Source organism: Cucurbita maxima, unplaced genomic scaffold, assembly GCF_002738345.1.
Source record: "Cucurbita maxima cultivar Rimu unplaced genomic scaffold, Cmax_1.0 Cma_Scf00001, whole genome shotgun sequence".
Lineage (NCBI taxonomy): Eukaryota > Viridiplantae > Streptophyta > Magnoliopsida > Cucurbitales > Cucurbitaceae > Cucurbita > Cucurbita maxima.
The window spans coordinates 4,006,727-4,067,674 of NW_019272017.1; the positions used below are offsets into that span (position 1 = coordinate 4,006,727).

At 35.7% G+C, this 60,948-nt stretch overlaps 12 protein-coding genes and 1 non-coding gene across 20 annotated transcripts in view; 5 read left to right on the top strand and 8 right to left on the bottom strand.

The window, feature by feature from the left end:
* Positions 1-952, bottom strand: part of LOC111481786 (protein AE7-like 1) — a 2,311-nt gene extending 1,359 nt beyond the window's left edge. Inside the window, exons 1-3 of one of the 2 annotated variants that reach the window (XM_023127383.1) lie at positions 774-947; positions 431-536; positions 169-268 (exon numbers count right to left, since the gene is read on the bottom strand). In XM_023127383.1, coding sequence (XP_022983151.1) covers positions 169-268; positions 431-536; positions 774-885 — 318 coding nt within the window. In that variant the 5' untranslated portion in view covers positions 886-947. Of the gene's footprint in view, positions 1-168; positions 269-430; positions 537-773 lie in introns of both variants that reach the window. The other variant, XM_023127392.1, reaches the window with a different exon arrangement.
* A 443-nt stretch (positions 953-1,395) lies between these two features.
* On the bottom strand, positions 1,396-5,713 carry LOC111479205 (protein RTF1 homolog). Of its 2 annotated transcripts, none has more exons than XM_023123762.1 (2): positions 5,536-5,713; positions 1,396-3,830 (listed from the first exon to the last, which is right to left on the bottom strand). In XM_023123762.1, the coding sequence occupies exon 2, from the start codon at positions 3,776-3,778 to the stop codon at positions 1,802-1,804; it is 1,977 nt and encodes a 658-aa protein (XP_022979530.1). In that variant the 5' UTR covers positions 3,779-3,830; positions 5,536-5,713; the 3' UTR covers positions 1,396-1,801. The 2 variants fall into 2 exon arrangements, with proteins under 2 accessions (XP_022979530.1, XP_022979538.1); XM_023123770.1 differs by lacking the exon at positions 5,536-5,713 and adding an exon at positions 3,938-4,709.
* Positions 5,714-5,876: 163 nt separating this feature from the next.
* LOC111478688 (vam6/Vps39-like protein) lies at positions 5,877-16,210 on the top strand. Of its 2 annotated transcripts, XM_023123104.1 has the most exons (13): positions 5,877-6,416; positions 6,712-6,923; positions 8,169-8,300; positions 8,382-8,525; positions 8,811-8,923; positions 10,790-11,198; positions 11,552-11,881; positions 12,354-12,575; positions 12,789-13,031; positions 13,206-13,658; positions 14,332-14,430; positions 15,669-15,879; positions 15,949-16,210. In XM_023123104.1, the coding sequence occupies exons 1-12, from the start codon at positions 5,975-5,977 to the stop codon at positions 15,873-15,875; spliced, it is 3,006 nt and encodes a 1,001-aa protein (XP_022978872.1). In that variant the 5' UTR covers positions 5,877-5,974; the 3' UTR covers positions 15,876-15,879; positions 15,949-16,210. The 2 variants fall into 2 exon arrangements, with proteins under 2 accessions (XP_022978872.1, XP_022978863.1); XM_023123095.1 differs by having other exon boundaries at positions 15,669-16,210.
* Positions 16,211-16,902: 692 nt separating this feature from the next.
* Positions 16,903-19,140, bottom strand: LOC111479797 (anthocyanidin 3-O-glucosyltransferase 5-like). The gene is made up of 3 exons (XM_023124662.1): positions 18,177-19,140; positions 17,245-17,743; positions 16,903-17,082 (listed from the first exon to the last, which is right to left on the bottom strand). The coding sequence occupies exons 1-3, from the start codon at positions 19,089-19,091 to the stop codon at positions 17,009-17,011; spliced, it is 1,488 nt and encodes a 495-aa protein (XP_022980430.1). The 5' UTR covers positions 19,092-19,140; the 3' UTR covers positions 16,903-17,008.
* A 534-nt stretch (positions 19,141-19,674) lies between these two features.
* Positions 19,675-24,114, top strand: LOC111480844 (protein HEAT INTOLERANT 4-like). Its single transcript, XM_023126044.1, has 14 exons — positions 19,675-20,057; positions 20,527-20,565; positions 20,652-20,705; positions 20,801-20,864; positions 21,027-21,085; positions 21,453-21,577; positions 21,661-21,720; positions 21,853-21,911; positions 22,163-22,242; positions 22,440-22,478; positions 22,616-22,678; positions 22,759-22,806; positions 22,891-23,019; positions 23,589-24,114. Exons 1-14 carry the CDS (start codon positions 19,908-19,910, stop codon positions 23,634-23,636), a joined length of 1,017 nt encoding a protein of 338 aa, XP_022981812.1. The 5' UTR covers positions 19,675-19,907; the 3' UTR covers positions 23,637-24,114.
* Positions 24,115-24,631: 517 nt separating this feature from the next.
* On the bottom strand, positions 24,632-25,500 carry LOC111481354 (nuclear transcription factor Y subunit B-1-like). The gene has a single exon (XM_023126763.1). It carries the CDS (start codon positions 25,385-25,387, stop codon positions 24,689-24,691), a length of 699 nt encoding a protein of 232 aa, XP_022982531.1. The 5' UTR covers positions 25,388-25,500; the 3' UTR covers positions 24,632-24,688.
* A 3,909-nt stretch (positions 25,501-29,409) lies between these two features.
* Positions 29,410-32,567, top strand: LOC111479323 (somatic embryogenesis receptor kinase 2-like). Its single transcript, XM_023123904.1, has 11 exons — positions 29,410-29,681; positions 29,760-29,892; positions 29,979-30,050; positions 30,136-30,279; positions 30,424-30,495; positions 30,600-30,671; positions 30,750-30,862; positions 30,963-31,094; positions 31,172-31,513; positions 31,633-32,027; positions 32,101-32,567. Exons 1-11 carry the CDS (start codon positions 29,594-29,596, stop codon positions 32,413-32,415), a joined length of 1,878 nt encoding a protein of 625 aa, XP_022979672.1. The 5' UTR covers positions 29,410-29,593; the 3' UTR covers positions 32,416-32,567.
* A 544-nt stretch (positions 32,568-33,111) lies between these two features.
* On the top strand, positions 33,112-33,183 carry TRNAW-CCA. The gene has a single exon. It is a non-coding gene; the product is annotated as a tRNA-Trp (tRNA).
* A 609-nt stretch (positions 33,184-33,792) lies between these two features.
* LOC111479964 (alanine--glyoxylate aminotransferase 2 homolog 1, mitochondrial-like) lies at positions 33,793-37,160 on the top strand. Its single transcript, XM_023124899.1, has 9 exons — positions 33,793-34,128; positions 34,298-34,528; positions 35,360-35,530; positions 35,620-35,763; positions 35,845-36,024; positions 36,110-36,335; positions 36,487-36,600; positions 36,692-36,778; positions 36,940-37,160. The coding sequence occupies exons 1-9, from the start codon at positions 33,880-33,882 to the stop codon at positions 36,981-36,983; spliced, it is 1,446 nt and encodes a 481-aa protein (XP_022980667.1). The 5' UTR covers positions 33,793-33,879; the 3' UTR covers positions 36,984-37,160.
* A 371-nt stretch (positions 37,161-37,531) lies between these two features.
* LOC111480754 (transcription factor TGA1-like) lies at positions 37,532-42,597 on the bottom strand. 2 transcript variants are annotated; one of them, XM_023125918.1, is made up of 9 exons: positions 42,509-42,597; positions 41,740-41,867; positions 41,333-41,407; positions 40,717-40,776; positions 40,564-40,641; positions 40,419-40,482; positions 38,952-39,223; positions 38,413-38,640; positions 37,532-37,929 (listed from the first exon to the last, which is right to left on the bottom strand). In XM_023125918.1, exons 2-9 carry the CDS (start codon positions 41,860-41,862, stop codon positions 37,777-37,779), a joined length of 1,053 nt encoding a protein of 350 aa, XP_022981686.1. In that variant the 5' UTR covers positions 41,863-41,867; positions 42,509-42,597; the 3' UTR covers positions 37,532-37,776. The 2 variants fall into 2 exon arrangements, with proteins under 2 accessions (XP_022981686.1, XP_022981690.1); XM_023125922.1 differs by lacking the exon at positions 41,333-41,407 and having other exon boundaries at positions 42,509-42,586.
* A 2,685-nt stretch (positions 42,598-45,282) lies between these two features.
* Positions 45,283-50,740, bottom strand: LOC111481553 (UBP1-associated protein 2A-like). 3 transcript variants are annotated; one of them, XM_023127036.1, is made up of 2 exons: positions 49,441-50,740; positions 45,283-46,008 (listed from the first exon to the last, which is right to left on the bottom strand). In XM_023127036.1, the coding sequence occupies exons 1-2, from the start codon at positions 50,031-50,033 to the stop codon at positions 45,987-45,989; spliced, it is 615 nt and encodes a 204-aa protein (XP_022982804.1). In that variant the 5' UTR covers positions 50,034-50,740; the 3' UTR covers positions 45,283-45,986. The 3 variants fall into 3 exon arrangements, with proteins under 3 accessions (XP_022982804.1, XP_022982823.1, XP_022982814.1); XM_023127055.1 differs by lacking the exon at positions 45,283-46,008 and adding an exon at positions 46,507-46,821; XM_023127046.1 differs by lacking the exon at positions 45,283-46,008 and adding an exon at positions 46,507-46,858.
* LOC111486583 (UBP1-associated proteins 1A-like) lies at positions 50,136-52,537 on the bottom strand. Its single transcript, XM_023133756.1, has 2 exons — positions 52,472-52,537; positions 50,136-50,549 (listed from the first exon to the last, which is right to left on the bottom strand). Exons 1-2 carry the CDS (start codon positions 52,535-52,537, stop codon positions 50,136-50,138), a joined length of 480 nt encoding a protein of 159 aa, XP_022989524.1.
* Positions 52,538-56,103: 3,566 nt separating this feature from the next.
* Positions 56,104-60,339, bottom strand: LOC111479608 (regulation of nuclear pre-mRNA domain-containing protein 1B-like). Of its 2 annotated transcripts, XR_002717665.1 has the most exons (9): positions 59,799-60,339; positions 58,996-59,243; positions 58,533-58,688; positions 58,202-58,358; positions 57,905-58,047; positions 57,756-57,791; positions 56,705-57,563; positions 56,333-56,429; positions 56,104-56,162 (listed from the first exon to the last, which is right to left on the bottom strand). XR_002717665.1 is itself a non-coding variant. In XM_023124365.1 (8 exons), the coding sequence occupies exons 1-7, from the start codon at positions 59,872-59,874 to the stop codon at positions 56,721-56,723; spliced, it is 1,659 nt and encodes a 552-aa protein (XP_022980133.1). In that variant the 5' UTR covers positions 59,875-60,339; the 3' UTR covers positions 56,188-56,429; positions 56,705-56,720. The 2 variants fall into 2 exon arrangements, 1 of the variants encoding a protein (XP_022980133.1); XM_023124365.1 differs by lacking the exon at positions 56,104-56,162 and having other exon boundaries at positions 56,188-56,429.
* Between the last annotated feature and the right edge of the window lie 609 nt (positions 60,340-60,948).

The window sequence follows — 60,948 nt, forward strand, 5'->3', positions numbered from 1 at the left end:
TGCTTCAAGAATCTACAAACTTCTCCAAAATTAATTTAATACCCAGCCACAAATCACAAATTTCATCGGCATCTGGTGATTGTAACAAGTATAGTGGAGAACTGAAATCGAACAAACAGTACTCCCAACATTTCAGGACTATTTCAAAGGAAAGGAAAGTACACTGACCTTGTAATTTGGGGGAAAGAAATGTTTAAGTTTCACCCGCAGACAGAGACCAATCACTGTTGCCATGCTACAATGCTGGATAGTCGGAGTGAAGGTTATCCTATATAATAAACACTAATTCAGTAGAGGATTTAGGATACTTTGCTAGAGTATGAATCTTGATAATGTGTTTGTTAGAGCATATAATTATAAATCAATCATTTCAAATTGTTTCTCAAAATCAATGAGGAAGAATAAGCGGAGTTGCTTCGACTCTGCTTACAGGATACGCCCTAGCTTGTCATCGACGGTGATCGATTCCTCCGAGAGAACACTTAGCTGCTCTAACGAATACGGATGTTCCGGATCTCTAATATCCCTCACGAAATGTGTCAAAATTCGAGTCAAGGATAATAAGTTAGCAAATTTACTATCAAGTAACAAATTCCACGAGAAACGAGAAAAGCCAATTTCCTCAAAATAAGCAAAAACTATCCATTCGGTCACTAAGAACTTGCGAAAAAAACTAATTTTCTAATTAGAATTCAGCTTGAAATTTGACCTAAAAAGAAAATAAATGAAGAATTGAAAATCGGTCAAAACACAAACAACTGAGAAAAGGATATCATAGATTTCGAGAGGATCAACGGAGTCGTCACCATGGAGATCCTCGGAGCGAGCGATCCGCTCTTTCTTGGCGTGAACCACGGGGTTCGCATTGATCAGCCCCAGCGTCATCCTTCTTCTTCCTGTGTCCGTGACTGTGCGAACTTTTAATTACGAGTCTAAAATGGTTTAAAGGGCGTAAACACATTGGTCACCGCGGAAGAACGCATCACGGTCCAGTAGGAGAGAAGCACGTATAATGATTTGTTGGAATCTTGGGTTTAATTAATTGGTGACAGAACGGTCAATGAAGGTTCAGAAAAAGGCTAATAATTTAGCCGCCCATTGCTTCTTCTTGCTTCTTACAAATCCAAATCCTCCTATTAATTTAAGTTCAGGGATAATGTTTTTTTTTTTTTTTTTTAGCAATTTTTATTTATCAGTACTCATTTTCAAAATGGAAAGCGGACCCAGTGGGGTGATGAGAAGAACAATTTCATTAATATTTTCTATAAACAAATATGAGAAATAAGAAACATGTTTCAAATTCCAAAACTCATAAGACACTTTTAAACATGTTTGGTTAAAATTAAGACAAAAGACGAAAACTCATACACAAGATCCGAGCTCGAATGGTAGAAAGTAAGGCAAAACAATTCTGAAAATCATGTATAAATAACCCTAAGAAGTAACAGGAGTTTTCATCGTGACTGGATGGATTTAATCTTCACTTAGAAATCTTGAAACATACACAAAAGAAAACTCGAACCATAGACGACTCTCAACTGTTTCAGACCTGGCAAATCAATGAACACAAGGGGCAACAGCAGTGGTAATGAGGCAAAATTAATCAGAACTACACGGATTTCTTACAGGCTCTAAAGATTTACCACAATCAGGAAGCATTTCTTGTTCAAATTAAGGGCGCTTCTAACAGTTACCTTACCAACTTGATAATTGCTTATATGGCAAATCATCGAAGACCAGAACACGCTATGTCGGAGCAGTAATATCGAATGCAGTACTATTTAGTTGCAGCCATCGAGTTTCAAAGAAGCCCTCTTCTTCTCTTGTAGTCACTAACAGTCAGTGTCAGTGCATGCCGCCTCCCATCGTTCTCAGGGACTTGACGTCCAACTGTGGCTTCTATCTGCTGTTTCCTTGCTAAGAACCCAGCCTGAGCTCCCATGGGTCCACCAAATTTCTGAAGCACAGCCAATGATATAGGCAGCTCAAAGTTGTGCAGCGAGTTTGATTCTGTACCTCCATCTACAGGAGCATTAGTATCAACCAACTTTCCAGCCCCAGCAGCAGCTTCCAAAGCCGCTGCTGTAGCTGCCATGCCAGCTTCTGCAGTCCGACCAGATCCTGTTCTGTTAGTCTCTGATGCAGGCATTGCGTTATCACTGTTGCCACCTGCTTCCGCAGCCCCATTGGCTTCACCAGCGTTTCCAACATAGTAATTCCTTGACCTGGTCCATCTCCTTGAGAAGGGATCGTAACCGGCCTCTCCAGCTTTCAAGTCTTTCAAGGGTCTTAGTTCTGATGCATTTTTGAAGTTCTCCACCCTGTTCTTCCTGTTCATCTCAACTAACCTAATTGCCTTGGTATCTTTCATCTGCAACCTCCTGGATGCCTCTAATTGCTGCAGCCTTGCCTTGATCCTCTCAACCTCAGATTCATCATTTTTGCTTAGTGCTACGTCCATCTCTCTCCTCAGCCGGTCCTTCTCAGCTGCAATATTTAATGGCCTTGATGAAGCAGATTTTTTGTCTCGCAACATCTGCTTCACTGTGGCCGCTGAGTAGACAAAGTTGTTGGCTTTCTGTATAGCTTCCTTCTTTTCCAATACATCCTGCCTGCTCAGCATCCGACCATTAGTTCGCTCTACCTCCTTAAGCCACTGTTTATATTCATCCTCAAGTGGTGCAGAGTCCGATACCATAGCCATCTGCCACCTGGCAGCAGAACTTTCGTTTCCCCAAATAACATTAAGATATTTATGTGTGATTTTGTTCTCTAGCTTATACTGACGATCAGGTTCTGTTGCATCAACATTGCGCACCAAGCAGAGCCGGTAGATAGACCCGGATCTTGATCTCCCGATTCCAACTCTCACAAAGCACCCAACTATCAACTCCTCAAAGAATGGTTCCATTAACCATTTTGCAAGCTTTGATCTACGAATAGTAATTTCCTTGATATCCTCAAATGTTGGCCCTTTTAAACCAGACATGGATCTTTCATCATCACTGTCAACCATTCCGCCATCTCCTGTAGACTCTTCATCTTCACTTTGAAACCTACTTTCACTTTCACTTGAGCTACTCAAACTAGGAGCAGTGAAGGGCTTTCGTTTTGTCGGTGAGAACCTTCGATTATTAGTGTTCCCTCTAGATGCATCTCTCAATTTACGATGAGCTTCTGGATCCTGCTGTTTCAACCTTTTTGCACGCAATTCATTTAAAGCATCATCTTTTGCAGCGGCTCTATCAGCAGATCTAGCAGACGATCTAATACGCGATGATGGGAGAGGTAAGGTCTCTTTCCGAGATGGAGCAGTCTTCCCTTTATCCTTCTTAGCTCTTAAGCTTTCATATAAATGCTTATCATTCTTCTTTGACGCTCTGTCTGAAAGAATCATCTCCCTTTGAAGTTCAGACATACCAGCAAGCTTGCGCCTGTCATCATCATCTTTATAAAGATCATCCCCAACGTCAGATTCATTACTGCTGTCACCCTCACGATCTGAACCAACATCTTCATTGTCCCCTTCTTCTTGGCTGCCCGCATCATCATCTCTTTCAGCAGGATCTAGCCTCTTCTTCAGAGGAACCTGAGATCCAGAAGGCTTCCTGCTAGCATAACCACGATCATCATCTGAGTCATCATCCCTAGAGTCACTTCCAGCATCAGAATATGAACCCTCACGCTGTCTTCGAGATGGTGGATGAGAGTGTCGATTCCTCCCTGCTGCATTAGTTCTTCCAGCAGCCTCCAGAAGTAAATTTTCTAGATCTGCCATATCACAGCCTCTGACACCAAAATCTGTGACTTCTGTAACTTGCCCTCCTGTCCTGAAAAAGTAGAAAAACTATTCATAAGGCTCAAATTCGTGCTATTCTTTAGTAGTCAAAATCCATATTTAACACCTTGCAAACCAGGGAATGCTATAAAATAATACCATCAAGATGTTCGAAGGAAACACAAGCCACCCTCCACATCTCCATGAAACACATACTACCCCCAAAAAAACTGAGAAAGTGTAATTTACAACTGGAAGCTGAACAACTCATTAAGAGATTGGCAGTAGAATTTCATCAGCAGTTACGAGAAGTTCTCCCCCTCCTCAAGATTACTCAAGTAAAAATTCAATGAATAGTCCTAAATCAATTGACGAAGAACTAGAGCAGCACAATAGTTGGGCTGAGTCGGAACATAGGTTCTTTAAGTTACGAGGATATCTCTCTACCACAAACTAATCTCAAAATCTCCCAAATTTCTCACCACCTTACTATGTTTGTAACTATAACTTCCTGCCAAGGCTAATATAACAAACTTCTCTTTCATACTCATAGTTGCCACTAATAACTGACTACAATAGCTACCTCAACAAGTTACTCCTACCACTTGTTTTAATGAACTAACTCATACTATTGCCTTAGATGGCGAACATTACTCATCCATCCCTAAAGATTCAAGTATCACATCATCCTCACGAATGGTGAACATAATATTATAATTTTCCACAACTCTTAGGCAGTCAATGCGTCTTCAGTCATCAAATTCCACAAGAGGTAAAAAAGACAGCACCAACATCCATCACTAGGCCCCCAACCTCTCACAGTCATAACCATAGCATAAGGGGGGAAAATAGATTCATCGCCTTGGTTTCCTTCCCCTATCCCTTGACAGTTTAAATATTTTCTCACGAGAGCATGGTGTTGCACCCAAAATTTGTATCACGAAGCCCTGCTTAATCGCTCACTTTATCCCTAATTTTTCCTTGTTCATCCTAACAAAAGCCATATGATAGCAGTGGGTATAGAACTAAGATTAGATTAAAGAAAAAAGATATTAAATGAATACGAGTTTTATCTCATGAAACCATCAGCAGGAGTTATAAAGCCTCCAACTTAACCCCAACAAGATTCATGGGTTTGGGTTGAGTCGGGTCCCAACTCAGGTCAAGGGTTTGTAAAATATGTCCGAGACCTGTAAAATTATCACTTTGAAAGCTAATTTTTGCGTAGTTTAAAATTTATAAATTAATGCCTCCCCAAAACACAATCAATATTGCATCCATTACAAGTCTCAAAGCTTCATCAATTTACTATTAACAATAAAATCGACAGAAACCATATTTGCCCAGAGTATAGCAACCAAAACCACGGTCCCAAACAAGAAAATATAAAAACTTTAAACATACAGCAGAGTACAGCAGAACATAGCCACACACACAAACACACACAGAGCAAGATCGAGAGCCATGTTCACACAAATCAAACTTAGGGCACCTCACAAGTTAAGCCTAGAAGTTAAAATTTAAAAAAGAAAATCCTCAATATTTAGAGCTATAAGACTGCCATGACTATCTTCGAAAACTCAAGGAGAGTCAACCAAGAAAAAACCTCGAAATAGAAATCAAGAACACCTTAAGACAGAAATCTAGGGCTGTACAACCGCCATGAGAGACCAAAGGAAAGTGTGACCAAGGCATGGAGGTATTTGAACCATAAAATACTGCAAGATAATGAAAGAAAACACGAGATATTGAATTACCTTGAAAGAGCGCTTGACCTTCAACCGTTGAGCTACAAGTAAAGCGCTGATGATGGAGGGCGATTGAGCGAAGATTTGCAGTTACCTGTTACTGCCCCAAGTACGATGGAGAAGAGACGAGGGTTTTCAGGAGAATCTCGGGATACCGTGGAAACTCGGAAGTCTGTCTATTCAGGACACTGAGCTTAGGATTGCTTTAAGTTAAATTACAAATTAGTCCCTACAGTTTACAAAAATTAGAATTTTATCTTTATAATTTAAAATATTAAAAGTAATCTATATGATTTATTAAAATTATAAATTTTAAACAGTCCCTCGAAAATGTCTAAATTGATTTTTCGCCTTCATTTCGCGGGATTATTTGCCAAAAGAAAATGAACTCAGGTGTATTTGATTTGCTGAGAACGACAATCGAAGATGTTCTAATTGAGAAGACGAGATGGTGCATAGTGCTTACGATTCCTTCGAGCTATTCAAGGATAATCCTTCGAAGATCGAATCGATCGAGTCTTACGGCTCCAAGCTTTTCATCGGTTGCTCAGATGGATCTCTTCGTATTTACTCCCCGGTATCCTCTGGCTCCGACCGTTCTCTGTCGTCTGATTTCCACCCGATGTCGATGGAGCTGCAAAAGGAACCTTATATACTGGAGAAGAACGTGAAGGGATTTTCTCGGAGATCTTTGGTGTCGATGAAGGTCATTGATTCGAGGGAGCTCCTTTTGACTCTCTCTGAATCAATCGCGTTTCACAAACTTCCCAATTTGGAGACTCTTGCCGTAATAACCAAGGCCAAGGGTGCCAATACGTATTCCTGGGACGATCGTCGAGGCTTCTTGTGCTTCGCGAGGCAAAAGAGGGTCTGTATTTTCAGGCATGACGGTAATTATCTATGCACTCAATGTTTTTTTTTTTCCAGCCAGTTCGTAGACTTCGAGTTTGAATTGAATTCAGCTTAGGAAAAGCGGCATTTCAGCTTTTGATATTTTAGTTCGTGGAATAGATTTAACCTTTCACAGTTTCTAGTCATGGAGTCTCAATTCGTGATCTTTTACGTTTGTTCGGTTACTCGGCAGTTTGAAGGAACATTTGCCAAGATTTCAATATAAAAGTTACCTATTTTGAAGTTATAATTAGAGTTTTTGGCAAGGAAGTTTAGATACTTTTGGCATTGTAGGGGGACGGGGATTCGTGGAGGTTAAAGAATTTGGTGTCCCTGACACAGTGAAGTCAATGTCTTGGTGTGGAGAAAATATATGTTTGGGAATTAAAAGAGAATACGTGATATTAAATGCTACCAGCGGCACATTGACTGATGTATTTCCTTCTGGGAGGTTGGCCCCGCCTTTGGTAGTTTCGCTACCTTCTGGAGAACTTCTTCTTGGAAAGGTATGTATTGATCCTGTAATTCACACTTTGAATTCCGCTGCTTAGGTGTTTTCTCTGAAAAAAAAAAAAAAAAAAGAAAGTTTATGCCATACAAAGTGGAGAATTAAAGCACCGATAACCATAGAATAGAAGGGATCAGTTTAAGTGATGAAACATGAAATCTTATACCTTCTTAGAATTGCTGCTTTGAACTCGATACTCTCTTCAGAAACGCTTGAATTATAGGCCTCTCTTGATCCCTTAATGCCACATTTCTATGTCAGCCACTCGCATATTTCTCTGTGCGACTTTATTTTTTGTATATACGAAAAAAAATATTATTAAACTTCTCAGTTTAGTTAGTTCGCTGAAGGTGATCTTTGCTAATATGTGGAAGAGAGGAGACATTGAAAATATATGTATAATGCTATTATGACTGCATAAGTGATTGATGGAGGTGCATTTGGAATGGAACTGAAAAGAACCAAAAGTACATGCCTTTGTAGGAAACCGTTTTCACTGAACATATGGAATTTCAAGGAGGCAGGGAGCCTCAACTCAAATCAAGCAAGATTACAATTTCCAAAAAAAAAAAAAAAAAGAAACCAGCTGAAAGGGTGACCTAAAATAGTAAATAAAAATGAGTTGATTGATGCTCCTGGGGTGGAAAATTTGCCAATTAAAAGAAAGGACAATGTGGTTCCAGAACTGAGCAGAAGAAGGGCAGGAAAAAAGGAGATGGCTTTTGAATCCCTTATTACTTTTTGCATATAAACCACCCAGATGGTAGGGTGCCGACCGTGACATTCATATCAATTAAATAATGCTTACGAATATGATTGTGATGCATTTGAAAGATGACTTATGAGAAGAGAATGGAGGATCATGCAGTAAAGGTTGGGAGAATGGAAGTCTTTTCATCACAGTTGTATTTTATATATAATATATATTTATACTTGTACAGAAAGCCAAAGTAGAATGAGAGGTAGAGTGAAATGAAGTTTTAAAGTCTGGAAATCAGAGTAAGTATACTGCTGTGCTGCACCAAATGATACTTCTATACAAATTATTCATGCTTGAGATGCACTTTTTGTAGCAGACTAGTGGGCTTGTTTGCTGCTATGATAATTCTAGTCCAGCAGTTAGCTCATATTTCAAACTCGGTTGATGTCGGATTTAAATTGAAAACAAAAATAATATTGTATAACATTCGTAGTAATTTTCCTTACACATTTATGGAATAGATGCCTTATGTCTCACTTTTAGGATAATATTGGTGTTTTCGTGGACCAAAATGGGAAACTTCTTCAAGAAGGTCGGATTTGTTGGTCAGAGGCACCTTCTGTCGTTGTCATACAGAATCCCTATGCAGTTGCTTTGTTGCCAAGATATATTGAGGTATCTTTGATCCACTGTGAGCAATTTAAAACACTTTGTTATTGAAATCTGTACATATGCTTCCGTTATTTAAATTTGCAGATTCGGTCTCTCCGGTCTCCATACTCATTGATACAAACCATTGTCCTTCGAAATGGTCGGCAACTTATTGACAGTAAGCATGCTTCGGTTGTTGGATTAGACAATTCTGCCTATGGCCTCTTTCCTGTGCCTCTTGGTGCACAGGTGAGCTTCAGCTCATGACCAAGATTGTGTTAATTGTGTTAATTGTAGTTTGGGGTGTCTGTGTCCATGTTGATTGTCAAAAGGGAAATAATATGTACAAAATTAGATTGTTTTATGATTTGAGTAGATAAAGTAGTTTCAGTATTTTTGGCACTTTCATCTACATTGTGTTATCAAATATAGATTTAAAGGATTATTATTTAGTTTATATGCTCCAAAATCTGGATATAGCACAAACATCTTGCTCAGAGGTTTATGTTTAAGAAGCTGTCTTTTGGGCTGCAGATTGTACAATTAACAGCATCTGGCAACTTTGAGGAAGCGTTGGCTTTGTGCAAATTGCTTCCACCTGAAGATTCAATCCTCCGATCGGCTAAGGAGAGTTCGATTCATATTAGGTTAGTAAGACAAATCACCAATTCACTCAAAGCTTAAGCTGATAGGTTACGGTAAATTTAATATTATATCAACACTCTAATACTCTCAAATTCAATATTAATTGGGAGAAGAAATTACTTTATAGTGGTTCCAATACAGGACCTCCTGCTTTAATATCATGTTAAATCACATATTAGCCCATTAGCCCAAAAGCTGAAGCTGATAGGTTACAATAAATTTAATATTATATCAACACTCTAATACATCCCCGCACTCGTGGGCTTGAAAATTTAATGAACGTCTAGCAAGTGGAATTCCATTTAATTGGGGGAGGAAATGACTTTACAGTGGTTTGAACATGGCACCTCCTGCTTTAAAACCGCATTAAATCACCTATTAATTCAAAAACTTAATCTAATACCTACTGTTGTGATTTTTCCCATTTTAGCAGTGAAAGCATGTTTGGTAATTATCATCTTAATTTTTCTTTTTCTTTTTTGATAGGAAACGTTATAAGTTTTTTATTCCACATTTGAAAAGTACAAAAGAACCTGGTCCAAATCCCCAAACAAATGAGGAGCTCAAATTGGAACAAACCAATAAAAAGTTGTAGTTACCAATTATAGACGGTGTATGTTAAGCAGAGGAAAAACGTTTTAGGTGTATCCCTGATTTTCTCCCAATCTCCATTCTCTATACATCATTAAAAATTCTCTTATCTCTATCTAACCAAACATCTCAAAGCACAACTATGACTACAATAGTCCATGGAAACTTCGAATCATCACTGGTTAGCCTAGTGGTCAATAAGGGTCAATAATGTAAATAATAAAGGGCTTAAAGGGAGTTGATTCAAGTCACGGTAGTCTTTTACCTATGATTTAATATCTTACGAGTTTCCTTGACAACCAAACACCCTAGGATCAAGCAGTTGTCCTATAATAACAAAGTGCCCACAACAGACACTAGCGGATGTAAAAGATATATATAGTCCATGGAAAATTTAGCTTAAAAACTTATGTCCACGTACAATCACTTATTCTCATGTAACTCTTTTGGTCACCCAAGGGAAACGCCATTTCAGCCCAAAAGATTGAGTAATTTTTTTTCAACATTTTTAGCTGAGGAGCACTGACCAAAAATATTCTTTGGATTCCATTCCTTTCTCCTGCCAAGTACACACATGTTTGGAGTAAAGGCACCTTAGGATGATGTTCTTTTTTCTGCCACATTCTTTCAGCTCTATTAACTCCACCCTAATTGGCTGACCATAAAAGAATTTATATGTTTAGGGTTCTCTTGTTTCCAACTAGACTTAGTCAAGTAGCTTTACGAGACGCTAGTGTTAGTAGTAAGGTGTGGATTGCAGATTTGCGGAAGAAGGTACTTGACCCTTTTGTACTCCATCTTCCAATGCCCCTTTTGTTGATGAGCTGAATATCATTAATCATCTTTGATACAAAATCAAAGGTACCGAGGAAGTTCTAAAATCAAATGATACAAATTCAAAGGCACCAAGAAAACTATAATACAATTGAAACTTGTTACTTAAAATGTTGAAATGAAGATCTCCTCCTTTTGGTTGACCCATGTAGTATTATGTGCTTGTTTGAAGCATATCAATCTTCCTTCATCATTCAAATTTTTTCAAACCTGCAGCAGGCAGCAGCAACCCGCCATCCTCCTGCCACATTGCACACAGCAAAGTTTTTTGATATCATGTTACTTTACTTTTATGCTATATGAGCATAGTTTGGAACATGCTACATTGCCTTATTGCTGTTAGTATTTAGTTACTTCTAAGAGAACTTTACAAGACCGTTCAATGTTGTTTCCAATAACTTCTGTTAGAAATTATTTTAAATATATTTTGTCTTATATTTCAGATATGCTCACTATCTTTTTGATAATGGGAGCTATGAGGAGGCAATGGAACATTTTTTGGCATCTCAAGTTGATATAACCTATGTGCTTCCCTTTTATCCTTCACTTGTACTTCCTAAGACAACTTTGATCACTGAAACAGAGAAATTGATGGATATGACTTTGGATGATTCTCATCTTTCAAGAGTTTCTTCAGATTTTTCTGACGACATGGAGTCACCACCACACCAGCTACTGGAATCTGATGAGCACTCGACATTGGAGTCAAAAAAAATGAACCATAATACTCTCATGGCTTTAATCAAGTTCTTGCAGAAGAAAAGGCACAATATTATCGAAAAGGCCACTGCTGAAGGGACAGAAGAGGTAGTTTTAGATGCTGTTGGAGACCGGTATAAGAAATCTTACAAGGTGAAGTCCTGATGTATGTTGCGTCTATTTATTTATTTTTGACTGTGACACCATGTTCTGGTATGAATTTTGATTGTGAATCTGTGATTTCATTTTCTTAGTCCTGTAAAGTGGTTGAGATTCCTTCAGATAAAAGCGTATTAAGATGATTTCAAATGTTTGGATCTTATATTTATGCTGTTTTTCCTTGTCTATGGAAGATGTCAAGAGAAAAAGTATGTTGGTCATATAAACTGGTGATCTAGATAAATTTGTCATGAGAAGACATTTTTGTGAATTTAATGTTGATAGGTTTTATAAAATACATGTCAATGACTCAAATTTAATGATCATAAATTAACGTTGGTTTGCAGGCGCGAGCGAACGTCCCTATCAGCTCAGGTGCTAGGGAGATGGCAGCAATACTAGATACAGCGCTACTTCAAGCTCTGCTTTTTACTGGACAATCATTTGCGGCTTTGGAATTATTGAAAGGCCCAAATTACTGTGACATTAAAATATGTGAAGAGATCCTTCAGGAAAATAATCATTATTCCGCTCTGTTAGAGCTGTATAAGTGCAATTCCATGCATCGTGAAGCTCTAAAAATTTTGCATCAATTAGTGGAAGAGTCAAAAGCCAATAAATCTCAACCTGAACCTATCCAAATGTTCAAACCTGAAATGATCATTGACTATCTTAAGGTAAGTTTTCACAACCACTTGAAGAAGACGCTTACTTTTGATGGAATTTTTAGTGTCAAATGCATGATATTTTCATTAGGTAACTATAGTGGCTGGATTTAGATTGTAGATTATTTTAATGTTTTAAAGGGTTTTGTGATTTATAATTTGGATATACGATTCGGTTGTGAGCTTCTAGTGAGACAGTGATTCCATATCCCTATGGCCTACGAAGATAAAACTGTTACTAAATCTTTATGATCTAAATCTAGAACCACCTTAGGCATTTTTCTGTACCCAGCATCCCTAATACTCAAATTTACCTGTCCCAAGGCTGTATGATATGCCATAATTTTTTTAATTGATTAGTGGAAGATTCTTCTCTATTAACTACTATTGAACTTATTATTTTAGGGCAAAAAGGAAAAAAAAAATCTTTTTCTCTGGCATTAGCTATAGTATCTAATTTTGTTTGACACAATTTTTCATACAGACACTTTGTGGAACTGATCCCATGCTGGTTCTAGAATTCTCGATGCCCATTCTCGAAAGCTGTCCCACACAAACTATTGAGCTCTTTCTTTCAGGAAATATTCCTGCAGACTTGGTCAATTCCTATTTGAAGCAGCATGCTCCTAACTTGCAGGGAACATATTTGGAACTTATGCTTGCAATGAACGAGAGTTCTATTTCTGGAAATCTCCAAAATGAAATGGTAAGCACATGTAGAGCTGCTTTGTGAGTTTGATAGGACTTTATTTCATGTCCTTATACATGACGTTACCATTTTCCAGTCATGATATAAGAGTTTCCAAAACAGTACGTGCAAGCAACCCAAGCTGATCTTTTGTACTTTCTGTTAATTGGATCTAATGGCAGCCTTTTATTAATTTCAAATGGTACTAATGGTCAAAATTATGTCTTGCAGCTTCAAATATATCTTTCAGAAGTTCTTGAATGGTATGCAGATTTAACTGCTCAACATAAATGGGATGAAAAAACTTACTCCTCCACTAGAAAGAAGTTGTTGTCTGCTTTGGAGACAATCTCAGGGTATCATCCGGAGGTTCTATTGAAACGTCTTCCTTCAGATGCATTATATGAAGAGCGAGCAATCTTATTAGGGAAAATGAACCAACATGAGCTTGCCTTATCTCTATATGTTCACAAGGTACCTTCGACTGTTTGAACTAGATTTGCATCGTAGACTCTCTCTTTGTTGCAGTTAGCAGCAGTTAGCAGCAGTTGCAAATAGCTTTCATTTTTTTGTTTCTGTAGTTCTGTTATCTACCATGTCTTTTATACTAATTCAAAACAGTAAAGTATTTTTCTTCATTTATTCTAGATCCATGTTCCTGAGTTGGCACTGTCCTACTGTGATCGAGTTTATGAATCTGTAGCTTACCAGCAATCAACAAAATCTTCTGGCAATATATTCCTGATTCTTCTACAAATATACCTCAACCCCCGTAGAACAACAAAAAATTTCGAAAAGAGAATTACTAACTTAACATCTCCTCAAAATATGGGCACTCCCAAAATTGGGTCAGGTCCTTCATTCAAGGTTAAAGGAGGCCGTGCAGCTAAGAAAATTGTAGCAATAGAAGGTGCAGAAAACACGAAAATTAGCCTTAGTAAAACTGACAGTGGCAGGACTGATGGCGACACAGATGAAACTTGTGAAGAAGGTAGTTCACCAATTATGCTTGATGAGGCTTTGGATTTGTTGAGTCAAAGATGGGACAGAATTAATGGAGCGCAGGCACTCAAACTTCTACCAAAGGAAACCAAGTTGCAGGTACGCATTCTGTCATTAGACATCTTACGAAAAGATTAACTAGAAAAAGTACTAGGACTCACCCCATGCTTATGTATGTGTGCCTAAATGATTTCATCTTATCTCAAATTATTTGTGGATGTAACTGTCTCTGATTTAAATCAAACCATTTTAAACAGTTCTCAGCCTAATCCCTGCCGATCTGTATCTTCCAAGTTGAAAAAGATAATTTAGCCATTTTAAACAGTTCTTTTTAACGCACCAATAATTAAATAATAATGAACTCGTATAAAAAAAATTTACACTTATTGATTTCATGTATTAGTTTACCAATAATATTCAATAGTTGAAAATTGGTTTAGAAGAACATATATATGTAGAAAATAAGAAAATTTTAAATGACTGATTTTATATATCAAGGTTACAAGAGGTTGAGAGGGACTGCACGGTTTCTTTCCTTTAAGCCTTCTTCATGTTATAGACCATAGATATAGATTATTAACAATATTTTTACAGCTTCATATAAAAATTTGAATTAATTGAATACTATGTTTGTAATTGGTTAGAACTAAAAGAAGGTTGAAAAGAAATCTAAATTTCTCTTCTTAAAACTTTTATATCTAATACAGATCGATGTTTCCAAACTTCATTCTTTGTAGTTTCATCATTAGCTTTCTTTCACCCTAAAATGCAGAACTTGCTTCAATTTCTTGGACCTCTTTTGAGGAAATCGAGTGAGGCGTACAGGAACTCTTCAGTGATAAAGAGTTTGCGACAGAGTGAAAACTTACAGGTATGCACCACAAGAAGCAATCATTGCGCATCATATCACAGTTCTCACCCCAGATTGGACATCTTGATTTCACTATTTGTATATATTCTTGCATTGTTTGATTGGCTTGTTACCTTTCTAATCACATGGTAATCTGTTGAACTTGATCGCGTATCTTAACATGATAGGTGCTTTCATTTAGAAGAAACGCTACAAGAAATTAACCTCAAATCTTCCAAGTGAGAGTCGTGTGGTAATCTATCGAACAGTATCTTAACATGGTAGATCCTTCTATTTAGAGGCGACAGGGAAATTTTACAAAGGAACCTCAAACTTCCCCCATGACAGGTGCTTTTAGAAGACATTTAGAGGTGCTGCCATCCCTATCTGTTGATCTAACTTCTACAAGATTTTCAACACTTTTAGCGTCTGCCTCTCCCTCTCTATCTTTCATGTCAATTATTGGCTAAAAACGTAAAATGGACTCAAAACTACTTTCTCCCACCCCTCTTCAACCATTCATCTCAACCGCTCAAATTCTATGTTTAAGTGTCATGGTTGTACTTCTAGTTTTTGCTTCCTCTTTAATGGGATTATTCTCTTAGATCTTCTACATCCTCCCACGGTTGGACATCTATCCTTTGGATTCAAAGTTCTAACTTTTGGTAGAAGATCTATCCTTTGGATTCAAAGTTCTAACTTTTTGGTAGAAGGTATAATGCCTAAACCCCATTAAGTTTAGGTGTACTCCTTTTAATCTAAACAGTACTTTGAACTGATCCTCTGCCTCTTCCAATCCGACCTGTTTTGATTTTCTCAAACTTTTTTTTATTATCCTGATTTTTCTTTTTTTCAACAATGTGGGGTGGGGGATTTGAGCTTTTGTTCTTTTAATCAAGGATATATGTTTTAAACATATCAATTTTATGTTCCTTGTAGAGTTGTTGATTACTCTCGTTCTCACCTTCCTTCCCCGTTCACCCCCAACGATCATCCCAATATGAACACATTTACTCCCGCAACTAAGTGACATGAAATGGATCAGGGTCAGTGTCAGCCACTCTCTAAATTGAGATTCTTCCTCAGTGATATTGAATAGTTAATCTGGAGTTCTAACATATAATACCATATCGTTTCATATTATTGTATCATAACTGACCTATTCTTACCATACTTCATGTGAAACAATTTGATTCAGGTGTTATAGTTTGTGCTTCGTATTCTAAGGTAATTTTGATGTGGAATAAAATTCTGAACAGGTGAGGGACGATCTCTATAAACAAAGGAAACCCGAAATAAAAGTAACCAGCAATAGCGCGTGCTCCCTTTGCAATAAGAAAATAGGGACGAGCGTTTTCGCGGTTTATCCAACTGGGATAACCCTTGTACATTTTGTCTGCTTTAGAGACTCACAGAGCATGAAGGCTGTGTCCAAAGGTTCTTCGCCAATAAGGAAGCATACATAATGATGTAAGGGCTTCTCCCTTGTTAGCTATCAATAACAAAATGAAGCTCTAACAGGTTAACTAACAAACTCAGGTGTCAAGGAGGGTGACTGCTGGTGTGGAGAACTTGGAAAGTGGCTTGGAGAGTGTTTATTTGCCATTCATGGGATTGGTTTTTTGGGTGCATTTATATATTATAGTCTTTTTTCTTCAATGGGGTGAAGAATGGGAGGTTGTATTTATATGAGGGTTTTGATTATGCCTTGAATGAAAGAGCACAAGATCCTAATTTTACTGTGATATGTCATGTAATCAAGTAATTGCTTTATTTAAGAAAACAATTTTCTTGTAAGCAAAAATATAATTTTAAAATTATTATTAAATAATTCTATGATTAAATATGTGTTTTAGTTTTAATCTTGGAATGTTTTTGTTAATTTAGTCTCTATTGTTTAAAATGCTTTTTTTTTAATTCCAAACTAATCAAGTTTATTGGTGAAGGCTACAGTTGGCTGTTGATAAACCTACGAGAAAAATTTAGACGAAAAAGTTACTTCACATGGTAGAATTTCTAAATTTTTTTAGTATATTGTGAACTGATTTTATTTTCTTTTATTAAATAAAAAAAATGCAAAAATGCAAAATATTTGAAGTCAGCTGCTAGAAAGAATAAACATTTTATGAGAAATAAAATTCAGAAGGGTATTAGCAGTCGCACACTAATAAATGGGTCATTCAATTTCTTGTATTTTAGTTCAAATAATTTGGGGTTGTTATCATTATTATCTGAATTATGGAATGTCTTATTTTGTAGTATTTCAACTCTATGAGCTAAGTCTATGTGCCATTAGGGAATCAACAATTAATTGAACGAAATGCCTAAATTAATTCCCTTGAATTTAATAGACGGTGTAAATTAATTTTCGGCCTATAGATTCCTTACTATCTAAAGATGGTGAGACTTGAAATAAAATATTAAAAATTGCAAGGATTGAAATATTATTTTAATTATTTTTAATAACATCAAAAAGTTATTTTATTTTTTTTGAAAAATAATTTTCTGTCGGTATCCTTCATGCTTTCTCCTTGTTTGTCATTTTCGTTTTCACATTATTAGAAGTGAAATAACTGACCTGACGATCTGCCACGTCTAATTACGAGCCTGCAAGCTTCGCCGTGTGTCTGTAATTCAATCCTGGCCGTTGAATTATAATTATAACAACATAACCTAAATCATAAGAATAAATTAGGTTACATAATTTGTCCGCATCTTATTGAACTAGGAAAGAAGTAAAACATTAGAAGCTTCATCATGCATTATTCATATCATAGAATTATAATTTTTTTCTTAAAAAAGGTAGAAGAAAAAGGTTTTAAACTTATCACGTACGGCCAAAAAGTTTCACAACTCGAGCAAAGTTCTGGTACGACGAGCCTCCTTGCGCACAGGCCTTTTCTGCACTTCGTTGAAGTTCCTCAACCTTCGCTCTTATGGCTTTCCCTTCTTCATCCTCCGCCGCCATTATCTTCCTCACCATCGCCGCAATCTCCTCCCTCCCAATCACCGCATTCCCTGGCAGCTCCTTCGGCCGCACCGCTACCCCCATCTCATCCGCCAGCATCGTGGCGTTCATCCTCTGCTCCGCGTACAGCGGCCACACTATCATCGGAACTCCCTTCGTAATCCCTTCCAATGATGAGTTCCATCCGCCGTGCGTGAAAAATCCCCCCACTGCCGGACTCCCCAGCACCGCCGTCTGCTCCGCCCACATCGACACCAGAAACCCCACCTCGCTAGTCCGCTCCAGAAACCCCTCCGGCAAAAATCTCGCCTTTGATTGGTCGTCACTCCCATCCCCTATCGTGAAAAACATCGCATCCGACCTCACCTGTAAGATAAAATATTGAATAATTGCGCCCAACACTTCAAATTTTGACTTTTTTGTTGGAACTTTAAATTTTTTTATATAAACATAAATTAATTAAAACAAGGATATTAACATTTTACATGGTCCTAAATAATCTTTTTTTTACTCTTTTCTTATTTTTAAAAATCACCAATCAAATTATTTTTCGTCTTCTATTTTAATAAAAAATCAAAATAAAAATGAAATTTTACAAAGTTTAGGATATTTTAATTAATACTAATAAGCATAAATTTCTTGTTTGGTTTATTAACATATAGTACAAATTTTAATTTTGGTTTTTATTTTTTTGTTGAGATTATAATGAATTGACTAATTAAACTATATTCCTTCAAATAAATAAATAAGTTTGGATTTTATTTTTTTAGTCCAATATCCAAAGCTAATTAACGTTTACCGTGGGCGGCCGGACCACCCAAACAAATCTCTGCCGACTCAACTCCAAGCCATGGGCCATTTCCGTCATTTGCTCAAACGACAACGTTCCGCCGCTCCCGAACGACACGTAAATCACCGACTTCCCGGGCTGCTTCCTCAACCAGTTGAACAGCTCGCTCGAGCCGTCTTTCCCAGAGCCGAAATGCCGCACGATCGGTCCGATCGAGTAAACCGGCGCCTTCATCACTCGACCCAACAGACTCCGATCTTTGAACGATGCAAGTGCGCGACCTTGCAACTCATCCCACGAATTAACCAAAACGCCGTGGCTCGACGCTATTGCCATCCCCACTTTGACGTACTCGTAATACTGGAATTCGGTCCGGTCCAGCATCGGGTCTACGACGTCGCATGGCCGGACCGGTTCGCATCCAGGGATTTGAAGCGGTTTTTTCTGGTCCACGTACTGCCCGACGATTTGCTTGTCGAGAACCTGGGCGTAAATGGTCAAGGCTAAAAACCATGCATTAGAGGCGACGAAGACGTATTTGGCCATGTGGAACTCGTCGGCGACGGCGAAGGCCTCGGTGGAGAAGATGTCTGCAATAAGGGCGGAGGGGCGGGAGGTGAGAGCAGAGATGGCCGATCGGAGAGCCGGGACGTGGCGGCGCATGGTGATGGCAAGGCGGCCAACGACAGTGAAATCAGTGACGTCGGACATGTCAGCCGGTGGGAGTTCGACGACAGTAAAGAGGCCAGCAGCCTCGGCGGCGGCAACGACGTTATTTTCGGCGGAGGAGGAGTGGGAGGTGACGAGGAAAACAGTGAGGGTGAGGTGGTGGCGCGTGGAGAGTCGCGTGGCGAGCTCGAGAGAGGGGAAGAGGTGGCCCATCCCGGGGCTTGAGATGAGAGCGACGTGGGTTGGGGAGTCCATGGAGAAATGGAAGAAGGGATATTAATTATGGGTGAAGAAACTTTAGATGTTACCACACAAACTGTACACTCACGTATTTGTAGTTACATTACCGGACGCGGAGGCTGAATCACGCACCCAAATCGGCGCCAGCTATGCCGGACCTCGTTTTTGGGCCTGGATTTGGACGCGTGCTGTTGGGCCTAGGCCTACAATTTTGTGTATTTTTTCCGCCAAATTTCTAAAATTGAATGGTATTTAAGGGTTAAATTATAAATTTAGTCCAAAATAATCGTAAGAATTGTATAATAGATATTTGAAAGTAGAGAAGGTATTTAAAATAAATATTTTTAACAAATTTAAAATTTTAAAAATGAGTTAATTTATTAGAAATAAATTTAGAATTGATATCTTATAGATTTGTAATTTTTGAAAAATTGGAAAGTCAATTGTAATTTTGAAGGTTAGAATAAATAAATCTGTAATTTAAAAGGAATACAAAATAATTGAAATGGAAAAAGAAAAAAAAGAATTGAGAGAGTGTGTAGGCGGTGTCTGTTTTTATGTGTTTGAAGAGTGAAAATGGAAATTGAACAAAAATTTTGAAATAATTTTGGATTTGAAGCTTTAGACGTCCCGCCTATCTGCGGCAGAAAGGAAGGGACCATCCGCGTTGATCTTACGCTTAGTAATCCCTAATTCCAAAACCCTATCTTTCTCTCTCCATCTTTCTCCCTCTTCATTCCCAATTTCGAATCCGGATCCTTCGCTTTCAATCGGCCGCACCGCCCACTTCTTCTTCGCACTCTCCTGCTCTCCAGCTGAGCTCCCAACGAAATGAGGAAAGGTACCAAGAGGAAGGCAACTCGGAAGGAAGACCATAAACCCGCTCAACCTAAGCCCAAAGAAGTTCCTTCTCGAACCAAGCGGATCAAGGTCCCCAAACCCGAATCCGAACCCGAGTACTTCGAGGACCAGCGCAACTTGGTATTCTATGTTCTACACCATTTCTGCTACTGCTCTACCTCTTGTTCTCTGCCTCTTTCCAGTCTTGCGTTAGTTTTGGTTGTTATGTTATGGGATTTATTGTATCTCTTTCCTGGGTTTTCAATTTTCACTATCATGAGTTATTACATTCCCGCTTTTTTATTTCCTGAAAATTTGAGCTGTATAATTTTTTTGTGGGGATGGTTTCGTTTGCTCTTTTGGGTTTCTTGAATAATCTCGTATGCTGCGGCCTAGCCACCTAAAATCAACTTCTGTATTGCACCTTGGTTTTTATTTATTAAGCTATTGGAATCAGATGCTTTTATTATTATTATTATTATTATTATTATTATTGTAATTTGACAATACCTGAATTGGGGGACTTTTTGGAGCTTTTTGAGTGTATGTGGATTGCCAATTGGTAGTTTGTTGCTTCTTCTGACTTACGAAGAACTATTATTAAACGCAGGAAGATCTGTGGAAAGCAGCATTTCCTGTTGGGACAGAGGTTTGGCATAAACCACAGTGCTGGTTTCTTTTTATCAGAACTCTTATTGTTCTGTTGCTTATACAATACACGTTCTTTTATTTCAGTGGGATCAATTGGACTCGGTTTATCAATTTAACTGGAATTTCTCAAATTTAGAAGTGAGTTTGATAACCTCTCTAACTTCAATTTTGGTTTATTTTTTTAAAAATTTATTTATTAGAATTGGTGATAGAACAGTTACAATTATTGTCAGGATGCATTTGAAGAGGGAGGAAAGTTGTACGGCGAGAAAGTTTATCTTTTCGGCTGTACAGAGCGTAAGTAGCTTAACTGATTAAAGAATCTTATTTTATATTTTCGAACATACGCAAGCCGATTTCATTACGGTCTATTATATTGTTCCAACCCTTTAAAAGCTTCTTTTTCTTTACCTTTTTTTTCTGTTTGTAGTCTAATTATGCTGATTCCTGTTTGTGCAGCTCAATTGGTTCCTTACAAGGGTGAAAATAAAGTTACAGTCATACCTGCTGTGGTGGCTGTAAGTCATTATATTTATTAATTTTTGTATATGTTGTTGATTGCTATTTGTTTTTATTCAAAGACAGGCTTCTAGAAATGACTAGTTAGTGGGTTTTGAACCAGGTGTTAAGATAGCCTTAAATTTTTTTGCCTTTTTTATTTTCTTCTTCATTGTACATGGTGTTTACAATGTTTTCATTTTCCTTTATTCAATACCACTGGCCTTTTCCATGGTTTTTGTTAGTTGCCATGTTAATTGACTGACCACCATATTACAAATACCAAATTAAATAAGTTGTTGACTTATTATTACTTTTCTCATTTGTTACAATTCACCGCATTACCATGGAATTGGAATTAAAGAAGTGGTTTTTCTGGTTGTACAGGTTGTATCTCCTTTCCCACCTTCTGATAAAATTGGCATCAACTCTGTTCAAAGAGAGGCTGAAGAGATAGTACCCATGAAACAAATGAAGATGGACTGGGTTCCTTATATTCCTCTGGAGAAAAGGTGTTAATTTGTGAATCTTTCTTAGCATCTTTTAGATTCTAACTCTGGTTTATATTTGACCATGAAATCTGATTCCTCTTCAGAGATAGCCAAGTCGATAAGTTGAAATCTCAAATATTCATCCTCAGTTGCACTCAGAGAAGGTACGAATATGAATGACCTTCCACTTCTATTTTGCAGCCACTCACAATTTCACAATTCCTTATATCTTCTATATACTACTCTTCAACAAAAATTTGGACATGGTGTGATGCTTGTGCGAATTGTTTCTGCAGAGCTGCTTTGAAGCATTTGAAAATAGATCGTGTCAAGAAATACGAGTATTGCTTACCCTGTAAGTTTTTGATAAATTAGGTAGTTAATTATAAGATTGGCGTTTTATTTGATGAGAATGGAAGAGCTGAAAGCTCTTGGGAGGAGAAAGTGAAATGCTTTCTAAAGAGGATAAGTGATATCTAGTTGTAGTTTTCCACCCACACACTTTTAGTACCACTAATATTTGGTGTCATCAAGTTAATCCGGCTAATGGTTATCATTGAAGTCTATACAAGTTTGTCATATCTCATGCTGTAATTTTTCTGGCAGATTTCTACCAGCCCTTTAAGGAAGATGAAATTGAACAAAGCACTGAGGTTCCAATTATTTTTCCAATCGACCCAAAACCAGTAAGGTTTTTAATCCATGCTGTTTTATAAAGGCTCATGAATGCATAGTGTGTAGGGAAAAGATTAGTTGAGCATTCTTATTTACAATCTGAAATTATATGCTTATATTTTCAGATTTTGATGCCCATTTGGATTAGGATGATCATGCAGGGGAACTGCAAATCTATATGTAAGTTTAACTCTTTTGTTATCTGCAGGTTTTCTGTGAGTTTGATTGGGAATTAGATGAACTCGAGGTACAAGATATTAATTCAAATGACTGTCTTGGTTATTATCTTTCAATAGTTTAAGTTGCCGTTCGTTTCTGAAAACTTTCTTGAGGGAAATTCCCATAGAGTTTTTATGTTTATGCATTGTTTTCACAAACCTTCAGGAGTTCACGGATAAGTTGATTGAGGAGGAAGAGTTACCAGAAAATCAAAAGGATGCTTTCAAGGTATTAGTTTGTCAAGTGTTGCAGCCAAGGAAGCTATTTTATCCTTATGAAACCATAAATGATTATGCTTGATTTTTTAGGCTTTCGTGAAGGAGAAAGTAAGAGAGGCCAAAAAAGCTAATAGGGAGGTAAACATCGTTAGTTATATTGTTGTAATTACGTTTGTAATAAGTAACAATTACGTCAAGGTCTTATATTCGGTTTTCTTTCAGGCTAGGGAAGCACGTAAAAAGGCCATCGAGGAAATGAGCAAAGAAACTAAAGAAGCATTCGAGAAGATGAAATTTTACAAGTTTTACCCTGTACAAACATCCGATACACCCGACATATCCAATGTCAAGGTAGGATTAACTCAGCTTTTAAGCGTCTTGGTCAATGATGAGTGAGAAGTGTTTGAACTTGAACTGATTTTTTGATAAACCTCGATCTTATTTATCAATAATGGCTATGGACTACAAACTATTAGAGAGCTTCCCATCTCTCCCAATACCAAATTGAAGGAAGGTGACCAAAAGCCTACTCCTTATTAGATAACATTCTATAGCTATAAAGTTGGTACCTCTTAGTAACCCAAGTGCTTCCCCTCCTTACATATTTACACTCGAGGCTATATAACCAGCATGGATTGACCTCTTGACCTAGTGGTTAGTGTAGTTCATTGTCAATAATAAAATGGCTTAAAGGAAAAGATTCAAATCATTGATGGCTAACCTGTTGTGGAATAAGATTCAGAGTTTTTGTGATAACCATATGTAGGGGAGGGGGTAAGGTAATTGTCCCATGAGATTAGTTGACCTGAAAATCATGTATATCAATTTAAAGTTTCGGAACATCGCTCATTATTTCACTGATATATTCCTCCAAATCTTAAAAGGTTATTTTCTCTCACATAATTTCTTTGGCTTTCCAGGCTCCATTTATTAATAGGTACTATGGAAAGGCTCACGAAGTTCTGTGATCTCAAACCACGGCTGTCTCGAGATAGAAATTTATATGAAGCTCCTTTCAGGTCCAAATTTTGCTCAACATGTAAAGGTACTGTTTCTGTTGAATCCCGAAACTGGTGACGCCAATGCCTTTCAACTGATTTCATCAATCGAGCGAGAAAAACGACGGGATCTAGAAAGAACAGTAGCCTTCAAAATCTGTAGAAGATAGCCTGCTGTATTATTTAGGGTCATGCTTTCGTTCTTCAATCGTTTTTTTTTTTTTTTTGTTCCTTCTTTTTCTAAACTCCTTTTTCATTAGCAAACAAAAGGGCATAGAACCTCACTTACTCTTAGTTGGAATATGTCGATGTAGTTATGTTAATTATTTCATCTCGTCAGATTTGTTTGTGTAACCATAGTTCGAGTTCTTCATTCTCCAAGAACAAATTATGTTACCTGTTTCATTGCGCTTGAAATGTCATTACACATTTTTCGGTTTTGAAAGACATATATATCATTCCATTTGTTCCCAATTTAAGGACTTTGATTGCTAACTAATTTGGATTCTCAAATTAATAAGATTCATAAATACGAGAAGTTCACTATAAGTTTTTTGATTAGTAATATTTTTACAGTTTAGCTATATTTAAATGAACAAACTATTATAATATATTTGGAATATTTTTGATAAGAAAAGTAGTGCAATAAGGCAAGCAAAGTAAGTACCTAGAGACCAAGAAATTAAATGTGAATGAGATTAGAATAAAGGTCAAATAGCATAATATATTATGACATTACCACTCTTACTTTAAACTATTCATTATAGATTCAAATCCCACATCCCATCACTTTTATAATCATACAAAACAAAAAACAATAAAATTTAAATATAATCCTCTCTAAAATCTCTCCATAAAACCATAGTCTTTCAACTCTTTAAATCCTACCATCAATTCCAATTTATTTATTAGACTATGATAAATTCTCATTAATATATTATCTAAATTTGACATGGAAATTCAAAAAAAAAGAAAGATTTTTCATTAATTCTTTCGAGTATATATAAATATATATAATCAAATCACCAACCAGAGCTCTGTTGAAGATGAGCCGCCATAGCTCGACCTCGATTCCCTTCATTTTCATGGACTGCACTCAAATTGAAACCCCTTAAATTTTCCCCAAATCCAACGCCGTCGATTATATGGTAACTCTTTTGATTTCCTGGGTGATGGTTGTGATTATGATTATGAGCCCCTAGTGAATAAAACCCAGAATTTAAATTCTGAAAATCCATCACGGAATTGGCGGATTTCCCGCCAATAATCGGTTCGGCTGAACAGACCGCCGCCGTGGATTTTGCAGGAGACGGGGAGTGATCGTCCTGTCTGGCCAAAGAATGCTTCTCCTCCTCTGTTTCTCTGTATTTGTTGAGGTAAGTCTTCAAAGTGCTGACATAATTTTCGAATCCCAGAGTGGTCATGGCCCAGAGCAAATCGTCGCCGTTGATCGTCTTCCGTTTTTCCCTTTGGCACTTGTCCGAGGCTTCACCGGTGATGAAGCTGATGAACTCCGACACGCATTCTTGAACGGTCTCTTTCGCCTCTTTCGAGATTTTCGCGTTCACCGGAAGGGATTTTTTCATTATTCGGCTCACGTTTGCGATCGGAAGGAAACGGTCTTGTTCTTTCGTGGAGCTGTCGGAGATGTTGCCAGAGGTGGGGCTGCCGACGGGACTGCTGATTGTGGCGGTGGTAGGGTTTCGCTTGTGGCCGTTCATGGCGGTAGAGTTTGGCCGGAATTTGAAGGCGGAGGGGGTGTTTTCGTGGTGGAAGGTCGGTTTGAAGTGGGGATTTTAAAGGTGGAGGAGGATGCAAAGAGGGAGAAAATTAAATTAATAGGAAAGGCGGTTTGATTTTGACAGAAAATGGAGAAAGAAAAAGAAATATAAGGAATGTTTCTTTAATTTCTTTCCTTTTCATTTTCCCTTTTTCTTATAATTATTATTATTATTGAGAACAACATAGAGCTTTTCACTTTTTAGTTGAAAATATTATCAGAAGATGAAATTAATAAATTTTTAAAAATAAAAAATAAAATCGATCTCACATTTTCCTATATATCCTATATTAGTATTTTGTTTAAAAAATACTTCTAATTTTTAAATATTTTATTAATATCTTCAAAAAATTTCTAGACAATTTTTAAAAAAATACCTTAAATTAGAGGAAAAATTTAACGGTTGTCCGTTCAAAACCTACTCCTACATGAAAACACTCATCCATAGTAGAGTTTCGAAATGAAATAAAAGAAATAAGGCAGTATAAAAATCACATGAAATCAAAACCTCACCTCTTCACGTCCACTCCTCCTTTTATCTCTTCAAATTCCAACTCCTTTCCTCTCTTGGTTCGTCTCATCAAAGTTTTAAACTATTTAGGCCGTTTTTTAATCTAAAATTAGCATAAACTTTTAAACACAATTAACGTACAAATCAAGATTTGATCTCAACATTTCTCGATATCTCGTGTTTCGATCTACTTTCAAGAATGAATATATATTTATCCTCACTTATAAGCTTCTTAGAAAAAAAATTTAATAAGGGAGGAGATGTTTAATTTTAGAGTTTTTATGAATAACAAGAGGTCTACTTTCAAGAATGTAATTTCGTTTCATTCGTATATATCTTTTTTATTCAAACATCACATATTATAATAACAAGAGGTTCAAATTTGGGTTCGAGTGAGAATGGGGGATTTGGGTCTAAGTAAAAAGAGAAATGTCAAAGGGATTCACTTTTTTGGTGACAAGTTTGATGGGTGTAAATTGTTCATCCAAATTGGTGGGGGCCGAAAATTCTTATGTTCAAATTAAATGGTTGCCTTAGCTTTGAATTTCTTGGGTATTATTTATACACCCAAGCTTTGAAATGACAATTCCTCTTTTTATCATTTTAATTTTCTTTTTATCCTAGCTGTTATATTCAATTATTAGCAAAATTAAATAAATATATATATATATATATATATTTCCACGTCATCTACTGATTTGTTTGTGCATTTGCCATTTGGCGTGAAAATGCATGTTCCACCTTTCAATTTTCAATCTCTAAAAATATTCATAAAAATAAAATAAACTATTAACAATTGCAGGCCTTCCTCTATTTTCTTATTTTATTTTGATTTTATTTTTAATTTAAAATTCTTCATGCAAGTTGAAATTAGAGATATGTGTAAATAAAGCTTCATTATTTTATTTACAAAATTAACACAGATACCTTTACGACAGAAAGAGAATAAAATAATATTTGTTCCATAATCAACCATCAATTCAACGCTTCATTATTATTATTATTATTATTATTATTTTGTACGATTCTCCGATATTTATTTATGGTTTTAAAAAAGTTTATATAGCCATAAACTTTGAATAAAAATAATAATTACTAAAAAAAACTATTCTAACTTGTAGGCGCATAGGGCTTGGCTCATAGTCCAACTCAGAGCTCCTTGATCTGGCCTCATAAGCTTTTAACAACCTATTATTCTTTGGCCCATAGCACAAACAAAGTTTTAATCTTTATATTAATTTGTATTAATTTAGGCTTGTATTTTTAATTTTATAATTAATTTAGTTCATATATTTTATAATTTGTAATCATTTAATCTTTTAATTTTAATACGTAATAACTTGTCTTCCTAATTTAAAATTTATAATAATTTAGTGTCTACTACAAAAATATTATGACATGTAATTTGAGTAAACACAAAAAATTAAATAAATAAACTTTGTGACGGTTGAATAAACAAGAGATTGATAACATATTTATATAAAAAAAAAAAAAAAAAAAAAAAAAAAAAAAAAAAAAAAAAGTGGGAAAGTGGGAAACTGGCTGAANCCACCATTCACTGTTTTACGTTATTCATCCAAGTCAAAAGGATGGAGGCCCATGGGTTGACCCAAACAAGCTAATGTTTTTATCAGTCTTTATATAATAATGATTGAGAACTGGTCCCCACACCAAAAAAAAAAAAAAAATTGAATTCATACCTTCATTTTTTAAAAAAAAATATAAATAATTAAGTTAAATTGTAAATTTAGTTTAACTCATTCTTTTTAAGAATATTATAGTTTTCTTTCTTTTCTTTTTTTTTTTTTAAGAAAAATTTTAGTATGATTTGAAATAATTTAACATATGAAACGTAGTTAAACGATGTATTAGAGTCATGGTAAGCCAACGACCTTCATCATTATGTTCTCAATACATCCTTGCCTTTATAAAATGGTTTTTGAAAAGATGAGTATAAACGATGATTAGATATATATACATTCAACAAAAATGTATCGTAAAACTGAGGAACGTAAAACCATTTAAAACTGCACTAATTTCCATGAAAACAAATGAGTATTTTTTTCAAATAACTTTCCTAGAGACCCTATAGCCTATAAGATTATGGACAAAATTAACCCGCAGTTATATTTTCCTAGTAGAACATTTTTCATGCACATAGATGAGTAATTACCATAAACCATTTCACTTAGTTCATATCGCATAAAATGTTTCAAAACATCATTTTAATGTATGCACAATCATTACAACAATCACGTAACAAATAATGCATACCTACCTAACATCTTAAAACAAAAGGTTAATCTAATAGGTAAATCACTTAGCTTAGTCCAACCGGTAGTGAATAGCCTAGTATGTCCTAAATTCTTGAGTAATCTAGTAATTATTTGTCAATTTCTAAAAAAAAAAAATCTTAAATTAGTGAGAAGACCAACACAATTACGAGGTGAGGTGGAATGCAAGAGTGTCTGCTCTGCAACGAAATTGAGAGAAATAATAGCAAAAATAAATTCTTTATCTAGTTGGACTTTGCTCGAGTTATTTAAAAAATTTAAAATGATAAACAAATGACAAAATGAAGACACCAAGATAATTAAAACGAATAAATTTGATCGGTGTTTGGAGTGCATAGAATTGAAGAACATGGTAGAGAAAAGAAAAAAAAAAATGAACGACAAGAAAGATGTGTCGGACCCGTCCTATAGTAAGTAAGGTGATATCCTACGTATAGCTTAGCTTTCCACTCATTGTCTTCTTCTTTTTATATATTATATAATATAAAATAATAATAATAATAATAATAAACAAAAGGAATTTAATAATGAAAGGAGTGATTAGAGGTTAGGCGTGAAGATTTGAAGCAAAGGGGAGCCAAACCACTACAAATTGCGGGTCCCACTTCAGGTCGCCATGATTGGAAACCATCATTATTATTTTTTTTTAAATAAAAATATTAATAAGCTTTTTCAAATATTTGTAGCGCATGCTTACATTCTTTTAAAAAATTATTGCTATTTTTTATATTTTTTCTCGATAATTAAATTTTTTTTAAAAATATTCTTATACCTTTTAAAAATAGCATTTTACAAAATTTTTATGGTTAATATATACACGAAAATTATCTATTTATATTTAGATTATCTTTTTCTTTTATTTTAAACTTTTTTTCTCATAATATTTTTAAAATATATTTTTAGACAAAATTTAAATATTAAAAATTAACATTATACCTACAAATATATTCAAAGCCAAAATAGTGGTGGGGCATAAGATGTAAACAAACAGAATCCGAGGTGGCAAAGTGGGCTCCAGTGACCCCTCCTTCACCGTTGACTAAAAAACAAAATTTGTGTTTTCTTTCTTTTCTTTTGTTAATGGGTGTGGTGTCTTGGGTTGGGCAGGTGGGTCCCTGTACCCCTAAACCAAAAGCAATTTCCTTTTCCACTCCTCACTCACTCTCCCTTTCACTTTGATTCTCAAAAAGCACTTCCTTCCTTCATTCATTCAACACAAATCAAACCAAACCAAATGTAAAAAACCCCCCCTTAATGAGGGTTACTACATTTCCTGCTTTTCTGTAATGTGGGTGTGGCGGCTCCAAGTTTTGAAGTTGGGTGAAATCGCCTCACGGCGGAGATGAAGAAGCGGCTGAATTGGGTTTTGGTCTTGCTTTTGTTCATCTTTGTTGGCAAATTCTGTGCGAACGTCTCTGCTACTGTAGAAGGTGATCTCCATTTTTGTAATTTTTCTTCGTCTGTTGTGGTTAAATTTGACAGTGTGTTGTTCTTTCTATTGTAAGCAGCTACTGCACTTCATGTATTTCGATCCAATTTGGAAGATCCAAACAATGTTCTTCAGAGTTGGGATCCCACCCTTGTGAACCCCTGCACTTGGTTTCATGTCACTTGCAACAATGAAAATAACATCATAAGAGTGTAAACAATTTCCTTTTCCTTTTCCTTTTCCTGAAACTTAGTCGACGATGTTATACAAAATTTACCCATTTCCGCATTCTCTGCAGTGACCTTGGAAATGCTGGATTGTCTGGTAGATTAGTTCCGCAGCTTGGTCAACTTAAAAGCCTTCAATACTTGTAAGCCATCTGCTGTTCTGCTCTTTTCTTAACCATTTTGATACTTATTGTTCATTCCAGACGGGTTCTATGTTATGGACTGTAGGGAGCTTTATGGCAACAACATAAGTGGAGACATTCCAATTGATCTTGGGAATCTGGAAAACTTGGTGAGCCTAGACCTATACTTGAACGCGTTAACTGGTCCGATTCCCGACACGTTTGGCAAGCTCACACAATTGCGTTTCCTGTATGAACATTCATCCTTTACTGTATGAACAATTAGTTCACATCTTTTGTGGTTTTCCTCAATGTGTGTTCATGAAATTCACTTCGTGCTTCCCTTTTATGTCACTTATGGATGCTTTCTCTTGGTGTATCTTTGTAAGGATAGTCGGCTAAATGACAACAAACTATCGGGATCGATACCGATGTCCTTGACTAATATTTCCACCCTGCAAGTCTTGTAAGTCTCTACATTCTATATCTCATTGCCTTCAACTTCAAATTCATTATTAGTGAAGAAGATTATAGAAGTCGGTTATAACGTAGTTTAAACATCGCTCGCAGGGATCTATCGAACAACCTTTTATCTGGAAGGGTTCCAAATAATGGCTCATTTTCACTCTTTACTCCCATTAGGTACTTTGCTGATAAATAAATCACACAAAACTTTTTTCCTCATCCATATTAGCTGATCTGCTACTGTTATGTTGGTAGTTTTGCAACTAACTTGGATCTATGCGGTCTGGTAACCGGGAAGCCCTGCCCCGGGGATCCTCCTTTTTCTCCTCCGCCACCATTTGTTCCACAGTCGACATTTTCTTCCTATGGTATTATATGCTTAGAAAGATTATAGAAATAGACAACTTCTCCATAGTAGCATTCAGCATATATTTGAGAAATCTTAAAACATGAGTGATTATTCTTTAGAGGTAAACAATCCCAATGGAGCAATTGTTGGAGGAGTGGCCGCTGGTGCTGCTTTACTTTTTGCAACTCCAGCTATCATATTCGTCTATTGGCATCGGCGGAGATCACGAGAGATATTTTTTGATGTTCCTGGTTTGTTTCTGTTGCAACATATTCATCAACTCTTACCTTTTTTAACTTGCGAGTAACCGAGGCGTTTGCTTATGCAGCGGAAGAAGATTCAGAGCTCAACTTGGGGCAGCTGAAAAGATTTTCTCTGAGAGACTTGCAAGTTGCCACAGATAACTTCAGCAACAAAAATATTCTTGGTCGAGGTGGATTCGGTAAAGTGTACAGGGGTCGCCTGGCTGATGGCTCGTTAGTAGCAGTAAAACGGCTTAAAGAAGAGCGTACTCCGGGTGGAGAGTTGCAGTTCCAAACAGAAGTAGAGATGATTAGCATGGCTGTGCATCGAAATCTCTTGCGACTACATGGATTTTGTACAACAACAACCGAACGCCTCCTTGTTTATCCTTATATGGCTAACGGAAGTGTTGCATCATGCTTAAGAGGTTCGGTTCCTTGTTTTTCCTTGTAAATGTTAACAGTGTCAAGCTCGAGCAATCTCTTTGTTACTTGGAAAAGGCACCTTTGTTATGAACTCACAATGTAGCTTGCATATGTTTCATAGAACGTCCACAATCCGAAGCTCCTCTTGACTGGCCAACTCGAAAGAAAGTTGCATTAGGCTCTGCAAGGGGTCTTTCTTACTTACACGATGGATGTGATCCAAAAATCATCCATCGTGATGTGAAAGCTGCGAACATTTTACTGGATGAGGAGTTCGAGGCTGTCGTCGGTGATTTTGGTCTTGCAAAACTAATGGACTACAAGGACACCCATGTTACAACAGCAGTAAGAGGTACTATTGGACATATAGCTCCGGAGTATCTCTCAACTGGGAAGTCATCTGAAAAGACTGATGTTTTTGGTTATGGCATTATGCTGTTGGAGCTCATAACTGGGCAGAGGGCGTTCGATCTTGCTCGACTTGCGAACGATGAAGATGTTATGCTGCTTGATTGGGTACTGACTCGCGCTCTCAATAGCCTTGACTAACCTCTCTTATTTTGATTACAAAAACTGTGGATGTTTTCAGGTAAAAGGCCTTCTGAAAGAGAAAAAGTTGAAGATGTTGGTTGATCCTGATCTGAGGGACAATTATGATGAAATAGAAGTTGAGCAAATCATCCAAGTAGCACTTCTCTGCACACAGAGCTCACCCATGGAACGACCAAAAATGTGTGAGGTGGTCAGAATGCTTGAAGGTGATGGCTTAACGGAGCGATGGGAGGAATGGCAGCGAGTCGAGGTAGTCTACCACGAAACCGAATTGGCATCTTCTCAAACTTCTGAATGGATGGTCGATTCAGCCGAAAATGTTCGTGCTTTCGAATTATCAGGTCCTAGGTAACTTAAAAGGTTTCATCATTTCTTATTTCTTCTTTGATTTAGAGTGCTCACTTTTTTGCTTCACAAAACCTGTGTATATGAACCTACTTATAGAAAAATATGTCTACACATAGCTGAATTTTATGAACTGTTTTATCTAATTCTCTTTGATTATAGTTTCTTATAGGTGTTGTTTTACCGTTTAGAAAAATTATTTGAGGAACAGTTTTGCACCATTGAATGTATAAGGAGAAATTGTGGAAGCTATCTCACTTTTGCATTATGTTATTACAGGCATGCAAATTGTAAGATCTATACTCGATAATTTTAAAGAGGTGGCCTCATTGTGACGATATCATTGAATAATTTGTGATACATTTTTAGATTTTTATTATACATTTTACAAGTAGTGAAGAATGATAAAATAATTATTTTTTTAATCTTGGCGTTAGAATTTAATTTAAAAATATATAAATAAAATTTGTAAAGTAAGAATTAGAAAGACCACCTCCATTGTCTTTTAAATATAAGAGGAAAAATTAGAAAATAGAAATAAAAGTTTCTTAATAAAACATTCTAAAAGCTAAATGTATAAGAAAGCAAATAAAGGAGAGACTAAATGTCAGAATCAAATTGGTAATTTAAGCATAATTTAATTAATTAAGATAGTAGATAAAATATATAAATATTTATAAAAATAGCATTTTCATCAGCAAACGGATCCGTGGCGCAATGGTAGCGCGTCTGACTCCAGATCAGAAGGTTGCGTGTTCGATTCACGTCGGGTTCACTTTTTTTTCGTTCTTTTTATTAAACTCATTTTTTAAAGAAAGATTTCCGATTTTCCTTTCACTACTTTTTCAAATTTTATTCTATTTTTCCTTATTTCCAGTTTTCATCTATACCTTTTAGCTTATGAATAATTTTTTTCTTATATTTGTTTCTGTAAATTATGTATGTTTTTATTTTGCAAATAACATTTCTCAAATTTAAAAAAAATTAATACGCAAAATTTGAACTTCCACGCAACTAAGTTGAATTATTTAAAATTGGTAATGGTGGAAGTAGGATTGAATTATTGAAGAGGAATCTTTGAATTTTAAATTAATACTAAAAAAAAACTAAAGAATAATGAAATATCTTTGAGATGTTGGAAAGGAGAGGGCCTAGAGATGAGAGAGAGTTGAACGCAAAGAACATTGGGCACAAAATAAAAATAAAAAAAATTCAAATTTAATAAATTTATTAAACCCATGTGGGAACTTATTTAGGTGATGGCCGCTGCCAATACTTAATCTTTCTTTTCCATTATCTTGTTCAGTAGTTTGAACCATACTTAATCCGGATTAGACTGTCCACATCAGCGTGATGAAGCATCTACTCATCAACATGCTTTTAAAATTTACACACAAGCCTCACACAGAGCCGCCATTTCCGGCAGAAACGCCGAAATCTCTCTTCATTTCGGAGCTCAGAGGGATCGCCCATGGCGTTTCAGAGCCAAATCTTCAAGAACGCTCTACGAGAGGCCAACTCGAAGGCGTTCAATGGCCGTTATCGTTTTTCCTCTTCGGTTCGTTCTGCTTCCTCTGCTACGGCGGCTGCCGACCTCAAACCTCTGCTTCCGCCGTTTGATTACGAGCCGAAGCCTTACAACGGACCTCTCACCGATGAAATTTTCCAGAAGCGGAAGAAGTTTCTTGGCCCTTCGCTTTTCCACTACTACCAGAAGCCGGTAATGTCTCTGATGATTTCGACTTCTTGTTACTTGATAATTGATTTTCGCCGCTTTCTCAATAATTTTGCCCTCCTAAATTTTCGTGTGAAATTTCTTGCTGTGTGGATGCCCTCGATATTCTTCTGACACTGATTCTTCTGTTAGTCTTACCTTCTTACTTCAACAGCTCAATATTGTAGAAGGAAAAATGCAATATTTGTTCGATGAAAATGGAAGGCGTTACCTTGATGCTTTTGCTGGAATAGTTACTGTGTCTTGTGGGCATTGCCACCCCGATGTTTTAGCCGCAGTGAATGAGCAGAACAAACTTCTACAGCATGCTACAACTATATACCTACACCATGCAATCGCGGATTTTGCCGAAGCATTGGCAGCAAAAATGCCTGGAAACTTGAAGGTCTTTTTTCTTTCTGAACTATTAAATCGTATTAATTTATTTTAGCAATGGATGATTGATTATGAAGCTCAGCATCTTGTAAATGTTAGGACCTTCATTTAGAGACGGTGATGCGTATTTTTTTACTTGTGGGAATAAGACGTTGAATTCCTAGAATTGGAGGATCTTTTATGTAATACTCCAAACTCACCGTCAGTCGATATTGTCTTCTTTGGACTTTTCCTTTTGGGCTTCCCTTCAAGGTTTTATTAAAACGCTCTTGCTAGGTGAGGTTTCCACACTCTTATAAAGAATATTTCGTTCTCCTCCCCAAACTGTCCCTCGTTCCCCTCTCCAATCCCCCTCTCCAATCGATATGAGATCTCACAATCCACCCACCTTCGAGGCCCAACATTCTCGCTGGCACTCATTCCTCTCTCCAATCAATGTGAGATCTCATAGGGCCTAGCGTCCTCGCTGACACACCGCCCGGTGTCCGGCTCTCTATCATTTGTAATAACTCAAGCCCACCACTAACAGATATTGTCCTCTTTGAGCTTTTTCTTTCACCCTCAAGGTTTTAAAACGTGTCTACTAAGTGAGGTTTCCACACCCTTATAAAGAATGTTTCGTTATCCTCTCCAACCGATGTGGGATCTCACAATCCACCTCCCCTTCGGAGTCCAGCATTCTTGCTGGCACTCGTTCCCTTTTCCAATCAACGTGGGGATCTCACATTTTCATCTTTCTCAACTTTGGTGATTGAATTATTATTATCACCTCTTGATTCTCCTTATCAAAGAACATCCTACTTTTGCATTGCTTCAAACTTCTGCTGACTTCATTTTGCAGGTTGTATATTTTGTGAACTCTGGGACAGAAGCAAATGAATTAGCCATGCTTATGGCCCGTCTATACAGTGGTAATCTTGGTATGATTGCATTGAGAAATGCATACCATGGAGGAAGTTCCAACACAATTGGTCTGACAGCTTTGAACACATGGAAGTACCCAATACCTCAGGTTTCTCCCAGAGTTTAATCTCCAGTGTTATAATTCCTACGATTTGCCTGTCTACTCAATTATATTCTGCTACTTGTGGCACCTTGCAGGGAGAAATTCATCACGTTGTAAATCCCGATCCATATCGAGGAGTCTTCGGGTCAGATGCTTCTAGCTATGTCAAAGATATTCAAGATCATATAGATTATGGTACTTCAGGAAGAGTTGCTGGATTTATAGCCGAAACAATTCAGGTTTGTTTTTCTGATATCTGTTGATCTTGATAATCACTTCTACATGAAATTGAAGATTCATTCGGTTTTTGGTTATCTCAGGGTGTTGGAGGAGCTGTTGAATTAGCACCTGGATACTTGAAACATGTTTATGACATTGTTCGCAAGGCTGGTGGTGTTTGCATTGCGGATGAAGTTCAAACTGGCTTTGGTCGTACAGGAAGCCATTATTGGGGCTTTGAAACACAGGGTGTGATTCCTGATATAGTAACCATGGCAAAGGTATTTATTTCCCCTTTTCCATCCGTGTTGGAACAGTTCATATCTTGAAACTCATCCCCAGAAGTCCTAAGTAATGAACTTTCAGGGTATTGGCAATGGTTTACCATTGGGCGCAGTGGTGACAACGCCTGAAATAGCGAGCACAATGGCTCAAAAAATTCAGTTCAACACTTTTGGAGGGAACCCAGTTTGCTCTGCTGGGGGACTTGCAGTTCTAAGAGTTATTGACAAAGAGAGGCGTCAAGAACATTGCGCCGATGTCGGTTCACACTTGCTGAAGCGATTGAGATCTCTCCAGGAAAAATATGAAAGTAAGTTCTCTTGGACTTGATCTCTTTTAAAACTTTACCTTTCTAACTAATCTACTTCCATCTAATACTTCTTGGGATGACATTTCTTGCATTCTTTTCTCTTGGAGAGGAAATCATCATCTCATCTGATTAATTAATGTATATTTTCCAGTCATAGGAGATGTACGGGGAAGGGGATTAATGGTAGGTGTAGAGCTCGTTACCGACCGGAAGGACAAAACCCCAGCAAAGACCGAAACTGCAGTATTGTTCGAGAAACTAAGAGGTACACTCTTCTCTATTTTCCAAAGAAAGTAAAGATCAACTGAGAGTAACTTAGGCTGTTGTTCTAATGACCCATTTCGTCCTGATTGAAGAACTGGGCATCCTCGTCGGGAAAGGAGGTCTGCATGGCAATGTTTTTCGAATAAAGCCCCCCATGTGTTTCACCAAAGATGATGCAGGTATGGTTATATCTTCTAACAGCATATAGTAAATTTCTGATTACAAATAATGAAGCAACATTTTGGGATAGTGTGTATTCATTTTGGGATAGTGTGTATTCTAGAAATGAAGTTTCTGAAGGAAAGATGTCTTACACTCGTACTCCTTTCAAAATGTGCAGACTTTCTTGTTGATGCTTTGGACTATGCCATGTTAAAACTGTAAAGGAGGTACAGAAGCCAGATGCAGTGTTGTTGTATGTATCAAAATAAGATATTTGTTGTAGCTGCTACTTGTATTGTTCATTAAGACTTCGAAACGTCCAAGAACAAACAATTGGAAGCTGCACACGTTTCTCGCTTTAGCCTATTGTCCATCAAATGCCTTAAATTTAACAGCTTACGTACAAAATTGATGATGTGAATATATACATTTTTAACCGATGACTAGATTAGTTCGGAAAGAATAAACTTGGACTACAATTTATAAATTTGGGATTTTAAGAAAATAAATACAATTATTTTGACTGGGACAAAAAGAAAATCAATAGAATTATTTGATGATATCAATGTTTGTTAAACATCTAAAGGTAAAGAATCCTCACCATTGACTAATTTGAGAGCCCAAACCCTAACTTTAATACTTAATTATATGAAATTAAAAAATTCTAATGAAATTGCTAATTATTGTATGAATTGAACTAAATCAGAGATCTTAGCACGACCTGTAGATATTTTTCCCATAGCATGAAGGATTCAAAAAAGAAACTTTTAACCCAGAAGTTCTAATTTGAATCAACTAATAGAAAATAAAGGACTAGTACCTTCACAAAGCACATACATTTACACCAGAAGAACTACGAAGATGGATTATATTGACACTAAATAGATTATTTTCAAGACAACATGGCATTACTATATAGTTAAAAAATTAATCATATTTACAAAATTTCCCTAGCAAGATTCTTGATATTCAAATGGGTGTGGTAACTTTGAGCTTAAATTTTTTTGATGATGAACTATACAGGCCCACAAGGACGGTTAGCCCAAAGTGAGCTCAACGCTCGGAGTCGTTGGAAAAACTCCCCTAAAGTAAGGAGACCTTGAGCAGATTGCCGAGTTGTTAGAATTTTGTACATCTGTTGTAATGTTTCCTGCCGTAGATGGTCAGCCTATTTGGACATTGGAAAAGAGAGAAGAAAAAGGTAGACGATGTTGATGAAATGCTGAAGAAGACTGAACAAAACTCTAGATCATAAGTGTACAAGTTATAATCTAAGTCAATTGAATTTGATTCTAAATGAGATAGGAATGCTGTTCTGATAGAAGTGGGAATATTATTATGTATTTAGCTAAAGAGTTGTCAGTGGGGATGGAGAAAGAATGAAGGTAGGCAATTATTTAGCTGCTTAAGGCATGAGTACGAATACTAAAGACTTCATCTTCATCATTCAATATTGTTTGAGCTATTCAGATTCTATTAGAACAATCGAGATGATCACTAATCTCTAGGAAGCCAAAGCTGCCCTAAGGCCAACTTTAGGAGACATTAAGAGGTGGATATCACCAGGGCTTGGACTTGGGCCATGGAAGGTTAAGATGACCAAAGAGAGTGTTAAAATAACACGGTTCATGAACTTGAGATTAAATGTTACCTGATTCACAAAGCTAATGAGTGCTTCTAATCTTTCGATTGCAGCGGTCATCTGTAGGGGATAACTTCCTTCATCGAGCTGACTAGCCACTATGCTCTCAAATAGGTTTTGTTGTAGTTTTTCCATACCTTGTCTTAAAGCATCTTCTGCTTGTAGACATGATTTCCCAAGGCTACTAGTTTCCGAAATTTGTTGATCGGTCAGTGTCTCCAGTTTTGGTATCAAGACCTGCAGATCACACACTTGGTGATCAACATTAAACTGAAGGGGCTATGAGTTCATTATATATCTACCTCGTGTTCTCGTTCTTGAATATTGAAAAGACTTTTCGAATTTCGAATTTCATGATTTCAAATATTGAAGGCTCATGTAGTGGTCTAGTATTTTGTAATAATATACACATAGAAACCACTTTATATTAAGCCATGTTTGTTATTCATAACTACAGCCAAAGTCTAATCTAATTGGAAGATTGGCTTTGTTTTCTTTGATGTCAACATTTTACTATGATTTGCCAGTTACATTAAATGAGAACATACCTTGAGAAGTTCTGAAGGGCGAATTCCTCCTATCCATAAGAAAAGTCTTTCGGCTGAAGTTTTCCACATGCCTGACATAATGTAAAAAACATCGGTTTTTGCAGCTTTGGCTTTCATGTGAAAAAATTTGAAGTAGTGTCTCATTGCGTTTTCTACAAGTATTCGAAGCTCAATATCAGTGATATCAGCATGCACAACATTCCTTAGATCACAAATCTGCTTGTTCTGCTCTTCTACCCATTGCTCGTACTCTGATTCAAATGCAGAGATGACTACAAAACAAATAGTTAGGATTATTCAAAAGATATGCATACTAAAGATTGAGGTAGATTGCAAGTAAAAAGAAGGTTCGAAGGGGAAAAAAAGGTAAATGGCTCATAAATACTCAATGAGGCTTATAAATAGCACAAGAAACAAATTTGTCAAAGGATGGAAGTAGACAAAAGTATTGTCTACAGAATAGACAAATTCTTAACTGTTCTCTTCCTTACAACTTCACAAGCATTTTTGTTTTTCTCCTGTTGTCTGAAAACTTGAGTGTCGGGAACTCACTCGTGGTGTTAAAGCTATGGCTCAACTTCCACTAATGTAAACATCACAATTCCACCGCTAGTCGATATTGTCCACTTTAGCCTGTTACGTATTGCCGTTAATCTCAAGTTTTAAAACGTGTCTAATAGGAAGAGGTATCCACACCCTGATAAGGAATGCTTCGTTCCTCTCTCCAAACGATGTGGGATCTCACAACTAATTTAGAAGGAAGTTTCAACTACCAAAAGCTAGCTTTGGGAGACGACAAAAATACCAAGTCATTAAATTTCCAATTTGGAGGCTTCACTTAGTACTTCGAAGGACATCTCCAAAAGTTTCAATCTCTTAAAACTGAGGCATCCAACATCACTACATCACTAGAATATCAGGCGTTGTAGGCACCAAAAATTCCAAAGTCTTAACACCAAGCCCTAGAAAGCAGGTGATCCTCAAGGAAAATAATCAAAAGTTGCTGGGAGACCAGTCAATTTTGATATAAAGATATGAAAACTAAAAGGCAAGGATAAGAAAACTTTTCCTAAAGCAGCAATGAAACATGCAACCACCTCCAATGGGAGAAACTGGCTTCACCACACATCAAGTACTTGACTACTCTTTTACGTCTAGGACCCAGAAGAAAAAGCTCAGACACATCCCAACCTTTACAGTTTACGATGACCCACATGCTGGATTCAGATTGTGGACTTTATATTCATCAGACATTACGACAAACACTTGACCTGCAAAAACTTTGGCCACTTATCACTTCCCCTAATCTTACGCTCTCAAATAAATCTCACATCCTGTAGCTTCCAAATCTCAGTTATCACACCACCAAAAAATAATCAATGAAGGATCTATGCAATATTGACAAGACATTGGAGAATCAAAGAAAAGGGCAAAATCGAAGAACGATTGGGAAACCAAAAAACAAACCTGAATTTGTGGTTCCAGATAAGCCCATCTGATAATGATCAAATCGAGATCCAGCAAACAGATCCTGAAGATAGATAGAGTTCCATGAAAAGTTAAATCAAGGGGTAAATAAAATCAATTAGGAGCAATTATCGTTCGTACTTACTTGTTGCCTTGCTTTTTCAAGCTCTTGCTCTAATCGAATAAGTCTCAAACGGCTCGTTTCCAGTTGCTTAATATAGGCCTGCGAAGGGATTTGCTTCAGAAACCCATTACACTGTTTTGTGATTTCAATTGAATGTAGAATTTCAATTCATACCTTCTTTCGTATGCGACTTTTGCGGGCAGCTTCCCGATTTTGGGCGAGCCGTCTTTGAATCTGCAATCGAGTTTCAACTATCATATTCATGGTTCTTGTATGCTTCTCACTTTCATGAAGAACAAAATCAAAGTTTTTTTTTTTGAGCTACAAGTTTTGAAAACATTGTAAAAAACTTGATTTTAAAGGAACATAATAAATATTTCCATACTCCAAATATTTATTATTATTAAAATAAGCTAATAAAAACAATATAATATAATTTTATAGTAACAATATTTTAACTATTAAACTTGAACTTATTCTACTAATTAGATAATTTGAGTATACATATATTCTCAACCGAAAGAGATGTAGATGTTCTTTCTCAAAAGATCTGATCTTTTCTCAGATTAATGTATTTTATTTATTTATTTTTAAAATGTAGAATACTTGACTTTGAATTTTCAACATACTCTAAAAAAAACTTTTTCGACTTGAAAAAGATGGTGCTATTATCTTAATTATTTGAATTATGCTCGAGTTGACTAAAAAGATGGTTGATTTAACTATTCTCTCTTAAAAGTTAAATTTATCTTAAAGATAAATTGTCTACAATCAAATTTTTCCGTCATACCTTATCAATACGTTTAGTATCTTCTTGATCATAAATGTGAGGATCTCCCAACGAGCCAAGTGAAGCATCATCGGACTAAAAAATATTTGAAATGTTAAATTATAAATTTAATCCAAACAATTTTGAGAAAGTTAGATACAAAAATTTAATTTTCTTCCAAGAAATTGGGAGAAAAAAACAATTTTTATTTAAAAAAAATGTTTATCACATATAACTAAAAATATTTTCAAAGCTTTCAATGTATTAATGTTTTTTTTTTCTTTCTAAAGAATATAACCCATAAAAAAATATGATAGGTTGGTTTTTAACATAAAAGAATCAACTTTCCTTGTTAAAGCATATATATTTTTTTTTTATAGAAATTCAAATATTCCTTCAAATGAGAAAAAAAAAATGCAAAGAGTTACCTGATTCTCGAGTTTGGTATCAGCTTCCATAATGAAAGTTGATGATGGTACATTTAAATTGGCATTGCTTCTAAAAGTGTTCCCCCACATTTCAAGCTTGTTGACAGGTTCGTACAATCCCATTCTATCTGTACCATAATATTTAGTGGATCATGAGTTCATTATATCGAATACTTTTAGCCAATCATAATACATTTCATTAACTAAATTTTCATAATCATTAGAATATTTATTAAAAATAAAAGAGTTATTCTCAATTTTTTTTTTGGTCAGATGATTTCAGACCGTCACCATCTAAAAGTAATACTTTTCTTAAAAAGTAAAAAAAAAAAAAAAATTACAATTTTAACTGTGAAGTAAAAGAGTTTAAATTCTTGAAAGAAATATATATATATTATCACGTTGAGAATATTTTTTTCATATAGTTTTTCTTTATATATATATATTATATAAAGAAGATAAGAAATAATGCCCATTAATTTAATTAATATTAAAAAAAAGAACCGCACATATTCTTGACAAGTGGGCAAACAGTTAGATGAAAGAAAAAGGCAATATTTTCCCTAATTTCCCTAATTTAGAAAATCTTTAAACATAGTTAGATAAGACGTTACTAATTAATCTTCATCACAAATTCATAAATTCACGGATTGAAGTGGAAACTAATCTTATTTGGATCAAAATTGAACAGAGAAACAACGTAATCCTGACGAAGTATTCGAGGGGTAAAGAATGGGATGTTCGCTTGGAGAAAGTTCGAAGAACAAACCTGGAAGAATAGAGCGAGGACGAGGACGAGGACGAGGAGGATGTCGAGATGTTTGGAGTTGGAAGTACAAAATTATGAGCGTTCAACAGAAACAAAATCTCTCATCTGCTGCTGCTGCTTCTTCTTCTTTGGATCAATTGCTATCTCTTTCTTCATTCTCTCTCTAAAAAGGATATATATATACATGTGTGTGTATGTATATATATTGAAATGGGTCAAAGTTGAATCTGATTGGATTTTCATGGGTGTGGGTGTTTGAAGCAGAGGGCTCTACTCCCAAATTATTAGTTTTACTCTTACCCATGTCATGTCATACTGTTCATGGGTTACAATCAAAATTAGTTATTCAAATTATAAATTTTTTGAATTAAATTTTTATTTCTAATATAAATAAAATGTTAACACTTGAATAAATAATGAATTAAATAACATTAATTAATCTTAGTTATAAAGGGTATAATTAAGGTTAAGGAAGATAAGACAAAGATAAAGATATATATGAGTTCTCTAAAGGTGTCCAAGAATGTGGAGATTGGGGCCACCCATCCAACCAACCAACCAATTGCCGTAATAGCATCTCCCACCTTCATGCGTGCCATTCTGTTTGCCACCTAAATTATTGTAATATCATAATCCCTATACATAATAGTAATAATAACAACAATATAACCTTTTATTTTATTTTATTTGCTTATTTATTTGGAAGCCCTTCTCAAAATAATAACTCTTTCCCATTAGAATGAACTTTACCAATCCTATTGGATATTGATTCCGGTCATAGTTTTTTAAAAGTATGTCCTTGGTGCTTTTATGTTTACTTGTTATCTAGAACAACTTAAACAATTTTTCACACGCAAAAATAATGACATATTAAAAAAAGTAGAAGAAAAAAAAAAAAAGGAAAATGAATAGTTAGTCGTGATAGAAGAATGATATGTATATAATGTAAAGAAACTGAAAGGTAAGATTTATTTAATAAAAGGTCGGGTTAAATTGGGTTGAGTGATCGGATTCGTTTTTTTTTTTTTTTTTTTTTTAAACTTTTTTGGTTGTTCAAATATGTATGGAATGTCTCCTATGATTTTATTTTGTTATTACTCTGTAAGTGGGTTTCTAAAGTGGCTTCCCACTTACAATGTCTTGTTCCTCTCTCATTCAACTCTCTTACTTTCTTAGATTCATGAACAATAATGAGAATTTAGATTCCAAATCACTTTCAACTTCGCTACTTATGCCTTTTTTTTTCTTCTTCTAATTTTTTATATAACTTAGCTTAATTCTAAGCTAAGTTTGTAATTTTGTTATATCAAAGTTTCAATTTTGGTGTTGTTTGTTGTTGTGAAAGTGGTGTTTTGCTTAAAGAGGTGGTCGATTATTATTTTAAGTTAGGTAAGCTATATATGTATATTAACACAGTTGAATTCATTAAGATATTAATTCGTAACTTTTTTAAATAATAAAAAACGTTTTAGAAAAATAAATCATTTAAGTAACTATTGTACTCATTATTTACATTTAATTAATTATTCTAAAAAATATTGGTGACAAGATTTTAAAGATCTTTGTTGCCGTTGACAAAATCTAAATTGGATAATGTATTTGACCTACACATGTATAAGTAAAATTAATTTGGAGGGCGTGATCTATAAAGAATCACATAAAAATATGCTGATGCTCACAACAGACTCATAAGTTAAAATAATAATAATAATAAATTGAAGTTTGTAGTGCGTACGCCTCCTAAAAGGTACGGAAATATGCAAAAAAAAATTTTGAGTGAAATTATGATTGTCCCCGAGTATAGAGATGGAAGGAAGCTTGACTTGCAAGACCTACCCATCAAATAGGGTTTGAAAATCAATCTTAGAAATTTGAATATACATACCCACAAAATTGAATGTTTCATTTTTTTTTTTAATTATATGAATGTTTTTTTGTTTTTTGTTTTTTTTTTTACATATAACAAAAGAACGGCTCAACTGATTTTAATTATGCTGAAAATGTAATAAAAGCTAGTTGTATTTTTCTTCTATAAATTTTGAGGTATGTTCGTAACCAAAGTCTTTGGTTGCATGCAAATTATTATAATAATAATAATAATTTAATCAATTTTAACATAAATTAATTTTAAAAAATAAAACAATATTTTAACACATTATTTGTACATATTGATCAACCCATAAAATTATTTAATTTCATTTTGCGTTCCCATAAAGATGTTTTAAATTTAAAAGAAAATTCGTTGCGTTGTCGGCGAGTATTCGGATTTGAGAGGAAAATATTGATTTCCATTCAAGGAAATTTGAGTTCCGGTCTGCTAGGAACGCAAAAATTCCAGTTCGTAATGGGAAAAAGAAAAGAAAAAGCCCTTGCTATTGGACAAATTTTGGCCATAAATGTCGTTTCAATAATTTTTGGTCTTTTAGAATATTTTCACACATTTTGTAATTTACATAATTTGCATCTAAAACTAAAATGGGGGAAAATACTATAAGGATTTAAAGTTAATTAAAAATACTTAATATTAATAACAGAAAGTAAAAATATATATATATTTAAATTAGGTTAAAAATGAACCAAATTGAATCGAATGGTGTTGTGTTCTTTTTTTTTTTTTCTTACATAATTTAGTTTTTGTATAATTAATTCTTATTATTTATAAATAAAAGTTTATATGATTTCACTAAATTCTATCTATTTAAAGATATTTATTAAGATGATTTGCTAAATAAATTCAAAACCCTGAAATTTAAGGCATATAATTGATATTATACTTATTAATAAATGAAATTAAAATAAAATTTAATAGAAACAAAAATAAGTAACAACATTTGTAAAGAAGAAGATGCCATCGGACGTTTGGTTCCATATGATTCACTTTCAGCCACCCTCCTTAGTCCTTTGCACCGTACACTTCCTTGGTAGCGTAGTGCTTGCCTGAGGCCCAAACGGCCATTTTGCCTCACAAGAAAAGCCAGAATCATAAAGCAAGTTACAAAGAATAATAATAATTATTATTATTATTAAACATGTAAATCAAGAAAATTAATTACTTAATGGGAAGTTTAATGCAAACCCAAAACATGGAATTTAGTAGAGCTCAAATTTGCCTCTTTTTTTAGGTCCTATTTATATCTTTACATTATGAAAACAATTTTGAACATTTTACAAAATCAAGCAATAGCTTATTTTTCTTTTCCAAAATGGTATGCGTGATTTATTCTGCACATATCATTTCCAGTAAAATCAACTGAAAAAGAAAAGGAAAAAGAAAAAGAAGAAAGATGATGTGATTTGGGGATGATGCCATCAACCGAAGCTTTAATTTGAATGAACAAAAAAGTGTGTCCATACCTTAAGCATCTTCAATTAGAACGATGCCGATCTAATCTTATCCCATATTACCTCGTTCTGCTCCGTCCATCATCACCACCAGCTTGCTTTCTTCTGTACAACCTTCTCAAATCCCGTTTCAGGATCACTTGTTACCAACTGAAAAACTTTGACAATCAAACAACCCAATTCACAGTCAATTGTAAGAAGCAATTCGATGAAAACTTGGGAAACAAGAACAGGAGAATGGAAGTAGACGCAAAAATGATGAAAGTGCGAATGAGGATGAAGGCGAAGAAGCAGTGAAGCTACTAAACCAAATGAAACATCCTCCACTACTAATTCACCAGCATCACAAGAACATAAAATGTTCACAGCCTAGAAAATTAACAGCACTGTAGGACCGAAGAACAGTTTTAAACTAAGACAGATAATGAACTTCTTATCTCATCACCCCTTCTGAATCTTTTAAGAAAGGGATTCCCTAACAAGATTAATTAGTCCTAAAGATTGAACTCATACTTGAAAAGGAACTTAATTAACACATCCAAGAGCACACGAAGGTAACCTCTATTTATTATTATTAGTGAGGAAAGATTATAACTAAGAAGCCCAAGACTAAAAGAAGATGGCTCTCGAGGAAAAAGAAATTACACCAGAAAAAGTAATGCTCATAAATAAATATAAAAAGCTTTTAAAAGATTAGAAGTGATATCAACATAGTAGAAATATAAAACATAGGATGACTAGTGCCCGTCAGCAGGTTGTTACTACATAAAAGAAATTGAAGAGCGGGGAGGACAGAATAAAAGGAGAAAGAAGGGAAAACAAAAAAAAGGAAACAAAAGGGGTTGTAGGAAAAAGGTATCAAATCCATATCACCCCAAATGAAGCTCTCAACATAAACTTTCCCAAAAGTACAGGTTCATTCATCCACAAGTTCGGCAGCACCTCAAACGCAAATATGGATTCCCAAGCATCTAAGAGAAATAAGACAATGCAAACTAATAATCTGGCCTGTCAAATGAAGATTCCCATCAAAACAATGAAGTTGAAGATTTAAATAAGAAAAATGAAACCAAGAAATCAGAAACCAAAAATACATCCACAATATTACTAATAACTGAAATACAACAAAATCAACAGTTTCCCAAATAGATACAATCAGAAGAAGCATAGCAAAGGGGAAAAAAAGAAAGAAAAAAGAAGAAAAGGAAAAGATCACCAAAGGGAAGCATAAAAACCAATTTAATAAAGTGTGATTAAAGTAAATCCGAAAGGAATACTTAAAAAAGATGAAGACCAAACCAAGTAGGCTCAAAATTAAAAGAAAAGAAACATCTAATCGGATCGATTTAAGAATTCGTGATCACAAGGAAATACAATAATATTATTATTATTATTATTAATAAAATAAACTTTTGATGAAGAAGTCAAAAAGAATGAAATTTACAATAAAATATCACTTTTCAAATCATCGGAAGACCAGGAAAAATCTGAAGGAAAATAAATGAAAACAAGATATAAATCAAATTAGAACAGAAAGCTAAAAACAATTGTGGCCGGCGGAAGAACTTTCTTTCTTAATTTAGGTTTGGGCGGGGTGAAGTTAGAGTAGAGCTATCATTAAAAGTTGGTGATAGTTGGTGTGAGTTTGATATCTTAGTGATTAGATGGCAAGAAGTGTTTTTCCTAACATTTGCACTATTTGGTGATCGATAAAAATCATTCTAAAAAAATCAAATTGGTTTATAAGTACTTTTTTTAAGAAACATTTGGAAGTTAGTTATCCAAAAAGTCATTTTAAAATAATATATGGCAATCTGCATTTGTAGAATCCCTTTGAGAAGTAATGCAACCAACACATAAGTGGTTTATATGTATGTAAGTAGGGGCCATACAGACCGAAACACACAAGAGACTTCATTAAGAAAATTGAAGGAACAACATGTAGGGGCCATACAAACCCAAAAATAATAATTAAAAAAGAAGAGAAAGAAGGAAAGGACGAACAAGGTCAAACCAATCAAAAAGGGGCCCATAACAACACTTGGAAAAAAGAGCTCCGACTGTTGATAATAGAAATACATTAAACAAAAAAGTAGGAAAATCACTGAAAACCTTATTAGAAGAAATACAAGGGAGAGTCATTAATGTGAGCCCCATTTGAACCTCCTCCCTATACTCTTCCTATCTTGAAATATCTGTTCCTCTCCCCCAAGATGGGAAGAGTATAGGAACGGATAATTTGTCAGTGATCTCTAATTCAAACATCGACATCCAAGATACAACCAAAAGAAACAACTATCCCAAGATGTTTTGGCACATATCCCAGGTAAAAGGTAATTAATTCACTAGCTAGGATACCTTTATCGAAACACTCGACATCTTTAAAGATTTAAAAAGCCTTCACCCTATTAATATAGTAACAATAGAGGGCTCTATCACAAATTAGTTGAACTATGATGAATAAGAAAACTCCAGGACTTGTTAATCTTAATTGCTTTGATGTTGAAAATGAATTGTGAGCCAGATCCCTATGTTGGCTATGTAAGCATCCAGTCTAAGACCCTTGTCAGAAATAGATGCCTGATGAGCTCCATGCAAATTATTAAAGTAGGCTATAAATAGTATTGCTTTTATACCTATTAAAGATGTCAGCAAGCTTCATTGCAAATTTTCTTAGACCTCACCTCAACTGCCATGAAATCAGTTTTTAAGCGAATATCTGCTCCTTTGTTGCATGCCAACAAGAAAAGCCTAAAAGTATCTAAAAACACATAAATACTTTTCTATACCCTTTTTTTATGGTAACTATGCGGCCAAAATGAAACTAAAAGAGCCAACCAAAGCAAGTAAATTGATTGGCGGGTACAATTTCATAACCAGAAAAATTAGTTTGGTATTTGAATTTGGGTTGATTTGGTCAAATTTGATTAGATTCTTGTACGCTTGGTAGTCCATTGGGGTGCTTTTTTGGTCAAGCAGACAGTTTGGTTTTACAACAAGTCGATTTTTTCAAATTGATAGGCCCGTTGGGCATAAATTTTAACTCTAATTGGAGTCCCATCAACCTACACCCTGTAAATATTACCTCTCCTAAAACCTCTGGCATACCACAGAGACAAGGCCATTCTCCTCTAGTTCACAAGATGCAATTTATAACCCTCTTTTCTTACCTCAATCTTTCCAAAGAAGTCTATAATTCTTTTTCGCCCACTTCACTTTCACGACTCTACAAGGCATCCTAAATATAGATAGACAAGATGTTGGGAGTATTAAATAGAGTTGTCTTGGCCAGTGTTCCTGACTACCTTTCGAGAAGGGCATCTGTAACCACCTTATTACTAAGAGGTTTACAATAATTAGAAATTCTTAAAATTACAAACTAGTGGTAGCCTTAGGGATTATACGGACCAATTACCTAAATAATAATTATACACACAGGCTGCTGTTGATGCCAGTACTAACAGCACCCATTAATTATTAATACATTCTACCTGTCACTATAATTAATGCTAAACACGAATGAATAGTTGAAACATATAAATTGAAGGCTTAAAGTGCGGCAAATAAAAAGAATGAGAAACATCTCATACCATAAATATGATGTGTATCCTCCGAGAGACCCACCAGAAGCCGCCGGACCCCGGTCCGATACGGCCTTGCCAAGCATTGTGCTCGAGTAAATGTGCGTCAACCCCTTCAGTGATGAAGAATCGGACCCGTAAGAGCCTAGCATTGACGAACCACCGGCACTTAATTGGCTTAAGCCATATGAACCCCCACTGTAACCACTCAAGCCTATCCCAGCCCCAACTGAACTACCAACCAGACCCACTTGACTCATGGGAACTACTCCCTGGTTCAACATTCCAACTCCCAAAGCTGTGTTCCCAAATCCACCGCACACAGGATTGAGGCTCGGATGTTGAGCAAACAATGGCAAATTTGAAGCTGTAGCCATGGCCGCCATCATCGGCGGCTGAGTCTGCGCCAAGCTTTGCACTGCCTGCGTTGAATTCTGATTCTTGTTCTTCCCCTCAGCCGCCCTCTGGCAATGCAATTTGTTCCCTTCGAATACTTTGTGTGGCTCCTCAAGAGCCCTCCTCGCACCTTCATTTGTTCTGTAAATAAAAATAGCATAACTCCTCGATTTCCCTGTTTCGGGATCGAACCCAATCGGACGCATCTCCAATTCCCCAAACTTCGCAAAGAACGTCCTAAGCCTCTCAGCATCCACGTTATGGTGCACATTCGCCACATAAATCTTCCGCGGCCCAATCTCCTGACTTTAAGGCGGCGGCACTGAACCCACAGAAGCCAATTGACACGAAGCCATCCTGTTATTCATCTTCTTCCTAGGTTCCTTCAACGCTTTAATCGCACCCTGACGAGATTTGAACAAAATAAACCCGTAGCCCTTAGCCTTCCCTGTATTCTTATCCAAAACCACATTGCAGTCTTCAGTTTCACCAAATGATTCAAAACCCGAAGTAAGGGTTTCTTTGGTGGTGTCCCAACAGAGGCCATGGACGAAAATCTTGCGGTGCGTGACATCACGGTCGGCAGCAGCTCGAATTTGGGCTTCGAGATTAACGTCTTCGAGAGCAGTGGTGCAGATGAGCTCGATTAGTTGGGTCTTGGAGAAGGGCTCGAGGAGTTTGGGAAGATCGTCCAAATCGGAGTCGGTGCCATCGTCGTGTGGCTGAGAGAAAACGGGATCATCAAGCTCCTTATTGAGTTTCTTATCGACCTTGTTGTCAGATTTCTTGACCAGCTTTCTTTTGGTGGTTTAGCTGGTTCCCTCCATTGGAGAACTACTGAATCGCTTCAACAGAACAGAACCAACTCTTTGAGAAGAAGAATCAAAATTTTGCGTCGAGGCGGTCTGAAAAAAAATTGGAATGTCAATATAAATATTTGTTTTTTGGATTAAATATAAATATTTATTACAAATATAGTAACAACCCGATTTCTTTTAGTATACTATTAATTATATTACTTTTGAGTTTCTAAATTTAGTTTACGTAATATTTACTCGAAATTGATATTTATCTAAATTAGTTAAATAATAATCATAATAATTTTATTCTCAAATTTTTAGAATAAAAATTAGGTTAACGTTAATAAAAATACAAAAAAAATACTATAAAATATTTTTGAAAAATACCTAAACTTTTAAGAAAAATAAAAAATATCATTACCGTTAAAACGTTTTAAGTAATAACTATTAATATTTTATTTCAAAATAAAAATTGATCTAATTTTTAATAATAAGAATTTTAACATATTTAAACATTTAAAATTTTATTCATCTTTTTTTTTTAAGAAATAAAGAAATTGTCTATGTCAACGTTTTATAAAATTTAGATTTCATTTTGTTAATCCTCTACTTCCTTCTTCACTAAATGCTTTAAAATAAAGGAATAATTATTCTATTACTTGAGCTTCTCACGGGTATTGTGTAAGTTTGGGCTTGGTTAATTTTGGGCCCAACTGTTTAGTTAATTTTGGGCCCAACTGTTTAGATTGGACTTTGGCAGAGTAAATTCTATTCTTTCATTGTAAACAAACTTTCAATCGCATATTTTCTTTTTATACACATTTTAAAAAAGAAAATATTGAACTTTTTATATCATCCAAACATTCTCTTAATAGCTAATAATTTTAAAATTTTTAATTTAAATTTATCTTTTTTGAGTTTTAGGTTCAATTTGGTCACTACAATTTTTTTAATTTTTGATTTCATCGTGAGTCTGAACAAAAATGTTTTATTATTATCTAAAAACTTTATAACAAGAAGACTGCGACACTACCATATTATTCATTATCATTTAGTAACGCTGAGTTGGGTTATAAAGGTGAGGAATCCAACTGGGATACCAACAACAGCGTGGCTGATAATTAAGGAGATAAGACCCTCTATTATGGGGTGTGTGTGTGTGTTAATTAGAAAATTGTAAGCAGTGATTAGATTACAATGTCCAGATAGGCAGCTTCCATTTGAATAAACTGCATTTGAGGTGGCATCATTTGTGGTTACTATTTAATAGTTATGCCATTGTACTGCCACTCAGAAAAAGGCTAAGCCATTAGTTATTCATGTTATTTTCTGAGTCTGTGTGTGCTCCTTCCACTTCAATTTGGTGACCTGAAAAATGCCTTTCTCCTCCTACGCACCACTGTTCCTTCTCATTCCTGCTTTTCTAAAAACCATCTCTAACTCTTTTCTAACTTTGATTAAACGTGAGGAAATCTCTTCTTAACATATAAATTTTAAAATTATGAGACGGATAGCAATACAAAAAAAGTCAAAGTGAACATATGTACTAACGGTGGACTTAGGTTTGTTACCGTTTTTCTTTTATGATAAGTAGTTGTTCTTATTTGGTATGTTTATGTACTTTGTAATAAATGATTTTTTTTTTTTTGTATGTTGTATGTGCATGTGATGTTAGTGCAGGTAAGAAAAGTTAGATATGTGCCTTTGTACCATGTACGATAACAATTACCTATTTAATATCACAAGAAGGATATGATGAGTGATGCCCAACTATTTTAGTTGGTGCCAATTCTCATCACATAGAGGTAAAGTCTTTCAAGACATACAAAGCGGCTACAACTAACTTGATCATCTTCTTTGGAGATCTCAGATGAGGAAATTCTAAGAGAGCCACTCCAACTACTGTTCATATACGATTCATACTCGATCTGACCAACTACCCATCTTATCTTCTTTACGTTCTTAACAACTCATATTTATTTTAGTAGAGTGCTTCCGTGGCATGTTCGTTGAGGGTTGAATTTTTTTTATTTAGACAAATAAAGAAATGGGGATTTAAAAAAAGTAATTTCTTCTTTTGTGACAAAGACAGTTGAATTGATTAAGAAAATGAAAGAAGCCATTATTGGGTTTGAAGCATGGGGTTTTATTTATTTAGAGCGACCCTAACCAAAGCATGCATGCCCTATAAATACAACCAACTTCAAAGCTTCTAAACACACCAAAACCAAAACCAAAACAACCTTCTTCTTCTTCTTCTTCTTCTTCTCCTTCTTCTTCTTCTTCTTCTTCTTCTTCCATTTCCACAACCATGTCATCCATCGGAGCTTCCTACGCCAAAATTCACCTTCTACAGAAGCAACAGAAGGAGAAGCTCGAGAGAATGAAAGCGGATCGAATATCCCGGGGCGAGGCCGTAATTGCTGCCAACTCCGGTGGCGGTTCTTTGCTTGCAAGGAAGAACAAAGTTCATCCGGGAAGCATTGCTCCAGCAGCTGCTGCCGACAGCTACAAAAACAGGACATGAAGTGTGCATGCATGTGGCCTTCGTGAACTGGTTTTCTTCTTTTTGTGTCTATAAAATTGAAAAGCTCGTTTCTTTTGTACATGTGTTTTAAAATGTGTGTCCAAAAACCAAAAGAGAATAGGAATAGCGTGTCTTTTGGTGTCTTCTCTTTCATGGTATAGTTTGTACTTTCAATGTTCGATGCTTTATTAAAGGAATGTTGTGTTTGATGCTTTATATGTATAATAACATAGCAACATCATTTTACTTTATTTTTTCTCATCCTAAAATTATCCATGCAAATGTAAACCTAAAAGTTGGTTAGGAGTGTTTTTATGAACTAATCTTCAACTAGAACAAATATATAGTCGGTTTAGTAAAGATATTGATCACTTTTATTTAAATTTATCGTTTCTCGCAGTAAAAAAAAAGATTCAAAATCATAGGATGGATTTCATTTAGAGTAGTTGAATGTAAGAACCTATTTTACCCGATAATACTGTAGAGAGATTAGAATATGATGAATTTAATTATATTATTTTGAAAAGAAATTCATCGTTCTATTTAGAAGGAGCTAACCGATTGAGATTTTTAGACAATTTTAGATGCATTTAGAAGCCAACATGTGAAATGTCTATGAAGTTTTAATGATGTCTTCCATAATAATAATAACAATGCAAAGTTCTTTGTTTGGAACATTCATTTTATAAGTTGACTTAAAAAGTGGGAGTAGTAGCCATAGTGCCACCCACTAAAACAATTTATAATTTTTGTATGAAAAGTCAAATTAATCCAATTTGGATCAACTTTATGTCTATTTTTATACTTCTATCACTAAATTCCATTTTTATTTTAAAGCCAACAACCACATTTTACAGTAATTTGTTTGAAAGATAGATGTTAAAAGTTTCAACCAATCATACCCATACCTAGAAGTCAAATCAAGAATTAAATTTGAATTCGTTACTGGATAGTCGCAGAATCTTTCTGTGTCTCTCACGACATGGTCATTCTAGTATATCATCGCTCACATGTATTTCAGGGAAATTTCTAGAAGAGCGTCTAATATAGAATTACTTTAAGTAAAGTGCGTTTAATGATGAAGCTCCTATAATTGAACCATCGAAAAGGATGATATACATTATTAGTATAGATAATAACTTTCAACTCGGAAATGAAACATGTCTTAGTGTAAGGAGAAAGAAGTGAAACATGAAGACCCACCATGTCTTTCTATATGAACAAAATGGTAAGCCAAATACAAATCACCATTCACTTTCGGCAGTTGATTAAATAATGTTCATAAACAAAAACAAAGAAAAAGGGTTTGTAATTGACACATTGCTGCATAATAACCCTACAAGTTGTCTCAAAAACAATTGTGGTTGACAGAGTTTCATTACCCATTTCCTTCCTTTCTCTTTTCCTTATGGTTTCACTATTAATTTATATTCAATACCCACCAAAACGAATGGCCTTGTTCTTGCATGTGAAGCTATGTTAGAATAATGTATATTTCATTATTATTATCATATGAATTGAAGCCACCCACCAAACCAAAAAAAGCTACCTTTGTGGCTCTCCTTCTTTGTGTTCTGAGGTCCCTCCACCGCCCAACTCTTAAATAACACATCTCAATCACTCTACACTTACAACATTGAGACAACGATTGGATCGGGTCCTTTCGATCCAACCCGATAAATGGTTTTAGTTAAAGGTATGAAATTTTGTAAAAAATAACTTACAAACTACCTAATTATCAAAGAAAAAGATGAACAATTGGTTAAAAATGATAGTTTAGGTAAGTTTGAGTACCGGCTATATATTTGAAAGTGTACCGCAGCCGAAGTAAAGTCAAACTCATGAAGATGTTCAATTCACACACCTAACTCAATGAATCCTCAAAAAATCTCAAATTTGACTTTCTTCTAATCTTGTTTGAAAGAGACGAAGATCCGTAATCAACTCTCATATAAATAGATCGTGAAAACGTCATTGAAGTAACTTGATATAAGCTTGAGAGCGCGTGTAGTAACCACTACAATTATGTGTATACTCTTTTCCTTTCGACAACAACTCTAATGTTGAATTATGAAGTGCATTCCTTTGTACCGAAGTTATGTTGATTGATGTTTTTATGAAAGAATTATTGATCCATATTCTTTGAAGTATATAAAATATGTAAGGTGTGCACATTAGTGGTTGTGGGGTCTATTTACTACAATGAACAAGATATAGTTAAATAAACTATGCTTTTCCTTAATGGGTTATTATTAAAGGGATTAAGATTTATGTAGAATCTATTGGCTACAGCAAAGTTAATCGTTTATTAAATGTGGAGTTGTTTGATTACTTTAAGGTTATCACAAATTAGCTTTGCTTATTAACCTAATTCAGCTCAGCTTGAAAATAGTTATCAATTTTGTTTTTCCTTAATCTTAAGAAAAGAACAATAAATTAGAAATGGAAATGGAAATCTCATGATTGAGAAGAATAATTATTAATGACTATTAATTTATTTTTCCTTGAAGAAAAAAAAAAAAAACATAATATATGAAAAAAGAAAAATTGGTAAAATCTCTAACCTATTGTGATTAATTAAACTACTTTGATAATTAATTATGTGTGAATATCAAGTCTTCTAAGTTCATTCATTTTCCTTTAGTTTGCGGGCGGTTGGCCCCATTATGTCTCCGGAGCTTCACAAGCTCTCAGAATCAATGTTTTGAGCCTTTGAATTTTCATTCATATCTTTTCATAGAGAAAAGATAAAGAACCTCTCTTTCAGAGCACTTTCATGAAGGGAGTCGCTAAAGAACCTCTCTTTCAGAGCACTTTCATGAAGGCAGGCTGCCACAGTATTCAGGGAACCTACTAGCCTTTGCTAGCAGCATGTCCACATCTTCAACAATGAAGAACACAGATGTTCGTGGGGGCTAGCTCGTCGTCTGTCGTCTGCTCTTTCTTTTACCAGTACAATGGTTTGTCGTCGATTTCAACTCATAAAATTGAGCTGAACCATATGGAACCTATTTAAGAAATCATAGGGCTGAGTGATCTCCAAAAAGTGTAGCTTCATACCAGTAAACATCGTTTCCATACTTTCTACATCTTCACCCACAAAGTAGGGTAGAGGGAGAAAGATAGTGATCTTAACGTAATTATCACAACATATGTACTAAAAATTGCAAGTCCTTACCACCACAGCCAATATGATTTAGCTCTTGCTTCATTTGCAGGTTCGTACATTCAGAAATCTACGTGCAATGACTGGTGTGGTACGTCTAAAACTTGACCTGGCATTCAAAGGATAAAGTAATGTACAGTGAGTCGACCCTGACGATGCTAAATTTACACGAGCTTCATTGCATCAAACTGAACTTACTGAGGCTAAAGCATATGCAAGTATCCAAGGATGTTTACATATTACCTAATGGCCTTCTTAAACTAAAAAGGGCCCATGACTGCTATCTGTGGCCATGTCAAATTTCATTGGTGCCAATGTACATGAACAAAATTTAATGGCATTGAATGACATTGTCTAATCAAGAAACTGCAAGAGAGAAGATACCTTTAGCACAAAATTATCACTGAGAAGGGGGAGGATGCCCATAGTACACCATCCCAGGCGGCTGAAGCGGTCGGAAGCTAGGTGCTAAAGGTTGCTGCGTGAAAGGAACTTGTTGTGTTTGTATCATAGGTGATGGCTGTTGCAGCATCTGCTGGGTCAAGGGCACCACCGGACTAACCATATGGGGCATAGGTGGAGGTGGCATCGGAGTTGAGCTTGGAAGACTACCATAACCATATGGGGTTAAGACTCCATTTGAGAGCTGCAAATATTGCTGGGAAGGAGCGTTTGGAAACATCTGGTATTGAGCTTGCGAATTATGGGCTTGGCTCTGTATCGTTGGTTGGGGCACCATAACAGATTGATATGAATGGTTAGTGGGAGCAGGATGCGGCTGCATAGACATGAAAACATTAGGATCTGAACCAATGGCCAACGCTTCAGGTTTTAAGATAGAGTTGGAAGAACTCATGGGCTTCGGTGCGAACGAATTCAATCCATTGTTGGTCTTTGTTAGACCAGTGTTCTTTGCGTCTTCAGCCTCAGGTTTTAAGATAGAATTAGCAGGGGAACTCATGGGGTTCTGTGTGAACACGGTCAATCCATTGTTGGTCTTTGTTAGACCAGTGTTCTTTGCCTCTTCAGCTGCGAATGTGGAGAGAACTGATGTCATGATCATTTGAGAGGAGCTAGAAGCTGCGAGCTTGTCAGCAACCTCTGCGGCAATGGCTGCAGCCGACTTCTTAGGAGTCTGTCCTGCTTTTGCTTTTGAATCACTGGTGGAATATTTTGAGACATAGCCTTCATCATTTAGCCGGTTTTGCATATTTCTAGCCTCCTCTGCCTGCGCCTGAGCTACCTGTAGTTTTTGAAGTTCGAAATGAAATAATGATTCCAAAAAATTTCAATTTTCAGCACCCATCATTTTCATACATAAATAGAGATATCCATCATTTTTCCATATAAACGAACCAAAAATATTCATGTTGAAGTTCTATCAAATGTAAAGTTGATACAGAAGCAAAACAGGTTATTACTGTCAAGAAAATACCTGCATCTGAGTTCGAATATTCTCCAGCTCCGATTCCTACAATTGGATTGTCCCGTTTCCCGAATTTATCAGCGAGTCCATAATGTAATACAGAAATAGAATTTTGTTCAAACTTCCAAAGGGCATTGAGAAATTATAGATCGAGGTACCTGAACGTGCAGAGCTTCTTTTAACTGAGATATAAGCGCCATCCGACTGGCTTCACCCGATTGTAGTTTCTCGATACACTGTTTCAGAATACTTTCTTCCTCTTCAAGTTCTTTGGCCAACTTTTTACGTTGGGGATTCTTTGCTGGTGGATAGTGGTAGAAACTCAGAGACCATATAATTTGGAAATTTCAACTAAAAATACAATTTTGAATTTCTTCCAAAACAAATTGATACAGAACATGAAGTTGGGAAAAATGTGGACAGGACAGAATAACATTAAATCATTGTTGTCATACCCATGGAACAAGCAAAATCAACTTCGTTTTCCATCTTCCTTACACGTTGAACCGCAGAATTACAGTTGGTCATCTCGGTTTCTTCATTAGCATATTCACTTAGGACCAGGTGAAATGCCGATACAATTTTTTCGGCTGCACTTCCAATACACAATTTCTGCATCCAAAATCAATGGTATAATGTCAACTCAACTACAAAGGCATTGGAAGGTTAAAAAAAACTTGAAGGGGAGTAGCCATGGAGAATCAAACAAGTGCCTTGCATATTTTCGGGTGGCACACAAAAGAAACAAAAATGGAAAAAGAAGCTGAAGATAAAATGGTCACTCACCGTTCTAATCGACCGTGAATCTCTTTTGACAATTCTGACTGATCGAGTACGTTTTTTACTGAACTCTAGAGGTGGAGGTGCCTCTTCCCCAAGTATTACATCTTTGAGGCTTCGTGTGCGAGATCCAAATACCTTTCTTTGTTCCCATATATCAACCTAAGAATGTGCAAGCACAATTTCATTGACATATTCAAAGGATGGAAGAAATGCATAAAATGAGATCCTGGAAGTACTTTTTGAACTGTTTAAATGCTCAAGAAATCGGCAATTTGTTTTCGTTTTTAGTAGACATAACTGACAATTATCTCAGACACCCAATAAAAAGGAGCGCCTCTTCTGATAAATTGCAACAATTTCATCTTTGATTTTTATCAGTTATCACCAGAAAAGTTCATAGGAAAACCTTACAACACACAAGAAGGTTGAGACCATTCATCCATGAAGAGGAAAGAAAACAACTTACCAATCTGGAAATTACAGTTTTTCCATGGTTATCGCCATTCTCAAGGACGTTCTTGAGTGCTGCTGGAAGAACCTTCCAGAACTCAGTGACGAATTCATTTCCCTTACGCTTACTGTTTTGTAAGATGTCATTTGCAAGATACAAAAGAGGAACTTTCTGGATCATTTCTGAATTATGAAACTGTTTATCCCATGTTGCAACTACCAGTTCAGCCTTGCCCCTATGAAATATACACCAATGTGACAAAGCTATAGGAAAATGGTTAAGGAAACAGAAAGACTTTTGTAGCAAATTCAACATTGGTGGCACAAACTAACACCAAAAAGAACAGGATTAGGAAAGCAATAACACCAAAGAGACTAATTATAAAAACCCTTGTTGATAGCGTTTCAAGAAGAAACGATATATGAAGTCTGATAGGCAATTTCCATAAGATCCCCATCCAACCTTTGAATGGTAAAAGGAAATCTCAACGGACTTGAAACTAAACCTTTCAAAAGAAAACATGAAACAAGGATGCTGCTAGGAAAGATTTTAAAAGGAGATATAGCACTGCAGATAAGAGGCAGTGGAAAAGGTTGGCCAAAACAACACAAAAGAAGCAGCAAATTATGAATTTGAAGATAAGAACTTCAAAGTTCACCATATTGATAGAATTGATTACCCAAAACTACGGAAATTAAACACAATCGTTCGAACCCAGGTCATATCTCAACCTAGAAACAGATAAGAAACGATGCAACAATAACTAAAAGGCAGTAAAAGCATTAGTTTCCAGAAGAAGAACGAAATAAAAAGGATACTTTCAATACACTGCTGCGTGCTATTGAGCTTCGACAGCTTATCAGCAAGTATTTGCTCACTGAACACACTATTCATTCCAGTACAGAAGCAACGAAACTAGGCCGTCGAACAAATCACAAAAACGAACAGTAGAAATCCCTAGAGAGCAAGCAAGCAAAAGAAGAAAGATCCGGAAAGTGCAATCAGCAACACAGACCTCCGGATGCCCAAAAAAGAACCCCCAGAAGCGGGAGAAGAAAACCCAATTGGAGCCAGGAAAGTAGGAGCGGAAGAAATGGAAGGAGAAGAAGGTTGAGGAGCGAGAGGGTGGAGGGAATGCAGAGAAAAGGGAAATGGAAGGGCGGAATGAGAGTGAAAGGGGAAATTAGGCAGTGGGTATTGTTGGAAGGAAGAAATGGAATCGGAAGAAGGGAGTGTTGGAGGAGGAGGAATTGAAGCTTGAAGGAAACAGAGAGTTGCAGAGGAAGAAGGAAGAGAAGGGGTTTTAGAGAAAAAAGGGAACAAATTTGGGGACGTTTTTGGCGCAAACAAATGAAAATATTGGGACTCTTAAAAACGCATCTGCGATTCATGTAAGCCGCTTCACGGCACTTTCCTCTTTTCTTTTCTTTTCTTTTCTTTTTTTTTTTTTTTTTTTTTTTTTTTTTTTTTTTTTTTTTTTTAATTTATTTTTTTAATTAATGAGAAACGTATAAAAATAAAAGTCACCTTGTTGGTGCCATTTTTTTTTTTTTTCTAGGATTAGAATACAGATTTGCTTTTTTTAAAAAAATTGATTAAATATGAACTTTATTCACTTTTACTAAAGATTATTCATGCCATGCTTTCAAAACATTAATTTTTATTTTTAATTTTGATTTTTAGACTTTCAAAACATTATGGTAATTTTAGTGAGTATTCTATCATTTATGGTAATTTTTATGAGTATTATATCATTAATTGTTTAACTTAGGAACAATAGCAAGGTAGGTAACAATAGGCATAATGTAGGCATGTGATAAGCCAATTATATTAATAAAAAAACCGAGTACAATAAATCTTGATAGATATAGATATGGGTTTTCAAATATAACTTAATATTTACTTAAAACGAGTTTCAACAACACTAATTAAGGTTGATTTTGCACCATAAAAATGACAAAGTAAGGG

Coding starts and splice junctions, on each gene's coding strand:
- LOC111479205 (XM_023123762.1), bottom strand. CDS start 3,778: ATGGCAGATCTAGAAAATTTACTTCTGGAGGCTGCTGGAAGAACTAAT.
- LOC111478688 (XM_023123095.1), top strand. CDS start 5,975: ATGGTGCATAGTGCTTACGATTCCTTCGAGCTATTCAAGGATAATCCT. Junction 8,301..8,381: donor TGTTGCCAAGATATATTGAG/GTATCTTTGATC, acceptor TTAAATTTGCAG/ATTCGGTCTCTCCGGTCTCC. Junction 11,199..11,551: donor GGTATAAGAAATCTTACAAG/GTGAAGTCCTGA, acceptor GTTGGTTTGCAG/GCGCGAGCGAACGTCCCTAT.
- LOC111479797 (XM_023124662.1), bottom strand. CDS start 19,091: ATGGACTCCCCAACCCACGTCGCTCTCATCTCAAGCCCCGGGATGGGC. Junction 17,744..18,176: donor GGGTGGTCCGGCCGCCCACG/GTAAACGTTAAT, acceptor TTTATCTTACAG/GTGAGGTCGGATGCGATGTT. Junction 17,083..17,244: donor AGTTGTGAAACTTTTTGGCC/GTACGTGATAAG, acceptor CTTATGATTTAG/GTTATGTTGTTATAATTATA.
- LOC111480844 (XM_023126044.1), top strand. CDS start 19,908: ATGAGGAAAGGTACCAAGAGGAAGGCAACTCGGAAGGAAGACCATAAA. Junction 21,086..21,452: donor TCATACCTGCTGTGGTGGCT/GTAAGTCATTAT, acceptor CTGGTTGTACAG/GTTGTATCTCCTTTCCCACC. Junction 22,243..22,439: donor TTCCAATCGACCCAAAACCA/GTAAGGTTTTTA, acceptor TGTTATCTGCAG/GTTTTCTGTGAGTTTGATTG.
- LOC111481354 (XM_023126763.1), bottom strand. CDS start 25,387: ATGAACGGCCACAAGCGAAACCCTACCACCGCCACAATCAGCAGTCCC.
- LOC111479323 (XM_023123904.1), top strand. CDS start 29,594: ATGAAGAAGCGGCTGAATTGGGTTTTGGTCTTGCTTTTGTTCATCTTT. Junction 31,095..31,171: donor GATATTTTTTGATGTTCCTG/GTTTGTTTCTGT, acceptor TTGCTTATGCAG/CGGAAGAAGATTCAGAGCTC. Junction 32,028..32,100: donor ATGTTATGCTGCTTGATTGG/GTACTGACTCGC, acceptor GGATGTTTTCAG/GTAAAAGGCCTTCTGAAAGA.
- LOC111479964 (XM_023124899.1), top strand. CDS start 33,880: ATGGCGTTTCAGAGCCAAATCTTCAAGAACGCTCTACGAGAGGCCAAC. Junction 35,764..35,844: donor TTATAGCCGAAACAATTCAG/GTTTGTTTTTCT, acceptor TGGTTATCTCAG/GGTGTTGGAGGAGCTGTTGA. Junction 36,601..36,691: donor ATTGTTCGAGAAACTAAGAG/GTACACTCTTCT, acceptor TCCTGATTGAAG/AACTGGGCATCCTCGTCGGG.
- LOC111480754 (XM_023125918.1), bottom strand. CDS start 41,862: ATGGGATTGTACGAACCTGTCAACAAGCTTGAAATGTGGGGGAACACT. Junction 39,224..40,418: donor ATCTGGAACCACAAATTCAG/GTTTGTTTTTTG, acceptor TTTGTTTTGTAG/TCATCTCTGCATTTGAATCA. Junction 37,930..38,412: donor TCATTAGCTTTGTGAATCAG/GTAACATTTAAT, acceptor ATGTCCAAATAG/GCTGACCATCTACGGCAGGA.
- LOC111481553 (XM_023127036.1), bottom strand. CDS start 50,033: ATGCGTCCGATTGGGTTCGATCCCGAAACAGGGAAATCGAGGAGTTAT. Junction 46,009..49,440: donor GGATACACATCATATTTATG/GTATGAGATGTT, acceptor TGATTGTCAAAG/TTTTTCAGTTGGTAACAAGT.
- LOC111486583 (XM_023133756.1), bottom strand. CDS start 52,537: ATGAACAGTAGTTGGAGTGGCTCTCTTAGAATTTCCTCATCTGAGATC. Junction 50,550..52,471: donor TCTCCAAAGAAGATGATCAA/GTTAGTTGTAGC, acceptor GTTTTCTCTCAG/CCACACGACGATGGCACCGA.
- LOC111479608 (XM_023124365.1), bottom strand. CDS start 59,874: ATGAATAGTGTGTTCAGTGAGCAAATACTTGCTGATAAGCTGTCGAAG. Junction 59,244..59,798: donor CACGCAGCAGTGTATTGAAA/GTATCCTTTTTA, acceptor ATTTTCCTATAG/CTTTGTCACATTGGTGTATA. Junction 57,564..57,755: donor ATATTCGAACTCAGATGCAG/GTATTTTCTTGA, acceptor CAAAAACTACAG/GTAGCTCAGGCGCAGGCAGA.